This window comes from Episyrphus balteatus, chromosome 2, assembly GCF_945859705.1.
Source record: "Episyrphus balteatus chromosome 2, idEpiBalt1.1, whole genome shotgun sequence".
In the NCBI taxonomy this organism is placed as follows: domain Eukaryota; kingdom Metazoa; phylum Arthropoda; class Insecta; order Diptera; family Syrphidae; genus Episyrphus; species Episyrphus balteatus.
This window is the reverse complement of record NC_079135.1, coordinates 47,789,047-47,852,632: the sequence shown is the minus strand read 5'-3', so window position 1 is coordinate 47,852,632 and position 63,586 is coordinate 47,789,047. Positions and strand designations below refer to the sequence as shown.

General features: G+C 32.1%; 4 protein-coding genes and 2 non-coding genes across 11 annotated transcripts; 5 read left to right on the top strand and 1 right to left on the bottom strand.

Annotated features, from left to right (window-relative positions):
• Positions 1–22,993: 22,993 nt before the first annotated feature.
• On the bottom strand, positions 22,994–25,686 carry LOC129910437 (dynein axonemal intermediate chain 4). Its single transcript, XM_055987818.1, has 5 exons — positions 25,285–25,686; positions 25,024–25,221; positions 23,556–24,958; positions 23,295–23,507; positions 22,994–23,231 (listed from the first exon to the last, which is right to left on the bottom strand). The coding sequence occupies exons 1-5, from the start codon at positions 25,489–25,491 to the stop codon at positions 23,021–23,023; spliced, it is 2,232 nt and encodes a 743-aa protein (XP_055843793.1). The 5' UTR covers positions 25,492–25,686; the 3' UTR covers positions 22,994–23,020.
• Positions 25,687–36,174: 10,488 nt separating this feature from the next.
• Positions 36,175–39,824, top strand: LOC129909985 (ras-related protein Rab-34). The gene is made up of 6 exons (XM_055987186.1): positions 36,175–36,761; positions 36,857–36,958; positions 37,282–37,346; positions 37,407–37,540; positions 39,421–39,628; positions 39,693–39,824. The coding sequence occupies exons 1-6, from the start codon at positions 36,535–36,537 to the stop codon at positions 39,767–39,769; spliced, it is 813 nt and encodes a 270-aa protein (XP_055843161.1). The 5' UTR covers positions 36,175–36,534; the 3' UTR covers positions 39,770–39,824.
• A 1,979-nt stretch (positions 39,825–41,803) lies between these two features.
• LOC129910960 (60S ribosomal protein L23a) lies at positions 41,804–43,591 on the top strand. Its single transcript, XM_055988569.1, has 4 exons — positions 41,804–41,913; positions 42,349–42,830; positions 43,014–43,141; positions 43,207–43,591. The coding sequence occupies exons 1-4, from the start codon at positions 41,883–41,885 to the stop codon at positions 43,466–43,468; spliced, it is 903 nt and encodes a 300-aa protein (XP_055844544.1). The 5' UTR covers positions 41,804–41,882; the 3' UTR covers positions 43,469–43,591.
• Positions 43,592–43,714: 123 nt separating this feature from the next.
• Positions 43,715–43,802, top strand: LOC129912842 (small nucleolar RNA Me28S-Am2634). Its single transcript, XR_008771938.1, has one exon. It is a non-coding gene; the product is annotated as a small nucleolar RNA Me28S-Am2634 (small nucleolar RNA).
• A 160-nt stretch (positions 43,803–43,962) lies between these two features.
• On the top strand, positions 43,963–44,050 carry LOC129912845 (small nucleolar RNA Me28S-Am2634). Its single transcript, XR_008771940.1, has one exon. It is a non-coding gene; the product is annotated as a small nucleolar RNA Me28S-Am2634 (small nucleolar RNA).
• Positions 44,051–47,039: 2,989 nt separating this feature from the next.
• On the top strand, positions 47,040–62,583 carry LOC129908675 (serine/arginine repetitive matrix protein 2). Of its 6 annotated transcripts, none has more exons than XM_055985343.1 (10): positions 47,040–47,553; positions 48,303–48,404; positions 52,895–53,209; positions 53,278–53,340; positions 55,816–55,957; positions 56,771–56,823; positions 56,886–60,665; positions 60,930–61,037; positions 61,490–61,597; positions 62,385–62,583. In XM_055985343.1, exons 1-10 carry the CDS (start codon positions 47,312–47,314, stop codon positions 62,527–62,529), a joined length of 5,058 nt encoding a protein of 1,685 aa, XP_055841318.1. In that variant the 5' UTR covers positions 47,040–47,311; the 3' UTR covers positions 62,530–62,583. The 6 variants fall into 6 exon arrangements, with proteins under 6 accessions (XP_055841318.1, XP_055841316.1, XP_055841315.1 ...); XM_055985344.1 differs by lacking the exons at positions 47,040–47,553; positions 48,303–48,404 and adding an exon at positions 51,368–52,747 and having other exon boundaries at positions 56,886–59,892; positions 60,481–60,665; XM_055985345.1 differs by lacking the exons at positions 47,040–47,553; positions 48,303–48,404; positions 62,385–62,583 and adding exons at positions 51,369–52,747; positions 61,776–61,902 and having other exon boundaries at positions 56,886–59,892; positions 60,481–60,665.
• The last annotated feature ends 1,003 nt before the right edge of the window (positions 62,584–63,586 follow it).

Below are 63,586 nucleotides of genomic sequence, written 5' to 3'. Positions count from 1 at the left end.
GCGCATCACTGGTAACCGGCACCGGCATCATCTTCATCATGGTCGTTGTTGTCGACGCTGGCGACGCGACGCGACGCGACGGACGACCGACACAGACTCATTTTGCTCGTAATTTTGGATTTTATAGAAATTTCCCATTGGAATGTTGAAATTTTTGTGAAATATTGTTCAACTCAAACAAGAAAAAAAACACAAAAAATTAAAGACGACGATGGGTCACGACGACGACGATGATGCCTCACCTATCCCTCGTCACTCTGTCTCTGTGTAAACGCATCTGGTTGTTGGGGCTGTGGTATACTTAAACCAATTTTTATCATGGAAATTATTGGTCAATTTGTTGATCTGCAAAGTCATAAATAATTTATCTTTGCGGGTCGAGTTCCCATACGGTTCGGTGCGGTGTGACGAGGAGATTGTGGTGGAAGAGATGCAATAGTTACGAGCTATCCTGAATGCGAGTCCACTTCACGTGAAGGACCCTAGGGTCATAGGTATTTCAGGTTGATGTGATTTTCCCTTTTTTTTTTTACATGCATCGTATCTTCATGGCCGTCGTCGTCATCATCATCATCATCGAAATCGGTGGAGTATATGCATTTGGTGGATATGTTTATGTGCCGAGAAAAGCATAAATCCCTGGTGTTAATTTGGACCAGCCCTTGATAGTGATGTTTATTGCTGAGTCTTTATGGTACTCGTATAAGTGCATTTATGTATTGTAGACATCAGAGAGTCAGAAATACCTTAATAGTGAAAAAAAGGCTTAAACTTGTTGGCGAGATAGTATTATCCTGATAGTTTTTTTTTTATATTTAACATATCGAATGTCGATACTCTCTATAGGGATTATCATTTTATGTAATGCCCATATATAAAAGCCATATAAAAAAAGTAAATGGACACTCCCTTAATTTAATTTCATAACAAATCGTTTTGGCAAGGATGGATTTTGATGGATTTACAACTAATAAACGTAGTACATTTTGGGACCTGTGGGATGAACTTCCAAATTTTAATGAGCATACATATATGTATAACGCTACGAGAGCCATAGTAGCATGAGTTAATGCCACATGGAAAAAAAATAATGCCTTAGGATAACTTTATTTCTGGTATATTTAATTATGATATAGTAAAATATACCAGAAATTAGTTGAACAAACCAGAAATAAAGTTGAATATACCAGAATTGAAGTTATCTTTTGCGTTATTTTCTTTGTGCACTCACTCCAACAGACAATTTTCGGGTTTTACATTGAACCCGCTTTGACAAAGTTAAGATAATGTTTAAGGTAATGTCAGGAAATCACCACGTTGACCGATTTCGTTGCCCGTTGGATTTATGCTTTAGATATTAATGGATATCTTCTAATTTATTGTAAAAATCACTGAAACAAAAAAAATGCGTGTACAACAAACAATCCGATGTTTTTTTTTAACCGTACATGTCCAGTTTTGAGTAAAGTGAACAAAAACACTTAAAATACACATTACTTGTTTTTTTTGCACTTTTCGCAATAACTGGACCTTTTGAGAAAAGTACCTACAAAAAAAAACAATTAATGTGTATTTTTATTTTTTTTGCTCCATTTACTCAAAACTGGACCTGTACGGTTCAAAAAACATCTGATTCAATAAATCAAAGTATATGAGTCTAGATGATCCTGGTTTATTGTACCTACACGCAATTTTTTTTTTTCTTCAGTGATTTTCACAATTTCACGGGTCAAACTGCCCTTTAATTTGGTAAGTTTTTAGTAAAGTGCCAAAAACCACCAAATTTCATAAAGATACATATCTATTTAACAAATTTAAATTTTTATTGATTTTTATTGAATTTTTATTGATTTTAAAGCAGAAACCATGTAAAAATGTTCTAGTTTTAAAGCCCTAATACCAATTTTTTTTTTTAAAGACAAAACCAAAGAAAAATTAATTACTTTCAAAACACTTTAATAAAAAAAAAACATTTTATACCATTTTTTGATATTTTTCCTTATTTTGAAAATATTCAATTTTCCTTTAGTTTATTGAAAATTACAACGATATTTTTAAATAAAATTCAAATAAACCCAAAAGAATTTGAATACATACTTCATTTACAACTGCAAAAAGTGGTGTTATTTCATCTCAAAAGTTTGATCCCTCAGAACAAAAAAACTGATCTATGAAAAAATTTGTGGAAGTTTTATTTCAACTATATACATATACTTAAAAAATTAACCATCAAATGTCTGTTTTGATTTATAACTTTTCTAAAACGATCTCAAATGTACGAACAAAATTTCTAACAAAGTACATTTCATTTCTTTATCTCAATCAAGTCCAAAGAATGGTTTTTTGTTTCATGGCTTCTATTGCAGTCTAAAAATCGTCAAAGAGTCAAACAAAAAAACATTTTAAGCTTAATAAATAGCATTTTTAGAATAATTATCATTCAAAAATAAATTTCCGCTTTCCTATAAAGGAAAGTATAAACACAAAATTTTGGAAAATATAAGTTTTGAGATGTTATCTATTCCGACATTTGAAAAAAAAAATATTTGATACTAATAGTAGTAAAAAAAAGGCATTTTGTGGAACGAAATATAGGACGGCTGAATTTTTTAAATCTGGAATATTAGAATTAGTAACTTATTCGGTCAAGACAATAGTTTAGTAGATATACACCAATTCGCGTTTTTCAAAATGGCGGATTTCGCCAGAGGGTTGGCGTCCCGAAAACAAGGACTTAAGCTTTTCTAATACCCCTCTTCCAGATTTGAAAAATTCAGCCGTCCTATATTTCGTTCCACGAAAAAGTCTATCTTTCCTGTACTTTAAGATTATTGAAGGATGTAGCTTTAAATTTTTTTTATAAAAATAAATTTTAAAAATAACGATTTTATTTAAATATTTGATTTCAGAAAAAAAAAAACGAAAAACTATCAAAAATTGCAAACAAAATAAACGCATTTAAAAAAAACACTAAAACAATGCAGCCTTGTAATGAGAGCTTAAATCTAGATATAATCCACCATCCACAATATTCACTCAAAGACTTTTCACTTATCGATTGAATTTTTCGGAGTAGAAGGCAATAAGGAAATTCAATTGAACCAAATGTTCAAATGTAGTAAAATATTTTATTTTGTATTGTCTTGAAGCATAATAACAAAACTACGTGCGAACTAGCCAAGTACGTACTAAACAAAATATTGCAATCCAAATATAATGTGTAAATGTGTTAGTTTTTATTGGATAACCATTCTAACCTCACCTTCTGGCTAAAATCCAGAAGTTCTCTTCTTAATGGCTAATAATAACATAACCTTCCTCCTTTCTCATGCTCATGGAAATAATCTTAGTTTTCATGAATTCAAGCTACAATAAAAACTAATGTCTTGACGTTCATGTTGCTTATTTCATCGTCGACGTCTCGACATTCACTTGGATAAATTATGTAATGAAATTTTCCTTGAATACTTCTGCTGGTGGATTTATCAAAAAAAAGCAACATAGCCTTGTAGCCTCAAGTTAAAGGCTTTAAGAGCAAGAAGTATGCTTTTTTATTTTTTTCAGTTTTTCTTTTGTTTTCTCAAACTCAATCATAGAAAACTTTTGCAAGAATGGTTTCCTGAGAAGAAATAAGAAATGCACCCACTGAAAGCTCCACAAGTTACACTAAATTCTTTATTATCGGGTACAAATTGCTACTTCTCCGAAATTTCACGTGAAAATAAAATGGTTTCAATTTCCCTGAGTTGCACTGTCCGTCCCTGTGTATTGTATTCATTGCTATTATTTTCATAAATAATCGTAGATAATTCCTCTCACCGAAATTGAAAATTAAATTTAAAGACGGTCATTACTTTTAATAGTAAAAAGCAATTTCCTTAATTAATCGTCCTCGAAATACACCTGATTTTTATTTTTGTTTTTTTTTTTATTTTTCATCTCAATATTGTTCTCAATTAATATGAAACAATGAAATGAAATTCTGTAGAAATATAAACAATTATTCTTCAATTTCCATTCATTCATTTCCACAGAATTGATATTGATTGTTAGCTAGAGGTAAGGTACGCGTGTATCTGAAAGAATAGGTATATCCTTTTTTTTGTTGTCTGCATACAGTAGACACGGTAGTATTGTGGAGGAGTATCCCCAAATGAACTGATGGAGAACACTCAATCTGGTATAATTAATCTCGTTTTATCAATATGGAAAATCGCTTGTGTTATGATTTTTTTTTGTTGGGCAGGCAGACCTTATTTAAAGGGAAACAATCAGATTTATTGTTTCAATATCAAACACACTTTTGTGTATAACTTTTGTTGCCTTCAGGGAATGCAACGGATTTATTTGAGTATTTTTAAATGCATCCCTCTAGCTTCCAGAAAAAAAGGATGAAGGATTCTGGTATAAAAAAATTAAATCCATATCCACCCGTTCCCAAATGTAAATACAAGCAAAATGAAAGTATAAAATTTTTACAGTTATATATATTTTTTGTTATACTGGTTTGAAGTGCAAAACAAGGACTGCATTTATGAAATTTGATGTGAACGTGTTTTTTAGGGAATATTTCTGGTTCCGACTTCCACCCTCACATGAAATAACATTGATTCTGATTTTTTTGTTTCCTTGTGTAAATACCATAAAGGAAGAAACAGCTTTAATTACTGCTATTAAAAACGTGGTAGCTATAAGGTTTAGCATTCTTACTAATATATTTTCGAAGGTGAATTTATGTACTAACTTGTTATATATTCGCACATTTTGGAAGGATCTTACAATTCTTTTTTTCCATTAATTATTTATGCTGGGTAATCGTAAAGTGTCTGTTTGAAGAGTTTTACGTTACAGTAACACTTTTGTTATAGGACACGTGTCGCTTTCGTTGATGTAACATGATATTTATTTATTCAGGTTGAAACGCTGAAAGTATTTATGTAAGTGTTATTGTACATATACTTAGTGGTATTATCCTTTTTTATGTCATTTAAATCATTGAACTGATTCATGAAAATGGTTTTCCTTTAAGTTACCTCTTTGAATAATAAATAAAAAGTGATTTTGAGAATGAAACTCGCGTAAATTCATGTTTGCTATAAAACCAAAAAGAAACCTATTTACAAATATTTTAAAATTACTTTATAGGACAAGTAGTGTTAATAAAAACTTCGGGGTTTTAACCAAAACCAACACTACGACGCTGTAGAAGTTTAAAAAAATTGGTTTTCGCTATACTTTCCGTGGCGTCATTCCGAGCGTTGCGTTGGTCGGTGTCGGTTGTACCTATTATGTAACAATTTGTTGTTAAGAAAATAATGTCACTCATACACCATAGTGACCCGTAAATCTATTTTCCTTTGAATGGTTTACAGTTAATAATGTTTAGCAACATTTTCCAAGAATAAGTCGAATCCAATATAAAGACAAAGACTAAAATATAATCCAAAATAACTTATTCCATCAATTGGTTGATACCCCTCTTAGTATACATGGTAATTCAGGGGGAAAAGTGCCAACAAGCTAGATGGTGTAGGTTGGGTCGAGCCAGGAGAAGCAATTTTCTAAAAAATTGAATCAAATACCAACTAAGAAATTTTTTTTGTATTTTGTTTTTCAAAATTTTGATTTTGAAAATTATTTTTTCAAAAAAAAAATTAATAAAACAGTTTTATTTACAAACAAGATAAAAGACGAGGTAGTCCAAACTAAAGAAGCGAGTATATAGTAAGTCTGTTTTAAAGCAGAAACACAATCACGCTTTGCCGTCGATTTTGACTACTGCCAAAAGTTCAACCATAGGAAATCTGTGTAACCTCAAACTATGACGCTTTTTCTACGTACGTTTTTTTTTTACAAACGTAAGAAAGCGAGCAAAAGTTCAACCAGACTGAAATTTTGCTAGCTTTCTGACATTTATCACACATAGCTACAGTCACCCACATAATTATTGGGCCAAATCTGAATAAAAACAAAATAAATTATTACAAAACTAGGTGTGTTTTTTTGTTTCTCTATATAGATTTTGCACAAAAAAACGACATATTTTAAATAAAAACAATTAACGTATTTAAAACAACAATAATTAAATGATGTTGTAAACTGAGTTTAAAAAATAATTTATTTTGATTGGTTTTGTTTTTATAACTATAGGATTAAAGAATAAACAAATTTCTATGTATTTTTTACACACATTAATATCCTTCTTCATTTTTTCACATTTAAAACAAGATAAAGAATTGGCTCAATAATTTTGTAAGTGACTGTATTTTTTACTTGCTCTATAGGGCAAGTATTGGTTTCATGTCGAAAAAAAAAGGTTTTAATCAAAACCAACATTACGATGATGGAGAATTCCGAAAAAGTGGGTCCCGCAATTCCGTCCGTGCGTCTGTGCGTCCATCTGTACACATTTCCACAGCCTAAACGGGTGGATGGATTTTCTTCAAATTTGGTACAGATGATTTTTATGATTTTTTTTTTGTTTTTTTTATATCTCGTTTAGAACGTATACCTCCCATACAAAAAAATACGATATTACGAATTTCTCGAAAACGGCTCTAACGATTTTAATTAAACTTTGTATACGTAATATTTAAAGCAGTTGCAATAAACCTGCATTTTTATTTTTTCTCAAGTCAAATAACAAAAAAAAAATGTTTTCATTTAACAAAATATTGCCCTAAATGTCGGCTCTTCCCCAATATTAATTTTTTTTTTTAATTTAGATCCAGCTTTTAAAATCTACAAGTAGACTAACATAAAAGTGCTTTGAACTGCAAGAGCAAGGATACGTGCCCCAGTCGTGCATTTTATTTTATTTGACAGCAGATTTTATGTTTCAATCAGCTGTTCGAAGTCAAAGTGACAGAAGCGCGCTTTGAGGATTTCTCAACGTAACGCGATGACGCATCTGGCAAAGCGTGATTGTGTTTCTGCTTTTAAGATCTGTATTCCAATTTCGCTCCATCAGTTGTCCCTCAAGGAAAAAATTCAAGGGCGAGGGCCCAAGAATATATAAGTTTAGCGGAGATCATATATCTGTCCCAATTTTTGACCTTGTGATATTACAACCCATATCAAGGGGCACGGTAGTGCCCAGCCAAGTTCTCTAGCAACTTTGGCACTACACCCTTATTTACAGGAAACAACTCAGGCCATTTTCGACCCCCCCTCTAACTTCCACACCAAAGATGCTAGAAATTTCAAACTCGCTGCATTTGTTGAACTGGTCAAAACCAAACTCCTCACAAAATTTCAGCTTCTTACGATGAGTAGTTTCTGAGATATAGGGCTTCAAAAATCGCAAAAACCGTAACTGACTGACTGACTGACTCACTCACTCACTCACTCACTCACTCACTCACTCACTCACTCACTCACTCACTCACTCACTCACTCACTCACTCACTCACTCACTCACTCACTCACTCACTCACTCACTCACTCACTCACTCACTCACTCACTCACTCACTCACTCACTCACTCATTCACTCACTCACTGACAGATCATCAAAATTATGGAGAACTTCCCGGTATCGTAGAAACTTGAAATTTTACACGGTGATAGGACTTGTGGTGTATACAAAGGAAAAAATCGAAAATTTGAGATTTTCAATTCAGGGGGCGTTGCATCCGCCCATTTCCGTTGAATTTTCATAAAATATTTTAGAGCACTTCTGATTATCGTAGAATCTTGAAATTTTGTAGAATGTTAGAGCTGGTAGTTTATACAAAGGAAAAAATTTAAAATCGGAGAATTTAAATCAGGGGGCGTGGCAACCGCCCATTTTCACTGAATTCTCATCAAATGCAGAGATTTTCAATTCTACAGCCATACCTGTCTTAAAAACCAGTGTACCACGCTCATAAATGTTCGTGTTTATTTTTATGTCTTTTTTGTTGCTCAAGTAATTATTTTGTTTGTATCTCTTTAATGTTTGTTTTATCTAATATTGAATTCAATGTTTTTTTCTTAGTGTACGTTTTTTGTAGTTATTATTTGCTTACTAACTACTAACACTGCACTAAGTGATGAGCCGGATAACACACTTTTGTGTTGGCAAATGGTCGCAAGACGGTGCTTGCTATAAGCGCTCTTCGGCTATGAACTGATAGTGTAAAAAAAAAAAAAAAAAAAAAAAAAAGTAGTGAAATCACAACAAAAACATTACTGTTAAAAAAAGAGCCAAGTTCTCCTATGTTGTAATTATGCAGGCACAAAAAGTACTGAGATGTAAAAGTGTACCAAGTTCTAAAGTTTGGGTTCGAATTCTTATCAATAAGATGTTGATTGTTGACTTGGCAATTTTTGAAATAACTTTAAAAATCGGTAATTAAAAGAAAAATTGTCAAGTAAACAATCAACATCTTATTGATAAAAATTCGAACCCAAACTTTAGAACTTGGTACACTTTTACATCTCAGTACTTTTTGTGCCTGCATAATTACAACATAGGAGAACTTGGCTCTTTTTTTAACATTAATGTTTTTGTTGTGATTCCTCTTTCGATTTCGGTCTAAATAAATGATAATCGAGTCTAAAAGCTGATAGATTATAAGTCAACGCGACGAAATTCTTATCCAATTCTATTTTTCCATCCACCCGAATTTTCCATCCACTTTTAAAACATCGTTAGAAGATCCTTATGAATGCTATCTATTTCCTAAAAACTCTCAGTGTAAATAGTAAAAATAAGTTTAGTGCGCGTTAATTATTTAAAAAAAAAACGATTTTGTAGAAATTTCTAGACTTCCATGTACCAGAAGTTCTGCCTTTCCGTTGGGCGCCAATTAAATCTGTGGTATTTTTCAAAATAAAAATCCATTAATGCATTAAAAGGAACTGAAAAAAAAAAAACAATCAACACATTCTCAAATGCTTAAACAAAAATTGGCCTACCTACTTCAACAACCAAAACTTCTATTCATTTGTTTTTCTTTGAGGAAAAAAAAAGCTCCTGCAATTAAAAACTTTCTAGTCTAAAATTCCAGTCTTCCACTTAAAGTAAGACAAACCACTAAAGACCCCATTTTCACAATCTAGTCAAAATAAAAATAAAAAAATCATATCTAACTAGGTCTACTAAGCATTCTTTTCTTAGAGTGCTTCCGCAAGACTGGCTAGCAAAATCTCTTCACACAAAAAAAAACAACAAAAAAACTCTCCTCAAAACTAATTGTTCCTCGAGGTAGTTTTTTTTTTTTTTAATTATTTTGGTGCGTCCATTGCACCGTTTCACAAATCTTTTTTTTCCCGTTCAACGAATGAACAAAAACTTATCCATCTGACTTTCAATGCAAAGTCCTTTGAAGCGACCGACCGCTTGCAATTCCAAGCCAAGCCAGCAGCATCATAGTCACAGTCATACAGCCCTAAAAAACATCACACCAAAATAGAAAATAATTCACATGCATAAAAAATTTAATTCACAGTACGATATTATGACGAGTGAAATATAAAGCTAAAGCCCTTCCATGGTCCCAGTTCCACCCTCGCGCTCCATTCAGAATCCTGCGATGCCAGAAACACAATTGCTTTCGCGAACTAAAACAAAAGTCCCAAAACTGCGTTTGTTTTAGAGCGAAAAACATAAAATAAACTCTAACTTCAAATTGGAATGGTGTGAAGGGGTTGTTGGTTGGGTGAAATCCTTGTTGCTTTTTTTTATGATTCTATGCATATCCTGGTCCTGGTTCGTCTCATGTGCCCTGGCACAAGTTGATTCCCATTGTGGATATTCTTTTAGTCTCAAACACACGCTGCTGGACGACTTTGTTCAAATAAAAAAAAAAAGAAAATTGAAAAAAAAGGAAGAAAACATATAAACAAAATGGGAACAAAGCCATTAGACTAATATTGTACGAGTAATATTAAATTTAAAGGCACGCTTGCATCCTTGAGTGAAAGTGTGCGATTTTTTTTTTTGTTTTTTATTTTGTTTTCTTTGACAATGAAGTTGAAACTCTGCTAAATGCGGAAGGATTATGAACCTGTCTCTATCTCGATTCGTGTCCAATTACATCGTTCCTGCTGCGCAGGGTGACTTTTGTGCAGGTATGTACATATAATATTAATGTAGTTTACATACATAATATAGAAAATGAAATTTATAATTCAGGAAATAAAAACCAAAAAAGTAGTTCACAGTTATCCATATGCTTTGGGGAAGGAAAAGATGAAAATATTACAAGAATAGATGAACTAAAAACAACAAAGAATTCAGAATGTTTTTTTTTTCGAAAAAATTTCATTACATTCTAGTTTAATTGTTTTAAACTCACGACATGGGTACAAAATATAGCACGAAGATATGCGAAAACTAATGTCTTGCGATTCTGTAGCTTGTCGGAAAACCTCAAACCACATCGTAAACGTAGCCTTGAACGGACTGTCACCTTGTCGACTTGTCGCCATGTCGTCATGTCGCACACTCGGGAAATTTGTATGGGAGTGCGGAAAAAACTCAATAAAAACTGAACCACTGAATCGATTTGGATGAAATTTTCAGGAAAGTCGTAAGAAATCATTATTATTCATTTGCACCCACTGCCACGACCTTTTAAAAATATTGTAAGAGTAATAAAGGATCCAGATATTGTTCTTAGAAAATCTAAAAACTGCTATTTACAATTAACTTGTACCTAAAGCATTTTTTTTATTTGTTTGTATTATTGGAACATTACATTAAATGGAAACGAATAACTCATTATACTGTTGTCTAGGTCCACGTCCACGCAAAATGAAAAACCCAAATTATAGTTAAAAAAAGAGTGTGTGTACACATGTACACGCGACTGAAGTTATACTTCTCATTCAGTATATGTAAATGAATTTCATTTGATATTTTTAACTTCTATTATTAAATTAATTAATCCACAATTCGTTTTTTTACATTTTTATCAAGTGAACAATAAATTAATTCTTTCATCCTCCTTGCGTCCATGTAGTTTTCAATTTATTCTGTGAAATTTACTCATGTTGTGCGGTTCAGAACGTACGGTATATGGTTAACGAAAGTAAATGAATTGCTCATAAAATGTGCGATACGGTAATTTTATGAGAATTGTGTGTGCTTCAGCACTAGTAGTAGCAATATGGAACTTGCAGGGTTGCTACAAAGCTCAAAAGTTAGCTGAGCTCAGCTCACAGTTCTGCTCAAATTTTGAGCTAGCTCACTTTTGAGCTATGTACCATAGCTCAGCTCATTTGAGCTGAGCTGAAAGTCAGCTGAGCTGATGGTTGAGCTGAGCTGTTGGGTGAGCTAAAGTAAAGTGAGCTGAGCTGAGCTGTGATGGGTGAAAGGATACATTGATTTTTATTTGGAAAGTATAATGAAATATGAAGATATTTTAAACTTTTATAAAACACCATAGCTTAAGATGTTTGGTTCTAGTTATTAATGGAATTATTTTAACACATGGATATTTTTATAAATAAAACAGATAATTTTTCGTGATCTTTCTCTTGGTTTTTTTAACCCTAGAAAGATAGTCATAATATACGTCTCAGAGACGTATGATTCTAAAAAAGATTTTTGGTCTTATGTTAACACTTTTTGTCATATTTATTTAACTCATTACTTAGATTATTTTAAAGAAGTGATATAATAAATCAAATCAATTTAACAAAAACCCAGAAATTTGAATTGAATTAGATAAAACAGTTCTTTACACGCCATACGTCTTACAGACGTAGATTATCTTTCTAGGGTTAATAGTAAATATATTTCTATTTTTTTAGTAAAATATTTCTTTTTTAATCATAAAAAAAATCAGGTACAATCCGGTTTTACGACTTTTTTCAAAATTCCGAGAAAATCGCGTTTGAAAGTTGGGGTAAATTTTTTTTCGAAAAATCCCCGAATCTTTGAACGCTCCTGGAAGCTAAACCGCTTGGGAGCAATTTTTGGGAGTGGTGCCAAATGATAGCTTGTGTCATGGGCCTACGCTTTGCACATTGTCAGATTTTTAAAAAATCGCCTTCCATGTTAAACCGCCACATCATGCCTATTTTTTCAGAATCGGGCTTAACTTTTTTTTTACATTTAAGTTCTCCTGGTTTGAGAACGCGTGTATCTACAGGGATGGAAGTTGTACCCAAATGTAGGTTAGAGTCACCGCTACCTTTTGGCATCAAAAAAATTTTTTTCATTTTTTTCAAAATTCCGAGATATAGGCGTTGGAAGGCTTTGATCTAGAGACAGGGGAGTGGTGCCATATGAAAGCTTATATTCTCAGCTACCCGAAAGTGGTATAATCCGGTTTTTCGATTTTTTTCAAAATTCCGAGAAAATCGTGTTTGAAAGTTGGGGTAAATTTTTTTTTCGAAAAATCCCCGAATCTTTGAACGCTCCTGGAAGCTAAGCCGCTTGAGAGCAATTTTTGGGAGTGATGCCAAATGATAGCTTGTGTCATGGGCCTACGCTTTGCACATTGTCAGATTTTTAAAAAATCGCTTTGCATGTTAAACCGCCACATCATGCCTATTTTTTCAGAATCGGGCTTAACTTTTTTTTTACATTTAAGTTCTCCTGGTTTGAGAACGCGTGTATCTACAGGGATGGAAGTTGTACCCAAATGTAGGTTAGAGTCACCGCTACCTTTTGGCATCAAAAAAATTTTTTCATTTTTTTCAAAATTCCGAGATATAGGCGTTGGAAGTTGGGGCGCTCACTTTCAGCTCAGCTCACTTTCAGCTCAGCTCAAATGAGCTAAGCTATGGTACCTAGCTCAAATTTGAGCTGAGCTGTGAGCTGAGCTGAAATGTTAGCTTTTTGCAACCCTGGCAACTTGCCACATGTAACTTGCCACATGCAACTTGCCACACGCAATTTGCCACATGCAACTTGCCACACGCAACTTGCCACATACAACTTGCCACATGCAACTTGCCACATGCAACTTGCCACACGCAACTTGCCACATGCAACTTGCCACATGAAACATGTTACTTGCAACGTGTTGTGTGTTTTATGTTTGCCGTACTGCGGCGTACTGCATTTTTAAATACTAAAGTACTGCGTACTCTAAAGGTGAAACGACAGCCCTGCTACCCAGGGTGATCGCGTCATAATCCCTTTGACATTCTTGTCAAAAAGTAAATTTTCATACCCACCCTCCCATAAGAAGTATAACTTCAAAAATACTCAAAAAACCACTTCTATCACATTTTATACAATTTAAAATATATTGGCATCACACATTTTTCAAGAGTTTATTCTGTTAAGAGAGCCATTACTCACTTAAATGACTCTGATTCTTCTTAGTAATGGCATCTATTCTGTGACATTCCATGAGCTTTCTGCTTAGATCTTCATATGAAATGCTAAAAACTGCCATTATTATAAAACATTTAAGCTACATACCTATGTATAACGAAAATTCATTTTTCTGAAGCAAGGTCAGCAAATCAAATGTAATTTTTGTGAAGTAGATTCATACAAAAAAAAATCATGTCTGGAATTCACACGTGGTAGAAATAAACCTTAAAAAATCATTTTTCTTGGAAAAACAAAATGGAAAACATCTAACTTTTTTTCCCATCACCTTTAAATCCATTTTTTTAAATGACAACTTATAATAAATTTTATATCATCTGAAATCTTATTATTGTATCTTTTATATGACGCTTCAATCATATTTTTACGAAACCTACAAAAAAAAAGTAAGAATTTTTAAAGCCAAAGCCAACCATGTCAAAATTCCAAACTGAGATTACGGTACTTCCTACACTGGTGGCTGGTCATCGGCAACAGATCTCCACAGGTGTTTTGAGGTATTTTTCAAGTTTTTCAATTTTAGATTGTGTAACTTGTAGAACACATACCGTTATGTGTGATATATATTAAACGAAAGTTAAAATTATTAGCATGCGTATTAAAGTTAAATCAAATTTTCTATATTTATAAAAACAAAAAAGTTATAATCAATTGATTTTTCCTGTCGCTTTTTCGTTTCATCGTGTTTCAAATCACTACGATACTAAAGAAGTTTTCACTTCAAAAAGTGTTGCGAATTAATTTTACTTTCTCCATTTGTCTTTTCGGATAAGGATCTCTAGCTTGCAGCCAAAAAATAAAAATCTGACAAAAAGGAGATTTTCTACTTTTCAATTTTCTCGAAAACTAGAAGACATAGAAGCATATGGTTTTCAGTGTTTGGTAAGGAATCAATTAAGGCAGTTGTCTTTATGATTCAATTTTGTACTCAAATCCCCAGTCTTGACAAAAATAGTATTGGACGTGTTTTTTTAATTTTTTTTTTTTCAAAATTTTGACATTGAAATCGATTATTTCAAAAACAATTAACTAAAAGAACTTAATTTAAAAGCTAGAATTAAGAGTAATGTACTGGCTTTTAAAAAAGGTATCATTTATAACTGTAAGTGTTACCATTGATTTTTAATATTTTTTTTGTTATTTTAAGTAATTTTTAAGAAAATCATTTTTGCGACCAAATGAAGTTTTCAATTGCCAGTAAAAAACGCAGTGGCACCTGGTGGCACCTAAATTTGACCTCTATCGAAAGGTAATTTCATAAGGAAAATGTTTTTAATAGTCTCTAACTGTAGGCAAGTGTAGCTAAAATTATATATACAAAAATATGAAAAAATTAAGCCATTTTTTTCTCTTTTCTTTAAATAATTATATAAAATAATTACATAAATAATTATATAAAATAATTACCATCTTTAAAATTAATAATTTATTAGATTTACAATAGACAAATTATGGCATCTTTACGGAAAAATAAAAGTGTATGAGTCGGCTCAAGCTAAAAAAATTACACAACTTTAATTTCAGGGTATTTTCACTTCGTTTTTTATACTTTCAACAACTTGTCCCTTTACAAAGCTCTAAAAAGTAAACTAAAAGTCCGATTTTAGTAATTCTTTCTGATTTTGATTCAGATTTTATTCTAGAATTTAGAAATAGTAGTGAAAATGTTCTTCAAGGTACTTAAAATTTTTGACTTTTTTCCGCAAAATCCCCAGTGTGTGACGCCTTGTCGCTTTGTCGTCATATCGCCATGTCGCCATGTCACCTTGTCGACTTGTCGATATGTCGCCTTGTCGCCATGTCACCTTGCCGACTTGTCGCCATGTCCTCATGTCACCTTGTCCCTATGTCGCCTTGTCGCCATGTCAAAAAAAAATTTTTTTTTTGAACGACTACTTTCATTCTAGAGTAAAAATTTTAAAACACAATGACATCTTAATGCTTTTTCTAATGAAGACACCTACACATTATAACATTTATTTTGTATCACCTGCCTGTTCCACATACAAACACAATTTTGAAGTTTGAGTCTTATCTTTGGTACTTTAGCAACAAATCTCAAATTAATTAAATAAAATTTAAAATAGAGTTGAACCTTTTCTTTTTTTTTTTTTTTTAATTTTAGAAACTTTTTTTGAACTCAAAACCACAGGTCTATAACTAGAAATTGTAACGAATGTTATATGATTTCGACGGCCCCAATTATCTTAAATCCCAATATAATCATACAATCATTTAAATCTAATTTTCGCCTTAAATTCAAAAAATAAATAAAAAGTATCTACACAAAATACCATAACCTCATCATACTAAGCCGAAGATTGATGTCAATAGGTCCATTTGTCCAACAACAACAACAAACCTTTATGGCATTAATAAGTGTGAAATGAAATTCAATCTGAAGATGTTTACGTTTTATAATCTTCCTTTTTTTTTTGTTATCTATAAATATTCTACCGCCCGCACCGTTGACATGTCAATTTAAAGTGATATTTATGAGCAAAACCAACACTTCTTGAAGCTTACCTGAAGCTGCTGATGGACGCACTGTTGTTGTTAACTGCTGTTGCTGATGCTGCATACCATTGTTGCGACACAATTTCCTAAAGAACATCATCGAACCGCCTTCACACTTTGCACGACAATTAAATTGTGACTGGATGGGAGAAATTATTAGTACTCGCACTGTTGCACTTAAAAGAAGATACAAGATCTCAAAAGAACTTAGATTTGTATCTTTTCGAACACAATAAACTTTCCTTATTTTATCAACTTTATGAAACAATTTTATTCAGTGTGGTTTTCTAGTAGAATTTTAACTGCTGTCACCGGATATTAAACAAAAATCGATGTCACAAACCGGACACAATCGTTTTTTTTTTTTTGCTAAACGATATGTTTATATACAAAAATTCGAAGGAAAGAAAAAAAAACCATAAATTCATTTAGACTGACGATGGACTTGGACTGTGATTGACGAAAGACGATACTTTATGATACTGTGGGTGCTACCACAACCACAGTGTGCTTCTCCGGTCTTAGCTCGTGCCGTACTTGACTTGACGAATAATTATCGAGTAATAAGACATCAGGTGAATGCCAACACCGCCACCGTGATTCCACTATACCGACTGACTTCGTCATAGGGTTCATACAAATTCACACGTGTGATGTGAACCTCAGTCGGAAACTTGGTAGTTGGGTTTTCTTTTTTTTTTAATTTAATTTATTTTGTTTTGTTGTCTTTTGTTGTTCGTCTTCTGCTTCAGTGGTGTGTTTTAAACCCAAGTTAGATATTCCAAGATAGACAACACACAACATTCCCTTTATGGAGGAGGAAATTCTCTCTCATTATAGTGTCCATGATGGCACAACAAAATACCACCATCAACAAGCCGCTCTACCACTACGGTTGGCTTGGACAAGTTGTTATCAATGCCGCCATAGGCATCAGCAACAACAGTAGAACAACAACAGCAGCAGCAGAGGGCAAGTACAACAATTTCTTTTGCATATTAAACAATAAAATCGACACGAAATCAGCAAAGCGTGCTATACCGAACTAAACGCGCTTTGAAGAAGATACAAACCAAAAAAAAAACGTTAAAACCGAAGAAGCTTCAACTCTATCACTCGAATTGTCTATGTGCGGTGTGCGGATGGTCTTCTAGGCACATTCAATCGACTCTTTTCTCCACCCATTCATGAGGGAAACAAACTAACAACTCTTTGGCCATTTTGAAGGAATTAATAAACAAAAATAAAGATAGAAAAAAACTACACATCTTGGCCAGCGAAGCGCAAAGTTTCTTCACTGGTTGCATAGTTGATGGAATTACAGTGTAGGTTACAAGTCTTTGGAGTTGCATAGAAATATGTCACAAAAATGTCCAGAATCATTTTTTATTTAATCTGATAGAACTCAATTTATTTGGTTTATCATAGATCCTATTTTTAGTAGTATAGGAAAATATTATATTATACATAATTGAAAAATAAAAAAAAGCAAGTATACGCCACAGTGCACGTGGACAACATGTAAATTCTGTGAATTACAACTTCGGAATTGATTAAAATACACCCTAATCAAAATTAAACAAACACTTGCACTCAAAAACTGAACAAAATCTTCCTCTTCTTGTCGTCAGCGACAAAAAAAAAACAAAATCTTTTCAAATAAGAATCAAAAATATAAAAATATTTCTTCAGCCTCTAGTACAGAAAAGTAAATCTGAAAGAAGGGTATTATAAAATTTTAAGTCCTCGTTTTCGGGACTCCACCACCTGGCGAAATTCACCATTTTGGAAAACGCAAATAAGTCTTTATCTCCCAAACTATTACTTGATATATAATAAATATATTGGAGCAAGGTTCAAGGTAACATAAATATCTTTTTCTGTATACATATAAACTGTTTTTGTGCGAGGACAATACCTACTTTTGAGGTTATGTCATTTTATTTTTCAGTTTTTTTTTTCGATTTTTAATTTTTTTTAATACCTATGATATAGATACATAATTTTTCCTTATCATTGTAGAGCATTAAATTTCCATTAGTTTGGTATACTTTTGAAGATTATACGTTTTTTCACGGAGCTTTAAAGAGCACTCCCTCTCTATATATTAAAACAATAAACTAATATGATTTTAGAATAAGTTAGTTGGGGTAAAAGTTGCTAAAATGTTTAAGAGTTTTTAAATAGAAATTTAGAAAATTTATATGAAAACAAAAATCGTTTTTCAAAGTTAAAAAACAACATCTGAAAACAAATTGAGCACTAAAACAATGATGCAATTTGATTTCGTTTTGCCGTTTTTTAAATAATTTTTTGAAAAATAAAATTCCAAAATAATTACTAATCAACATCTAAAGCTAAAATTTAAAAAAAATCAATGCCCCGTTTTCGAAAATTTGATTTTTCTAAAAAAAAATTTCAAATTTTTTTTTAATCCAAAAATATTTATTTTTTTTTTAATCCAAAAATATTTATTTTTTACAAAATTTTATTTCTGATTAAGATTAAAATTATATAAATTCTTTTGTAAAAAATTCGTAAAATTGAATAAGTAGTTTGGCAGAAAATCAGATTTGAAAAAACGGTTCATCAGTTCAAAGTTTTCAAAATCTCTTTTTCGATGCAAAATATAAAAAAAAATATTTGTTTCAAAAATTTTAATCATTTCTAGTGAGCCAATTTTTTTTAATAATATGCGTGACTAAAAAGAATTTAAGAATTCAGAAAATAGCTTTTATCGTATCTAAATTATTTAGGAAGTAATTGCATTTTTTCTTTATTATTAACAATTTTTAATAATTTTTCTGATACATATTATTGAAAATTTTTATAGCTGTTGAAAATTGTCTTTTCACTGTTTTTAACGTGATTTACTAAAAAAACTAAAAATTCAATGAACGAAAAAACGCTTTTATTTTATGAACTGGTTGTGCTAGAATTTTCGTTTTAATTTTTTTCACAAGACATAAGTATACAGGTATCACCTTTATCAGGCTTATGCATTCATTCTTTACCGGATACTTTTGCGGAATTGGAATATGAAAATTTATTTTTTAATAAGAATTATTGTCAAAGGAATTAACAATTAGCACCATCTAGTGCTCATAATGGTAGGTTTATACCATAACAAAATTGTTTTACAATTCTGTATTGTAAAACAATTTTGTTTTGGTATGAACCTACTAGGTGAATTTCTGTGAGTACGAATCGCGTGCATATGTGTACATGTACACACTCTTTTTTTTATAATAGAAAGTTGTAAAGCAATTAAAAGTTCTTTTCTTTTCATTCAGACTGTGAAGAATGCACTGCCCGTTCTTATTTTATAATTTAAAAAGGTGCACAACTTATGGCGATACTTTATCTGTGGCATCTTATTTTATTTATAATAATTATCCTAATAACTGTTCGAAATTAGTTATTTATACATCGGTGATTTAAATCGACGCAGCGGAGTTATAAAGTAGAACAATTTAGATCTCAGTATCAACTTAAACCATAAACGAGTGCATGTATGTATGTATTTATATACATATTATGGTTCAAATTTACACCATGAGAGAATTTTTATAGCAACTTATCGCAGTACCTTCCTACTTACATGTGAATTGTAACTGAAGAACAAATTTTACATTTTCGCGGGAAAGCAATAACAACTTGTAGATACTCTGCTTGAAGAAGACAATAGCTAGCTACGCGCTGTGAGATAACATATAATTCGCTTTATGTCAGTTCAGTCGGGTAAGCGAAGCGCAACCGGAATAAATTAGTCGAAGTCTTGCATGTCCGATACGGTGCACTATCGTCTTAAGTGTTTTAATATATTCCATTTGGGATCTACACAATGCTACGAGTACAATATGTTTGCAAGTTTTTTTTCCCAAATGATCTACATTAAAATTTATAAGTTTGTTGCGATAATTTGTAATACATTTTTTTACTACCAACCGGAACGTTTAAATGGATAAGAAGTAAACATGTATAGGTATTAGGGTGGGTCAAAAAAATCGAAATTTTTTTTTTTGATTTGGTACTTCGAAAAATCGATTGCTAGACCCCTCTAGAATATACACACCAAATATGAGCTCTTTATATTAATGGGAAGGTCCTCCGCTTTGCAATTTTCCATTCTTACATCAAGCTTCTACTAAAAAAAAATAATTTTTTTATTAATTGACTTTTTAGCAAATTTCTTTTCATATTCTTGTAGGAAATTGAACGCTCTACAAAAAATGCCTTATACACTTTTTTCGTTTATCTAACCGTTGAATAGATATTTGAGGTCCAAAAATCGAGAAAATCTTTAAAAATTCGTTTTTTGTTCTTAATTTTGTAACAAATTGAAAAATTATAATGATCAAACGCGCAAGACATATTCTTGTTGAAGATTGATTGCTCCACAAAAAAGGTCTTCTTAACTTTTTTCATTAATCTAACCATTCTAAAGATATTCGAGGTCAAAGTTAAAAAAAAATATAAAAACATTTTATATTTTTAAAAAATTTCTAATTCACTGAAACTTCATTATTTTCAAATTAACAAGATATATTCTTGTAGGGGCTTAAACGTTCTACAAAAAATTCCTTGGAATGAAGTTGATTGCTTTAACCGTTTAGAAGATATTCGTATCCAAACCAATGCTCAATGATTTCAATAGTTTTCTTATGACCCGTATCCATTGCGATTTGGATAAGAATATTTTCTAAACGGTTAAAGCAATCAATTTGATTCCAAGGAATTTTTTGTAGAACGTTTAAGCCCCTACAAGAATATATCTTGCTAATTTGAAAATAATGAAGTTTCAGTGAATTAGAAATTTTTTAAAAATATAAAATGTTTTTATATTTTTTTTTAACTTTGACCTCGAATATCTTTAGAATGGTTAGATTAATGAAAAAAGTTAAGAAGACCTTTTTTGTGGAGCAATCAATCTTCAACAAGAATATGTCTTGCGCGTTTGATCATTATAATTTTTCAATTTGTTACAAAATTAAGAACAAAAAACGAATTTTTAAAGATTTTCTCGATTTTTGGACCTCAAATATCTATTCAACGGTTAGATAAACGAAAAAAGTGTATAAGGCATTTTTTGTAGAGCGTTCAATTTCCTACAAGAATATGAAAAGAAATTTGCTAAAAAGTCAATTAATAAAAAAATTATTTTTTTTTAGTAGAAGCTTGATGTAAAAATGGAAAATTGCAAAGCGGAGGACCTTCCCATTAATATAAAGAGCTCATATTTGGTGTGTATATTCTAGAGGGGTCTAGCAATCGATTTTTCGAAGTACCAAATCAAAAAAAAAATTTTCGATTTATTTGACCCACCCTAATAGGTATATATAGAGACATAGGAGTAGTCGGAAAGATTCTTTGGGAACTCTCCAGAGTCTTCTTCTCCAAAACGACCAAAACTTATTAGGAAGACCTTTTGCATTGTTTTTTTATTTTTAATTTATAGACAGTTAAGAATTCAATGCAGTTAACTTTACTTTATAACTTTAACTGACGTGAAAAACTTCTACTTATTAAATTCTGAAATGAAGAAGTAAATTTTTAATGTTAAAAATAAGTTTTTCAAAGCTAATTTGACGGCACGTGACCACATGACAAATGAATCGAATAGCAAAAGAAGACTTAGGCCCATTTGCTCATACGGGTCATAAATTTGAATCCTAACTAGGTCAAACATAGTTCATAAGTTCTTCTTATTTTATTCTACGTTGCTAAAAAATATTTATATGGAACTCAGCAATGATTTACTTTCATGATATAAATCGCTGAGAACTTCAAATCAAAATGTCAAATCGATAGAAAAGTCAAAAAATTCGAATTGTTTTTGAGCAAATTAAGCAGTTAGAATGCAACAAATTTGTTGTAAAGAAAAGTGTGTGTCTTTTTATTACAGAAAAAAAAGATTCAATAGTGAAAGTGACCAAAAATATATGTTAAATTTAATTTTAAAAAATATTCATTTGAAAGAATTTAATTTTTAAATGTGTGCGTTTGACAAAACTAAGAATGAAAAGTATGATAACAAAAAAAACAGTGTTTCAAAAATTTGTCTAGAAAGTTTTTCCATCTGTAGATGGTAAATGCTAATGAAAGTGAGTAAATTTCTATTAAATTGATAATTGATGTAATTTTTGACTACCATTTCTTAAGCCGCATTCTTTCTTATTTGTTTAGTAAAAATGCTTAAGTTGATCGTAAACTGCTTATGTTCTACTATTTCTTCCCCCTAAGTTATGTTCAACTTAGGATCGTTTATGACATAATTTGAAATTTGAGCAAACCGTTATGAGAAACTTAGCTCTTTAGGTTTTACTTAACTATTTAAGTTTCGTTTCAGCAAATGGGCCTTAATGATTTCCAAGTAGCGCAGGCTCCCGGAAATTACGCCAGATTTTTTTTTGGAAAAAACGCCAGAAAATTTCTTTTGTTCAAAATTGGAAAAAACACCAGAAAATAGTTTGGAAAAAAAGGCAGAAATATCGGAAATTGTGCCAGACAGCTATGGAAAAAGAGTCGGAAAATGAAATGGAAATTAGGCCAGAAAATAATACATTCTAGCTTAATTTCCACATTTCGTTTTGGAAAAAGAGCCTAAAAATTAATAAATTCTGGTTTATTTTCCATGCAGTAAAAACAAATGTTTTTTATAATTTTGTCTTTTTTTTTTAAACCAACCATACAAAAATTAACATTTTGTAACAAAAACTGTAACTTAAAATTATGATACTTAAAATAATTAAGCATACGAAAATTATAATATTATAATAAATTTAATTATTTTAGTATTTTTTTCTGGCTCTTTTTCCAAAACAAAAAAGGAAAAAACGCCAGATGGTTTCTGACTTTTTTTCCAATTTTTTTTTTGTCTGGCGTAATTTCCTATGGCGTAATTTCCGGGAGCCAAGGATCATACATTTCAGATAGTACCTAACTCATCATTTTGTCAAATGTGGTTATTCTTAAGAAGCAATTTCAATATGATTTTCGATATTTTTACTTTTATGATACCTATATCACTTATTTTGAATAATGGGTTTAAAAAAAATGTTTACTTCCCAAGAGCACACCATGTGGTGTTTTCAAGAAAAATGATGCGTATACGCCATAGTGTCCCTTATAAAACTATAAACCACAAAATAAATGTTTTTTTAATTTTTTTTAGTTAAGTTAATGCTGACTATGATTAGTAATACAAAATTCAGAAAATACTTATTTAATCAGTTCTCTTCTTTTTCGGATAACCAAAATATCCCAAACTCTTGAGCTCAGTAACAATTTCCGGATATGGCATTAATGCCTTAAAAATAGCAGTTTCAAGTTCTTCGTATTGAAAATGTGGTGGGAATGGCATATCTTCTAAGGCACACACGTAAACAGCACCTCGTTCATTTCCCACTGCAATTGAACGACCGCAATTGGAAAACCTTCAAATATGCAAAAAAAATTAACAAGTTCTTTCTAATAATGAAAAAATTCATATTATTTACTTGGTCATTGTTAGATAAGATCTTTCTAATCTTTTTGATGACATTGGCTTCAAAGTACTACGCCTGATATCCCAAACATCCACTGTCTTTCTATTTATCGATACAATCACCGTGGAATGTGTCTTACTCCAGCAGGCGCAGTTTATAGGACTTAATTTGCTAGTCAATGTTATGAGGGGTTTGAATATTCCATCAATCCATATTCGAATGCACCTGTCAAAAGATGATTAAAACACATAAGAATGTAAGATTTCTACATACCAATCATCTCCACAAGTCAGAAATAACTTTGGAGACCATGGAGAGAATTCCATAGAATACACAGCTCCTTCGTGTGTTTGCCATAGGCTCAAATGTTGTTGTGGATAGTTTGTTGAGCATTTGTATATAACCCCCTCATTTGAGATTACATAAAATATATCCTCTGCTATTGGATCTAAAGTAATGCCCAAGCATTGTGTATGTCGAACAGCTTCTAAAGTGTTCCAAGGGCGCTGCACTGGAAGTCCTTCTGGAGAGCCTTCGACTCGATTTAGAACTGCATGACAGTAGCCAAGCAAATACGGACTATTTATAACTCGGTATTTCATCACACTGGCATCTTGAGAAACTGTGAGAAAAGGCTCTATATTGGCAGTTTCCCCGGCATCCAATGGAATCCATTTAATGTCAGTCACTGGTTCATATCCTGGAGAGGTTTCTCTTTGTGAAATGGCTACAGTGCAATCACGTTCGGTAGTTATATCCCGAACTTCAACACTTCCATCATAAAGCCCAATTGCCAGTAATTGGGGTCTATATGGTGAAAACTCAACCGAGACTACAGAAGAATTGTATTCGAATAACTTCTCCGGGTTGACAGGATTTTTTATACTCCAAATGCAAACGTAGCCTCGTTTCGGTGAATAATTTGGGGCACATGTGTAGACACCATAACCAACAGCTAATATGTCTCCATTTGACGGACACCAACTCATGCAGCTTACTGCATGACGTTCCTTGTCCTCAGATTTTGCCCATAACACCCAGAGAACATCGGTCCTGTACAAATATTCAACTTCCATTGACAACGGATCGGGCATAAACATATTCCGGAAACGGCGCTGTTGCTCCTTGAAGACATTGCCTGCAAGGATGCGCTGAGTCACCATCTGGGCTATATCAAATTGTGCCAAGCGACCTATCTGATCACACGGATCAATGCCACCCACTTTATAAGTCATTACGTCAAGTGTCTTCGAATCATCCATCTTGAGGCTAGATTTGACCGGTTGGAGCTGCTCGTATGTGTCGAACATGTCAAAGTTCGACACATACGATGCAGCATTAATTTTTCGTATAGTATCGGTATTGGCATCTCTTGACTTATAAAGAACGTTGGTTGTTTGTGCTTCCGAATCAGCTTTGCGTCTAAGTCGACCTTTGCCTTTGGTAACATAGTCGTAGGCTTTGTTTTCTTTATCAACTCGTTCAGCGTCTTCAGTTCCAAATGGAACTGTTGTGCTACGTTGTTCGAAGAGTAAAATATCTTTCGTCTGTCTCAAATAGATTTTGATGAAGGGTGAAAATTTCTGTTCCTTCTGACCAAGTCCTTCAACTTCTTTTGACTGCGTTGAGGTTGACTGTGTTGACTGCTCATAGAGTATAAAAAGGCCTTGGGATATCTTTAAAAGAATAGAAGAAATAAATCATGAAATATAATTCCTCCATTTTTCTAGAGTTTTCTTACTCCATGAACAATATCGTTCATGGAAACCCTTAAGGCTCCACCTAAACTGGTTCGCTTCAGAGTGATATCAACAAATTCAGGCTTTTTGTCAATTGTTTTAAAGAATTCGTCAGCTTGTTGTTGAAGTTCTTGAAAATCTTTTTTGCTTTTCTCAGATTCAATAGGCTTTGGGGTAACATTTTTATTGTTATCGATTACCTGCGCAGAGTTTTTGAATAAACAAAATAACAGTTACTAAGCATTTTATTTGCAAATAGATACCTGAATGTCTTTTCTTCGCTGCAAAGCTAAAGCGAGCTCTTTAGAGTATCTAGTAGTTGATTTAGGAATTGTTGCAGATGAAGATGAACTTGTTGTTGCAAGGCTTGAAATGTCATCTTTGTCGTCTTTGTTTATATTGATGATTTTAGAAGTAGATTTTGTTATTCCTTTGTGAAAAGAAATTCTTGAAATTGTTGACTTTTTCATTTCTGATTGTTTTCAAAATATATTAGCTTAATATGAGAAAAAAAAGTGAGAAAGATTAAACGGTTTTTTGGGGTAGATATTGTTTGACCCAAAAACAACCGTGAAGCATAAATTGACGCTTAATGTAATCGAGTGTAATTTTTAATTCTCTTTCACAAAAATGGAACCAGACTTTATGTAATAAATTATTTTAAAGCAAGTGCTAAGAAAAATAAATTTATTTTTTGATCGTACAGTATTCGGAAAATAGAGTTCCTTATAAATTTTGTGTGAATAGAATCAAAAATACAGTCCTCTAAATCGGACTCCCTTTAAGTCGAGTTCCCTCTAACTCGAACTTTTTTTACCGTTTTCAAAGAAAATTTTTGAAGAAAAAACTCGAACTTGAACCGATTTTGGTGTCCTGTGAAAGTTCGACTTAGAGGGAGTCGACTGTACATATGTACAATCATAAATGCACAGTTGATTTCCAACCTTTGTTTTGTCCCAATAAGTTTTTTTTTTTTAAGTGTAGCTTATTTAGCTTAATTAACTGTTGACTCATATCTGTAGGTAAATCAAAACTTGTTTCGAAACTTTGGTCCTCAGTTATCTGAATTCGAATGTAAGAAAATAATAAAGTTTTAAAGACCTTTCTTTTGATGACTCACTCGATGAATTTGGGGGAAATTTTTTAAAATGCATTTTTTTCGGCAAGGGGTTTGATTTTTTCTCGAAAATCCCAAACCCTAAATTCATAGGCCTGTTCGCTGTGAATCCATATCTGTGGCCCAAAACTTTTTTCGAGACTTTGTTCCAAAGTTATCTGCCTCCGAATGCAAGAAAAATAAATTGCAGGACTGGGGTCGCACGTACTTGCTCCTCTCCTATGGTAAAGGTAACTCTCATGAAGCTTTTCACCAAAAAAAAAATTAGAACAAATCTAAATTTAAGGAATTTCATAAGTATAGTGCAAAAAAATTAAATCTGTTTTTATAATTAATTAAACACCGATTTAAAGGAACTTTTACACAAAACCAAGTATGCAGTTTGATTTATTGCATGAAAAGGAATTTTTAGAATAAAAATTTCGAAAATCATTAGAGCCGTTTTTTAAAAAAATTATTTTTGAAGTGAAAACTTCTTTAGTATCGTAGTGATTTGTAACAAGATGAAACGAAAAAGCGACAGGAAAAATCAATTGATTATAACTTTTTTGCTTTAATAGATACATGCATGAAATTTATACTGTAGATAGGTAAAAATCAAAATTCTGAGACAACGGCGAAAAGATGTTCTTTTTCTAGACACGTTATATCTTTTGATCTAGAGCACATAATGGGTGCGGAGAAAAACTTGATTTAACTTTAAAACGCATGCTGATTACATAACCTTTCATTTGATATATCACACATAACGGTACATGCTCTACAAGTTACTCAATCTTAAATTGAAAAAACTTTAAAAATTCATTAAAATACATGTGTTGCCGATGCATCTGTTGCCGATGACCAGCCACCAGTGTAGGAAGTACCGTAATCTCAGTTTGAAATTTCTACATGGTTGGCTTTAAAAAATTGTAACTTTTTTCTAGATGTCATTTAAATATGATTGAAACATCATGTATATATTTAAGCTTAAATAATAAGCAGATGGTATAAAACTTATTATAAGTTGTCATATATATAAAATAATCGACTTTAAGGTGATGGAAGCAAAAAAAGATTGACTTTTTCGACTTTTTTTTCAAGAAAAATGATTTTTTAAGGTTTCACTTCTACCAAGTGTGAATTGCACACATAATTTTTTTTTTATATATAAAAAATTTATAACATTTTCCAAAAAAAAACTTGGTAGGTATGCCATTTTTAAGGAAATATTATTCAACACATAAAAACGAAAATTCGATGAAATTCATCAACCCGTTTTCAAAAAAAACGATTTTTCAAAAAAAAAATTGAAATATTTTTTAAAAATCCAAAAATGTGTTTTTTTAAGTTTTTAAATTACGTTTGTTTTAACGTTTTTGTATAAAAATTTTGGTAGAAATCTGTTTTGTTTTGTACGAGATATTCATAAGTTAAAAACCGTTCTATGACAGGTACCGTTAATAACGGTACAAAAAATATTTTTTTTCTTTCAGAAGTTGGCTCTAATACTACACACAAAAATTGTTAAGAGCCGTTTTTGAAAAAAATTACATTTTCTATTACTGTTATATGACAGGTACCGTTAGGTTTGGTCCTAAAAAAAAAATTTGAATTTGTCCTCTAGGGTCTAGGGAATCACTCAAAACTGTTAACTACACTGAACCAAATCCTTACGTAAATACAACGAAAAAATTCGTTGAGCCAACGAAAATTTAATTAATTTTCAGCCGATGAAAAATTTAATTGGCTCAACGAAATGGCTTTCATACGTTAATGAAAAACTTCATCAATTAACGAAAACTTTCGTATTTTAATGAAATTTTTCATAAAAATTTTTGATCGAGAATTAATGAATTTTTACATCACTTTACGAAATTTTTTCATCGATTAATGTAAAATTTAATTAACCACGGTGATATTTTTCGTTAGTCAATGTATTTTTTGATTAATTTATGAAAGAACTTTCGTTAGCTAACGAATTTTTTCGTAAATTTTATGAATAGTTTAATTAAATTACGAAAAAATATTCGTTAGGTAACGAAACTTTTCGTTGTATTAATTTTTTTTTTTAATAGATTATAATATATATTTATTGGACTTGTTAAATTACACGGTGCGACACTGAAAATACACCCGAGAAATAACATAGAGTAGGCTGTTCGTATGGTCGAATAATGCATACAAATATTTTTGTTATATTTTTGGAACCCTCCATTTTTTTTTCATTTACAAAAAACCATTTTTACAGATCTTACGATGTAATCTATCAATATTTCAGTCATTTTTCTAACAAATCTCAATATGTTATATGTTTTTGGAAAGAGGATTTCCAGACCTTTTGAATGATGTATAGAAGTCTATTGTTTAAACAAATTAAGTGTAGGTTTTTATCCCACAAATCTTGAAAAAGTGATTTTTTTCCCAATTTTTTCAACTTTACCAAATTTTTTTTGCAAAATAAAACAAACAAACAAATAAAGTAAGGTTATATTCTGAAAGAATATACATTTAGGCACAAATTGGCGTATTTTTTTATTGAATTTGACCAAAACTGCGTAATCTATGCTATTTTTTCGTAAATAGAAAATGTGGCTTTTCATGATGTGAATTGCAAGGTGCACAAAAGGGTGCTCGTTATTTTAAAATAATTAGAATTTCTATTCTCCTAGGATCTTATATAATTGGAAATAAACTAAAAAAAATATTCCCCAAGTTTCAAGTCTCTAACTTAATTCTAACCCGTGCCGCCAAGCGGTTGAAGTTTCTTATGGGAATAACATGGAGTTTCCTGGACCTTGTTCCATCAATTTTAAATTCCAGCCAAACCATTCGTTCAAAAAATTTAAAACTTTACAGACTCAAATTTAATAAGTGTAGCTATCATGTGAAAATTTTTCAGATTTTTAATTGTTATAATTTTAGAGATTTAGCTTGGTAAAAAAGTCATTTTTTCAGACTTTTTCAAAAATCGCTTTTTAAACGTTTAATGCCAAAATTTTAAGAAACTTACATTTTTAATTACAAATAAGCATAGCATGTATATTTAAAATGCAAATTCAATTCATAGTTATATAAAATATTTGTTGTGTATTCATTCTTCAAGTCACATCGATATTCAAAAAACGTGTTCCCGATTTAAGAAAAAGTACTGTAGTAAATAAATAAAAAACTAGTTAATTATATAACTTTGAATTAAATATAAGTTTTAAATATACATACTAAGCTTATTTGTGAATAAAAACGTATGTTTTTTAATTTTTTGACATTAAACGGGTAAAAAGCGATTTTTGAAAAAGTCTGAAAAAATGACTTTTTTTACCAAGCTAAATCTCTAAAATTATAACAATTAAAAATCTGAAAAATTTTCACATTATAGCTTCACTTATTAAATTTGAGTCTGTAAAGTTTTAAATTTTTTAAACGAATGGTTTGGCTGGAATTTAAAATTGATGGAACAAGGTCCAGGAAACTCCATGTTATTCCCATAAGAAACTTCAACCGCTTGGCGGCACGGGTTAGAATTAAGTTAGAGACTTGAAATTTGGGGAATATTTTTTTTAGTTAATTTTCAACCATATAAGATCCTAGGAGCATAGAAATTCTAATTATTTTAAAATAACGAACACCCTATTGTGCACCTTGCAATTCACATCATGAAAAGCCACATTTTCTATTTACGAAAAAGTAGCATAGATTCCCCAGTTTTGGTCAAATTTAAAAAACAAATACGCCAATTTGTGCCTAAATGTATATTCTCTCAGAATATAACCTTACTTTATTTTTTTGTTTGTTTTATTTTGCAAAAAAAATTGGGTAAAGTTGAAAAAATTGGGAAAAAAATCACTTTTTCAAGATTTGTGGGATAAAAACCTACACTTAATTTGTTTAACCAATAGACTTCTATACATCATTCAAAAGGTCTGGAAATCCTCTTTCCAAAAACATATAACATATTGAGATTTGTTAGAAAAATGACTGAAATATTGATAGATTACATCGTAAGGTCTGTAAAAATGGTTTTTTGTAAATAAAAAAAAAATGGAGGGTTCCAAAAATATAACAAAAATATTTTTATGCATTATTCGACCATACGAACAGCCTACACTATGTTATTTCTCGGGTGTATTTTTTTTTTATTTTGTAGCACAGTGTTATTATTAATAATACAGTCCAAAACAAAAAAATTGGCGTTTCGACCCGGTGGAGCTCACTTGGACTCATCAGTTGACTTATCCGTGAGACACCTTGTCAATACGCAAATATTTTTTATATTCAGCTCAACTTACATAGATTTTTAAACAAAAACCTAATGTGAACTATATCCAGCAAGATTCAATTTTTAATCCATAAAACAGAAATGCACCCAAGTCTACGGTTTTTTTTTTTTTTTTTTTGTAAGGCAACGATTTTTTTTCGTTAACTGATGTATTTTTTCATAAGCCAATGTAATATTTCATTAGTATATGAAGAATTTTCATAAGCTTATAAAGATTTTCGTTAGTTAATGTTGAATTTCATAAGTTAATGAATTGTTTCGTTACTTAATTATAACTTTGATAAAGTAAGGAAAAAATTTTTATTTTTGTTTTTTAAAATGAGTATGAAATTTTTCGTTAATTGATGAATCTTTTCATTGAATTGGATTTTTTGGCACTAAAAAGGGAGAAAAAGTGTATGAAACGTTTTCATTAATTGATGAAGGTTTTCATATTACGAAAAATTACATATTTTCGTTGAGCCAACGAAAGTTTCGTTGGGCCAACGAAAATGTAGTGTATGAAACGATTTTCGTAATTTTACGAAATTTATTATTTTCAGTGTACCAAGTTTGAAGAAAATAGCTCCAGTAATTTAACCTGTACCTTGAGGTTCTTACAGACAGACAGACAGAATTGCCGGACCCACTTTTTTGGCATTCTCCATCATCGTAATGTCATGTAAAATTGTTATCTCGATCTCGATTTTTTTACGAATCCTAAACTTGCCCTATAGTACCTATATCGCCATGTAAAAATGGTTTGATGCAAATAAATTGTTGAATATTATACTTTAATTTGATATAATTACTTGTTCTGTTTTGTTTTGTTAAAAACTCATTTGATTTTGTTTGAAACTTATCGTAGTAACGATTTTAATAATTGTTAGTTCAAAATATTTTCTCATGTTGAATAAACATTTTTTCTTATAAGTCTCGATTATTTATTTCGGTAGAAGTACTTTCAGACCGTTTAAGAATAAACGAAGAATTTCAACAGGTTATGGGCCCAGTTGTACGCCGAAAGTAAGAAGAAATAAATTTGCAACATTTTTTGGTGAAAGTTTTTTTTCGAGCGATTACGTAATTGGTCGTTTAAGAACGAACGAATTTCAAGAAGAATTACGTAATCAGTATTTGCAATTGAAAATTTTTTTTCGGATAATTGCTGGAAATACTTCGAGAAGCATCAACTAAATTTGAGAGAGCAAACTGTTGCAGAATATTCGAGAAGTTATGGAAAAGGATATTTCAACTATTGAAAAATTTACTAATCCATCCCAATGGATGATGTGGAAATTTCAAGTCCGGGTTAATCTTATGGCCTTGGAATTGTATGACGTTGTAAATGGAACGTCACAAAAGCCAACTGATGCTATCCTTTTGGCAGCATGGCTAAGAACGGATGCTAAGGCTCAGAAAGTTATTGTGAATTCTTGTGGGTCCAAGGTTCTCATTCATTTGTGTAACTATTCCACATCGAAAGAAATGTGGGACAAGCTTCATTCAATTTATGAGCAAACCAATGATTCAGCTAAGCATCTTTTAGAAGAACAATATTACTTGTATCAGAAAAACCCAACTCATGATATTGCCACTCACATTTCAACTTTAGAAAATTTGGTGCAAAAATTGAAGGTAGCAGGTGTCACTATTGACAATAGTATGTTGATAACAAAAATACTAATGACATTGCCATCGGACTACCGACATTTTTCTACGGCATGGGATTCAACAGCCAAGGAACATCAAACGATTATTAACTTGACAAATCGGCTCTTAGTAGAGGAAAGTCGCCTTGGTGTTGAAAATATTAATTTGGAAGAAGTTGGAACGAGTGAAGCTCTACTGGCAAAGCGAAATACTGGTACAATCAAGAAGAAAAATTTCACAAATTTCAAAAAGAAAGACAAGCCAAAGCGACCTGGTAAATGTTTCAAGTGTGGTCTAACTGGACACTGGAAACGTGATTGCAAGGTACATACACAACCATGTGATGATAAAGCTTTTTTCAGCAACATTGTGCAATCCTTGAGAGAATGTGATGCCTGGTTCGTAGATTCAGGTGCTACTAACCACATGTGTAAACGTCGTGATTGGTTTATGACGTTTACAGAATTCGATGTTCCAATCAGTGTTGTCCTTGGTGATGGAAAAACGATGTTAGCTGTTGGGCGAGGCGATTTGAAGGTTTTGTCTTACAATGGAGTTGATTGGATAGAGAAAAGAATCCAAAATGTTTTGTATGCACCAACTTTATTTGCGAATTTGTTCTCATCGACTAAAGCCATGGATAACGGTCACACAAGCTGCTCTGACAAAAATTCTTTTAAGCTATTGGATGGCGAAAATGTTGTAGCAGTGGGAGCAAGAAAAGGTGGTATGTTTCAGATGATTTTCAGAGTAATAGAACCATCACCCGACAAATCAATGGTGGCTATGAAAAGAGACAATTTGCGCATTTGGCACGAACGTCTAGGTCATCAAAACTTGCCCCATGTACGAAGTATTTTGAAAAATAACAACATTGGATTCATTGATGAAAATTTTGACTGTGATGGCTGTGCATATGGTAAACAACATCGGCTAAGCTTCAAATTGCGACCAGACAGATCTCTAAGCTGTGGTGAAATCATTCATGCCGATATATGCGGGCCAATGGAAGAAGCTTCGTTTGGAGGCTCAAGATATTTTATACTTTTTAAGGACGATTTTTCAAAACTTCGTTTTGTATATTTCCTTAAAAACAAATCAGAAGCTCTTGAAAAGTTTAAAATAGTCTTGAAGATAGCTGAAAAACAGTGTGGTCATCCTATCAAGATTCTTCAAACAGATAATGGGCTAGAATTTGTAAATATTGCCTTCAAGCAGTTACTGGAAGAAAATGGGATTCATCACCGTCGATCCATTGCTTACACTCCAGAACAAAATGGGTGTATCGAGCGTGAAAACCGAACCATCATGGAATCTGCACGGTCGATGATATATGCAAAAGGACTTAATCCAAAACTTTGGGCGGAAGCAGTACAAACGGCAGTTTTTATCTTAAACCGAACAGGAACTAGTACTGTTAAAGATAAGACGCCATACGAACTCTGGTATAACAAGCGGGCAGAATTAGATCATTTTCGTGTCTTTGGTTCAGAGGTCTATGTTCACATTCCAAAGCAACAGCGAAGAAAGTTAGATCCAAAGTCAAGAAAATGTATCTTTGTTGGATACGATGAAAGTCAGAAAGGTATTCGTGTCATTGATGCTTCCAATTGTGTCTCAGTGGTTCGTGATGTAAGGTTTTTGGTAGAAGAATCATCCATAGCTACCATTATCGAAGAAGATTATATTCTCGAAGACACAAATGTCGATAATGTGTCCAGTTATGAAGATGCTGAAGATGTTCAAATTGATTTTATACCTGAAAGCCAGCAGACAACAAGAAAAGTTCCAAGTCAACCCATTCCAGAAGCAAGAATAGATACAGCCAACATTTTAGAAAAACGCTTGCGAAATCGTCCAGAAGGTGCTTCCATGGCGATGGCTTTATTGGCGATCAGTGAAGAGCCGAAGTCGTATGAAGAAGCTGTACAATCGAAAGAAAGTGAGAAATGGCTGAAAGCGATGAAGAAAGAATTTGATTCACTTATGCAAAATCAAACCTGGAGTTTAGTTGAAAAGCCAAGCAACCAAAAGGTAATTGACAACAAATGGGTTTTCAAGGTGAAGAGAAATCCGGACGATTCAATCGAACGTTTCAAGGCACGATTGGTATGTCGTGGATTTAATCAAGAATATGGTATCGATTATTTAGAAACGTTTAGTCCAGTGGTTCGTTTCACATCCTTGCGTGCAATTCTGGCCATTGCTGCTGAGAAGAAGATGTTCATGAAGCAGTTCGATGTTAAAACGGCTTTTCTGAATGGCGATCTGGAAGAAACTGTTTTCATGGAACAACCAGTTGGTTTCAATGATAACAGTGGGCGAGTTTGCAGACTGCAGAAAAGTTTGTACGGGCTGAAGCAAGCATCAAGATGTTGGAACAGAAAATTTAAATCATTCATCAATCAATTTGGTTTTCGAACTTGTGATTCCGATTCCTGTGTGTTTGTAAGTAGTCAAAATGGAAAAACATTAATGATGGCAATCTATGTGGATGATGGAATTGTGGCTGGGGACGATCAAGTGAAAGTAGAAGCAGTTATAAAACATTTGCAAGAACACTTCGAAATTAAACAAATGCAAGTGGGTTATTTTCTTGGTTTTGAGATCGACCAACAAGCAGATGGTTCCATATTTATGCATCAAACAGCTTATGCCATGAAGATTTTAGAACGATTCCATTTTGAGAGTTGCAATCCAGTTTCTGTGCCAAGTGATCCAAACCAACTACTAACAAATTTTGAGGAATCAGAACCAAGTAAGTTTCCATATCGACAACTAATTGGAAGTCTTATGTATTTGGCAGTTGCTACAAGACCAGATATCAGTTATGCAATTGGGAATGCAAGTCGATACATGGAGAAGCCATTGGTGGTTCACGAGAATGCTTTAAAGCGCATTCTGAAATATATAAAGGGTACAGTCAATTATGGCATTCTGTACAAAGCAAATGGCGTTCATCAGTTATGTGGATTCAGCGATGCTGATTATGCTGGGGATATTGACACAAGAAAATCTACATCAGGGTTTGTTTTCAAATATAATGATGGCATTATCAGTTGGAGCAGTACAAGACAGAAATGTGTGTCATTATCTACAACAGAGTCTGAGTATGTAGCAGCCTCTGAAGCAATCAAGGAGCTAGTCTGGTTACAACAATTGTTCCAAGAGTTGGTGCCAAGCAAAATTAAGAAAGCTACAACATTTTATATGGATAATATGAGTGCGATTCGATTAATTAAGAATCCAGAATTTCATCGAAGAAGTAAGCATATTGATGTCAGATATCACTTCATTCGGGAAAAATTCGAAGAAGGTTGTTTCAATTTGCTATATGTATCAACAACTGAAATGATTGCTGACATTTTGACGAAGGCGTTACCAAAACAACGTTTTCAGTTCTTACGAACATTAATGGGAGTTTTTGACAAAAAGTGGGAGTGTTGAATATTATACTTTAATTTGATATAATTACTTGTTCTGTTTTGTTTTGTTAAAAACTCATTTGATTTTGTTTGAAACTTATCGTAGTAACGATTTTAATAATTGTTAGTTCAAAATATTTTCTCATGTTGAATAAACATTTTTTCTTATAAGTCTCGATTATTTATTTCGGTAGAAGTACTTTCAGACCGTTTAAGAATAAACGAAGAATTTCAACATAAATCAGCAACCAAACCTTCAAAAAATGTTTGGTTTTCAGTTGTGGATAGATACTAACAAGACTTTTATATTGATGTCTCACTTGATTGGAGAAAAAAAAATTGTTTTGGCCCAAACCTCGGCCTCTGCCAGACCTTCAGTAGCGGACTCCTCAATTCGCAGCTGAAAACCAGCAAAGTATTATTAAATTTTTGTTATCGTCCCAAATACATCAAATCTTCATTATTTTCTTCTGTAACTTTACCCTATACAAACATTTTGCGAAATAATCTCAATGATATGCTTAAATATACAACTTCATTGATAAAGTTAACTACAAGAAGTCAATGTTTTTTCTGCCTCGTAAGTTTCTTATCAGTTAATATAATTAAATATACGAAATGTATTCAACATGTGAAATAAGCAATTCAAATGTAGGGTAAATTTGGTTACAGTTACTTATACCAAAGTATTGATATAAATTTTCTTCGATTAAATTAAATTAACTTATTTCAATTCAAGTTTTCATTTAATTTTCATTCCAAATGTGTGTGACACTACATTCTCAATCTTAACTATAACTATTTTTTGCGTGGAGATTTTCAAACACTCCGTTTTGTGGTTAAATAATATCACTAAAGCAAGTGATCTCCGTAATCTGATACCTCAAGTTCAAGAAATCATTGTTTTTTTTTTTTTTCTGCGGTGAATAATTATCTCGAAGGGGAAAAATAAAAACAATATCGAAAGAAAATCAGTGTTGCAATAGATTTTGTGAAGACCGGTGTAGCTGATTTCATTATCAAGTGCCTTAATTTAACTTTGTTTATTTTTATTGGATTAATTTTCCTTATAACTGTCACAATGACAATGAATCTTACGGGCTTTACAATGCCAAAGGTCAACCAAGATCGCCGAATTATTGATACATTTTCGCTTGCCTATGACGAATACTGTTCACCATATCAGCAATTTGAATTTTCAGAAGAAGTTAGAAATGCTATGGCCTTGAATAGACCATTAAAGTTGTCACCGTGCAAGGCAATTTTTATCGGTGACGTTTCTGTTGGTAAGACGACTATTGTCAATCGGTGAGTGGAAAACATGAATTTCACATCAGTGTGTTGAATTTTACGGTTTCTGAATTCGAAATGATTGATGTATGGAATTATGTCGTATATTTCAGATTTTGTTATGACAAATTTCCCCACACGTACAAAGCCACCATCGGAGTGGATTTCGAAGTTGAAAATTTTCGAATTCTCGGACATGAATATTGTTTGCAAATGTAAGTTAAGGCTGATGGTGTCAAACCGTGTGACAGTTTCAAACGGTTTAGTCTTATTTAAGCATTGCCAACAAAAACACTGGCATTTTCAAACGTTTTAGTTTTAAGCTATGCAAAAGTACCTAAACATTTTTTTCTTGAAGGCTTGAAGCAATATGGCTACCAAATTAACATTTTGCTTCTATAAAGCTCTACAGATACTATTGCTTCTTTAAATCTTCATAGAAGCAAAAACGTTATTTTGGCAGGTATTAACTCTGTTAGACTTAAGTTGAAATTTTAAGATGTTAACATGTACATAATATTGTTCAAACTTTTTTCAGATGGGATACTGCCGGTCAGGAACGTTTTAAATGCATTGCCCAAGCATATTACAGAAACGCTAATAGTAAGACATTTATTCAGTTCTTAAGAAAACCATAAATTTAATATATATACAAATTTATAGTTATTGTGATTGTTTATGATATGACTAATGAGGAAAGTCTTCAAGAAACCCCAACTTGGCTAGAAAGTGCATTAGCCGTTAATCGTATTCACAGACCGCTTGTTTTTCTGGTTGGAACAAAATCGGATCTATTGGTAAGTTTATTGAATTTATGTACCTATTCTTCCTAATATTTAAAACATATAAAAACAAACTCTGCTTAACGTTTTGACTATTGCCGTCTCGATTTAATTAGTAGAAAAAGATAGCGGCCATACGTAAACGAACGTATGCCGTGATTCGACCCCAGATTTTCAAAATTCTGCTTACCTTAATTTTTTTGAAAAATAAAAATACAACTTCAATTTTTTCTTATGTCAAAATATCGTATGTTTCCATTTTGCAAACTAATATTTTCAATTTTTGTAACCGTTAATAGAAGTTTGCTGCTAATTTAATAGAAAATAAAATTTCAGTGGTTCTTCCCAATGTTATTTGGTAGGTGTACCAAAGTTCCATGACTGCGGTGACGTACTTGCTCTTGTAGTTCAACTTTTATTTAGTTTCTCAGACCTATAATTGTCTGTAGGTGATTCATAGCGGGCGACTTCTTATTTATTTTATTTTATTTTACTTAATTTTATTTTACTTAATTTTATTTTATTTTATTTTATATTATTTTATTTTATTTTATTTTATTTTATTTTATTTTATTTTATTTTATTTCATTTTGTTTTATATTATTTTATTTTATTTTATTTTATTTTATTTTATTTTATTTTATTTTATTTTATTTTATTTTATTTTATTTTATTTTAAGTAAGTAAGTAAGTAAGTAATTCATTTATTGGTTTGTTTCTTTAAATACTATTTACAAATTTTTACAATGAATTCTAAAGCTTTGGCTTTGCCGTCAGCTCGGTTGGCAAATTTAAACGATAATTAAAAAAAACATACATTTACATTATCAAAAAAGAAAAAAAGGCAAAAAGTAAATAAAAATGACTATAAATATTCAGTTACAAGTAGCATCCTATATTTTAAAACGTCTTTCAGAAAAAGATAGAGTTTCTTCCATGTACACATAGAATTGTTTAGCAGAGAGATTGTTTCTTGAAGTGTAAAAGTTCTCTTTCCAAAGAACGAAATTCGTTGTTGTGCAAATATTGGACAAACACTTATAAGGTGGAAGCAGTCTTCTTTCGATTTAAGATTACACAGTGAACAAAATTGGTTGAAGCTGTTATTATATGGCGTTCCATTAAGTCCAAGAACTTCGCACCTCGTCTTAAATATTAAAGATATTTCTTTGTAAGTGAGCGCATCATTGAAATAATTTGCTTCCAAAAGGTTCAGCTTTAATTGAGAGTAAATGACTCTACTCTCCGACATCTGAGCTTCTTCAATAAATGCATCTTGCACAGAACTTTCGTGGGCTTGAATTATTTTGTAAAGTTTTTCCTTTGATTGCATCAAATTACTATGATCAAGAGTTATTGCTTCTCCACAAGCATTTCCCAGCTCATTCCACTTCGCCAACCACCAATCCGCATTTCTTAATTCGTACAGTGCCATTTGTTTTGTCAGTCGATTGTCCGGTTGAGATAGAACTTTTAATATGTAATCTGCATGCAGCTTGAGTGTGTAGGTGTATATTTTAGGAAGACCTGTTTCAAGATATAGGGCATAGTTCGGGGATTTCATCGGAAGACTGAACAGTTTCTTCAAAAAGCTTCTATGAAACTTTTCTACTTCATCAAACTCATTTATACCCCAAACTTGAGCAGCGTAGCAGAGAGAAGATTTCACAACAGCGTCAAAGATCTTATACTTTACTGACAGAACAATACGTTGATTCGAAAATACATTTTTCCACGACATATTCAGCAAGATTTGCGATGAGGCAGCTTTTAGGGTTGTGTGTTCATTGTAGTTCATTGTTTGATTAAGATGCACTCCAAGGTATTTATACTGGTTTATTTTATTTTATTTTATTTTATTTTATTTTATTTTATTTTATTTTATTTTATTTTAGACAAAAGAACAATTTATTGGAATGGAAAGACTTGGCTATGAATTTGCCAGAGTAATAAAGGCTGAGTATTGGTCAGTTTCGGCAAGAACTGGATTTAACATTATTGAGCTATTTCAGAGAATTGCTTCGCTATCATTTGACTCAACAATGAAACAATGCCTACTTGAAACAAACTTTTTTTCCAAAAAAACTGACCGTCGTAAAATTGGTAAGTCATATAAAATTCATTGTTTTTGAAAAATGAAAATATGGTCGTTTTTATTCTATTGAAGGTTTATTTAAAGGTCTACTCAATGGTATTGGATGCAGTGAGAGCAGCAATATATCCAACAGAGCATGTTTATGCTGATAAATTGTTGATACTATACATGTTTAGTTTAGTTAAGTTTTTTTTATTATATTAATATTACTTATTGCGAACATGAAAATAAATATATTTATGTAGTTAAAATGCATTTCTTTGCCTCAAGTCTTTCTGGAATGCAAACTGATAAAGCAAAAGTTTGGCGACTTTAATGTATGTAGAAAGTAGTTGCTTAAAACATTAGAGATTTTTATCTAAAGCTTCCTAAAAGAAAGTTTTTGATACAATTTTATAAGAAATACAATAAAAACTTAAAAAATAAGTTTAACAATCTATAAGATTTAGAATAAATCTCGAGATTTATTTTAAATCTCGGATTTACGCCAGGTGAAAAGCTTGGATTTAGGGTAGGTGAACCCAAATCCATGATTTACCGAAGTAGATTTATTCTAAATCTCGAGATTTATACTATGTTTCCACCTACCATAAATCCGAGATTTAGCTGAGTAGATTTAGAATAAATCTCGAGATTTATTTTAAATCTACTTAGCTAAATCTCAGATTTAGGTTCAGCTACCCTAAATCTAAAATTTTCACCTACTTTCAATCCGAGATTTAGAATAAAACTCGAGATTTATGCTAAATCTACTTAGCTAAATCTCGGATTTAGGGTAGGTGGAAACGTAGTAGGGTAGAGTTGCCTATTTTCGGCCGTCTCCAGTTTCCGACCACCTTTCGGAAATTCGTTATAACTAGAGATTTCATATGGTTCATTCCAAATTTTTGCTCTTATGCTGTTTTCTTGTCCGTAAGAACAGCGTACAAGCTAAAATTTGGAATAAACCCCTTCGAAATCACTAGTTATAACGATTTTTCGAAAGGTGGCCGGAAACTGGAGACGGCCGAAAGTAGGCAACTCTACCCTATTATTCTAAATCTACTTATCTAAATCTCTGATTTAGCGTAGGTGGAAACATAGTATAAGCCTTGTACGCTGGCGCTGTTCGAGCTAAATTTTAGCTGAGATACAAATCCCATACAAGTTATCGATAATTTGTATGGGACTCAATTTAGCTCGGATAAAATTTTTCGATGGGAGCTAAAATTTAACGCGAGCTACGTACCAGGCTTTAAGTATTAATATCTAAATTAAATTTGCCATTTGATTTCTTAAATATTTTTTCACATCGAACAAAAACCGGGTTTTCGCGAAAAAACACAAGTTTTCCCATTTTTTTTGTTAAGCTACAGGTTTTCGTAAAGCACAAGTTTGAAACAATTCACCTCCTTATATTGGTGTTCTAAAAATCTTTTTGGGTGTACTAAAACTATCCTTGTCCTTCTCTTTCTTAAAGAAGAGAAAAAAACAAGAATATATTTTCAGACGCAGAGGACGAACTTTGACGTATGTAAGAAAAGGCCGTGAAGTTAAAAGAAAAAAATAATTTGTTTAACAAGGTTTTCTTTATTATTTATGAGTTGCTGATTGTTATATTTGTACTTTTTAAATAAGAAACAATTTAACATCATTAAAATAGGTAGGTTTGTATTTTTTTTGCTAATAATATTGGAGATGTGTGTGCGGTAGCAGAAGAAAAAAAAAATAATATAAATAATGTAAATAGAAATATGTCAAGCAAAAACTTGAAAATATCCGGTGTGAACACGTTTCGACTTTTCAAAAACTTTTTACGGAAAACCGCGTTTTAGCTTTGGTGGGAAAACCCTACCTGACAAACAATTTTGGTTCTATAAAGCTTTTCAGATGCAATTGTTGCTTCTGTAAAGCATTATAGAAGCAAAATTGTTAGTGGGTAGTAATCACTTTTGAATTTATTGCGAAGTAATAAAATGATATTTTATTTATCACTTCACAGATTGGGAATTGACCTTCAGAAAACAGTAGAATTAATTTTACTAATTTAGTACTCAAAAAAGTTTTTGCAGTGTAATAACGCTATCTATCACCTCACAACATCAACAACATTACATTTTCTCTGAACACATCCCATGATTCTCGAAAAGTACCTCGTTTTCTGAACACTTTCTTCGAATATACCATCCGCCATATTTTCGAAATTCAATTTTTCGAACATCTCTCTTTCCGGCATTTGACAAAGACAAAAAACCTTCCTTTCTATTTCTTTTTTCGTTAAAAATGGCACCCAAAAAGCCAGCAGAGAAGTCCGGTGAGGAAATTTTTATGAAATATACCTTAAAAATGCATAAATAATTAATAAAATACAAAACAAATATTATTTCTATAATGTGGTGCAAATTATTTAAACAATTTATTTACAAATATCGATTAAATTTTATGAAAAAATTGTGAAGTAAATTTTTGCCATGTGGTTTTTTTTTGTCATGACAGAGTGCTCTCGGATGTTGTAAATGTCATTTTTCTTTAATTTTATTTTGGAATTAATCTTTTAGAATTTGTCATGGAAATATGAAATCTATTTTAATAATGAAAATACAAAAAGGGATAAATTGAATATAATGTGAATTTTAAACATAACCTCTCTGTTGTTGACAAAAAAATTCAAAGCAAACACCACGCAGTGCCTTCAAACAGTTTTCCAAGCTAATACTTCCTGAAACTAATGAATTCATTTTGTTTACAGCAAAGTCGGGAGACAAAAAACCTGAGAAGAAGCCTGCCGCCGCTGCCCCAGCCAGTGGAGCTTCTGGATCTGGTGCTGCCAAGCCAGCTGCCGCTAAACCAGCAGCAGCTAAGCCAGCCGCAGCTGCTCCCAAGAAGCCAGCAGCAGCTGAAAAGAAACCAGCTGCCGCAGCTGGTGCTGCCAAGAAGGCCCCAGCCAAGAAGCCAGCAGCCGCCGCAAAGAAACCAGCAGGAGCTGCCAAGAAGGCTGCCCCAACCAAGAAGGTCGGAGTCAAGGCTGCCGCCAAGCCCAAGTCCAAGGATGCCAAGGGCAAGAAGGTTGCTGGCAAACCACAATCGGTGGCTGCCAAGCTCGCTGCCAAGGCCAAGGCTAAGGCTCTCTTGAAGGCCAGAAAACCAACCAAACCAGGCCAAAAATTGCAAAAGGGTACCGCCAAGGCTAAGGCTGTTGCTTTGTTGAAGGCCAAGAAGGCACAAACCAAGGTAAGTTGTTGGTTTCCAAGAAGAAATCGATCTGTTTTGGTTGAATGATGATATTGTATGTAGGAATCTCATTGAGCGAACGCTATGAAAATAATTTCCACACTGATTTTGTGAAGCCTTTTCTAGCTTTCTTTAGCGAATTGAATTGTCTTTCTAATGAATTTGATTTTATTGTATTTGTAGGTCATCAAGGGTGCTTTTGGTACACGTACCAGGAAGGTCCGCACCAATGTCCACTTCCGTAGACCAAAGACCTTGAAATTGCCCCGCAATCCTAAATACCCAAGGAAGTCTGTCCCAACCAGGAATCGGTAAGACTTGATCATTCTTTTTTCATCATAAAAGTCTTATAAATCTTGTTTTTCTCATTTCTTAGCATGGATGCCTACAATATCATCAAATATCCATTGACCACTGAAGCAGCAATGAAGAAGATCGAAGACAACAACACTTTGGTCTTTTTGACCCATTTGAGGGCCAACAAGAACCACATTCGTGCTGCTGTTCGCAAACTTTACGACATTAAGGTCGCTAAAGTGAACATTCTCATTAGGCCCGATGGACAAAAGAAGGCTTACGTGCGATTGGCTAGGGATTACGACGCGTTGGATATTGCCAACAAGATTGGAATCATATAAACAGTTGAATTTACTGTTATTTTTTATATGTAGATATAGCGTGTGTTTGGGCTAGCAGCGATGTGGTCCAAGTGTTCGTTTTAAAAACAAACTAAAAATAAAATCTTACAAAAAAAATTAAAATATTTTTTGTTTTTTTGTTTAAGCTTTTTCTTTAAGGTTCTTTAGCAGATGAGATGGTGGAAACGCTGGGATCATTTCAGATACTTAGGTGAGAATTCATAAATGTTGTTATGTTAGGAATGTAGTTTTTTTTGTTGATGATTTTTTTAGTAGGAATCTCATTGAGCTGTTGTCAGCTTTGAAAATAATTTTAGTAACTGAATAGAAAAATGTTTAAATTATTTTTGTTTTTGTTATGAAATATTTGACTAAAATAGTATTTTTGTTTTATTTCATCTTCTCAAGGTTTTGCTGATTGTCTATTCCAAATTTGCGTCTAGCTTTCTTGAACTTAAGGTGAGAATTTATTTATATTTTAATTTAATATTCAAAATTTAGTTAAAATGATGATTTTTTAGTAGGAATCTCATTGAGCTGTTTACAGCTTTGAAAATAACTTTACTAACTGAATAGAAAAATGTTAAAACGTTTTTCTTGTTTTTGTTATGAAATTTTCATCTAAAAACATGTTTTGGTTTTTTTTTATCTTTTTCAAGGTTTTATTGACTGTCTGTTCCGAAAATGCGTGTATCTTTCTTAGAATTAAGGTGAGAATGAATTTAAATTTTTATTAAAATTAAATTAAGATGATGATTTTACTAGTAGGAATCTCATTGAGTCTGTTAATTGGACAGTGAAAATAATTTTAGTTCTGAAAAATATATTAATCTTCTATTTATTTAAAAAAAAATGACAATATTTATTAATTTTTGTTTTTCTTTATTTTCAGGAGGTCGAGATATTATTCTTATTCACACCTTAATTTATAGAAAAGGTTACAAAAATATTATTTACAATTAAAATTAATTAAAAAAATTATTCATGTCTTTGTTTTTTATTTTAAGAATTCAAACAAAAAAATAGTTTAAAAATAGCGGCTAAGCATAAAAATTGTTGTTGTATATCAAACAAATACCTCGAGTTAATAAAAGTAAATTAGCAATAGCTACCGCAAAAAACAACTAACTCTTGGAAGCGAAATTCAAAATTTCTAAAAAGTCGGATACATTTTCATACAGACAAAATAGACGGCCCTATCAAGGTATCCGTCGGAACATAAAATTTGTCCATACGAAGAGCGCTCTCCGAAGAATGATTAGTATAAAATCGGAGAATTTTCCGCAACGACAGATACCTCGTTAAGCCTAAACTAATGGTCTTTGAAAAACGTTTGGATTTTAAAAAATGATTGGCTAAATAAATAATAAAATATATAGCTTATCCCCTTAATACACCATGAAATAAGAAAGAAGGGACTACTGGTTTTTGGTAATTATTTTAATTTTGTTTCATGTATTTATCTCCAGGAAAATAATGTGTCAACAAATAATATTAGAGTGGAGCGTTTTTAAACTTTTTTTCAAATCACTGCGTGCAACTCATGGAAAAATAAAAATCGCCTCTGAAGAATGCTCGTTTTTCACGTTAATCGACATTTTTGGCCAATTTCCGGCCACCTTTCGGAAAATCGTTATAACTAGGGATTTCATAGGGTTTATTCCAAAATTATTTGCTCAAATGCTGTTCTCTTCTTTGTTAGGACAGCATATGAGCCAAAATTTGGAATAAACCCCTTCAAAATCACTAGTTATAACGATTTTTCATTAGGTGGCCGGAAACTGGAGACGGTCAAAAATAGGCAACTCTACCCTCTATTCTTTTTCAATTCACTACGTTCTGCTCATAACTTAATCTTAGTTGTCTCTGGGACCAAATCTGATCCCCTATTTTGAGTCGTCAATGGAAGTAACGAAATCGAGAAGGCTTCGAAAAATGCACATTTTCGCAAAAATGCAAAAATTCAGATTACCTATTTTAATTGTATAAAATCGCGCGTAGAACAACTTTCTTTTACAATTTGTTAGTACTTGCTATATTTATTAGAACCTGTTACAACCTGAAAAGCTATGAAGGACCCAAACTGAGAACTTTTCTGTAATAATGACAAAAAAAAAAATAGCGCAATTTGTTTGTGGGTAAAATAGTGCAAAACTGAACATTTTCAAACGATTTTTAAAAAAACAATTTGTATACTCTTTTTCACACAAAAGTGATTTTTTGCATTTGGCCGTTGTAGTTAGGTATACCTTTAAAACAATTTTAACTTTAACTTTTGTTTTTTGAGATGGGGAAATTTGGTATGAACTTAAAAATGGCACAACTTTGATAAATATTTCTTTTTTTTAAATTAAATTTCGCTATCGAAATACTTACGAAAAAATGAAGAAAAATTCGTTTTGCTTCCGGGTACTTAGGGCCAGTTGTACAAATATTTAATCCGTGGTTCAGCAACTTTTATCTTCTGAATTCGGTAGGAATATTGAGCTTTAGCACTAGTTCCAGGTCCATATATGTAAAAATAGCCACATCCATGCTTGAACCAAGGTTGACCCGCAGCTAATCCGCCGAAATCTGCGGGTTAAATTCTTGACCCGATGCTGAACCACGTTTGTACAACTGGCCCGAAGTTGACCAGCAGCTAATCCGCCGAAATCGATGGGTTAAATTCCTGATCCGAGGCTGAAGCACGTTTGTACAACTGGCCCTTAGACTTCAGCAATCCAGCTGAAGAAAATGCAAATGCTATTTAGGTAAAACTTCCAATAGCTGTTAAAAATCCCGGACGAACTTTCGGGTGAATGCATAAAAGCGGATTATGTCGGTCATATGATATGCGAAATTCATTTGTGAAACAGGAACCTCATTGTAAATATTTCAATCAAATCAGTCCTATAGTGAGTTTCACGTGAACAAAATTTAACTTTTCCCCTATTGTGAACTCCATGCTCAAAGTTGTTCATTCCCCGAAAAAAAAACTTTTTTTTTCAAGTGTTATGTGAGGCAATCAACAGGCTCATTTGAGACCTTAATTTTGGTGAAGAAAAAGAAACTTGTTTAGCGAAAAATTATAAAATTTTGTAATCATGTTAAGGATTGGCCACATCGGAGGGTATGCGGTAGCGGTACGGGTAGCGGTAACGATATTTATATTAAAAAAATTCCACATCTGAGCGTTAATGTGTCAGTTTGAAATATGTTTCATATAAATACCCGTACCGCTACCGCATGTACCCTTCGGTGTGGCCAAGCCTTTATGTTATCCGACTTAAACAAAAAATATAAACGTACTGCGTACTCCTCCTTAAAATAAATATATAAAATACCACTTTAAAATATTTTGGCATCACTTCCAAGAAAAAAATATCCCTCGAAAAAATTTCCCATTTGCAAAATAAAACATGGCGTCAAATGTCAAACAGACGAAAAAAGAAAGAGAAAAACTTTTCAAGAAACAAGACTTTTCATCAGGAATCGCGGGTGTTGTTTGATTTGCCTCCATCAAAAAACTTCATTTAAATTAAAATTATACAAAAATAAATTAAAACTAATTAAAAAGTATAAATAAATAAATTAAAATATATATATTTATATTTTTACTCATAATATATCTGAATTTAAAAGGATACATTATGTAATAACAGAATCAAATTTTAATCCTTGAACTAAAAGAAAAATTGTAAATTAAATTTTTTTTATTGATTTTGTTCAAAAAAACCGGCAGGCATTATTTGTGAAGATTGCAATTTGAGGTTTTCTTCTTGAATTTAATCAAATTGCAAATAATTATGAATAACTTGAAATAATTAAAAAAATATAAATTAACAAGACAAAAAAAAAACAATGTATAATGGCATTGGATTGACGACCCCTCGTGGTTCTGGCACTAATGGTCATGTACAGCGCAATTGGGCATTTGTTCGACCTGGAAAGAAGGACAATCCCACATACAAATCAGAGGATGATATAAAAAAATTGGATGCGTCCATCAATCGTCCACCAAATCAGGAAATACTTGATCACGATCGCAAGCGCAAAATCGAAGTCAAGTGTGTTGAATTTGAAGAGATTCTAGAAAAACAAGGGTAAGTTCTTATTTGACAAAAAAAAAAATCCATGACCTGGTAATTACCTTTAAATTTATAAATACAAACTTGGTTAGAAAAAAAGGATACATCAATAAAGTCAGAAAATACTCCATAATTCTTATCTACCTTGCTCCAGCAGGGTGAGTGATGAGCTCAGGACTTGCCTTGCGTGTGGTAGTATAGTTCTGGGTTGTAAATACTTCCCTGCATTTTTTTTGTGTGCCCATCCACCCCTAAATTTTCACCCTATTTCCTGTGTTCATTTCATACGTCACAGAGTAGAGTAGTTGTCGTCGTCGTTATGGTTCTTGTCGTCGTCATCGCTCTCGCAAAGTGCGGTTTGGGTGTTTTGTATATTTCAGTCCCTTAAAGCTTTATTCACAATTGCAAGGAGACGACAGACGTGCACTCGCACATTTCGTTGTTAAGTCCGTCGTCGCAGAGGCAATCATAGAAATGCAGACAAAATTCCAATAACATTGCACTTTCGAGAAAAAGATTACGACCATTTGTGTCCCAGGAAAAAAGCGAAAACAAAATCAATTTATTTTCATTTTCCTACAAAAGTTGTCTGGTTTTCTTCGGTTGATTTACTTTTTTTTGTATAACTATAAAAAAGAAAAAGTTCCTCTTTTGTTTTATGAGGGGGAATGTGAGTTTATTGATTTATCCTCCCGCGAGTTTGGTCAAAGAGTGCTTTGTGGCTAATTTTATTTCCATCTTTTTTTTTTGTCAACTTTTTTTAGATACTCAACAGAAGAAATTGCGGTCAAGATTAATTCGTATCGACTCAAATTAACTGGACAAGGAAAAAGTGACCAAACTAAAGACGAATTTGGAAGAATAGTGTAAGTGTGCTTTTTTATTATTCAAAATAAATTTATATTAAATTGTTTTATGTCTCGTATCTTGCGTAATAGTTTATTATATCTACGTAGTGGATACATATGGAGTTTATAATAAAAAGACATTTTTTTGGCGCATTCTAGCGTATTAAAAGTGAAAAACCCTTTTTGAGCGTTTATTGATTTTTTTTATTATTTCCCCTACATAGACTAACCGCCTTTTAAATTCTAGTTAAAAATGTTTGAGTTAATAAAATAGGATAGGTGTTTATTTGGAAGCAATAAATATTAAAATTTTGAATAAGGTACATATATGTATTTAAAACGGTAAATTAAACGATTTGCGTTTGGTCAGCATTTCTTTCTAATAAGATGACACAACTTAACACGCAAGAAAATTTCCGCAGTAACATAAGTTAATATAAATAAATGTATTAATTGGCTTCTCTTCCGCGGTTGTAGATTTTAAAAATTAAAAAAAAAAAACAGGTAAACGAAATAATTTACCACCAAGTACATAATAAATTAAATAAAATTGGTTTAGTAAAATACGAAGCCAAACTTATTCTTCTGTATTTGTCTACTGATGAAATAGAGACTACAGTCATCAAAACGTTTCCATTTGTATTAGAATTCCGTAATGAGACTCAAATATATTTTGGATACTAAATATTTTTTAATTAATCCAAGGTACTCAAAATGTACACAAGCTATTTTAATTACTTAATTAACATCCCCTACATGATCCATGAAGGGTCCCTTCTTAACAAACGGCGGCTTTCCATCTTTTATAATTTCTAACGTGGTACCTCCAATCGTCTACGACTATTGAAATGGTATCCGCTACCTATTCCCCTGCTCTGTAACTTTATCGGTGGCGATAACCTACATAAGTATAATCTACATGGGACTACAAGCTTATAATAATCTTCCACTTAGGGCAAATTTTTCAATAGTCAGATAAACCTCAGATAGAGTTTATTCCTGGGAATACAAGTTTTTTTTTTTATATTGACATTTATTCTTCTGATAGTCCAACTGACGATTGAAAAATCAGGGCTTAATATAAGAAGTATAAACAATTTAGATCAATTTAAAAATCAATTAATCATTTTTTATGCAAAATCAAATATTTAATGTTAAATGCTTTTTATTTTACTTAAATTACTGATACAAATTTGAATATAACCTTAAAAATTGTAAATTTCTTTTAGACCTTAATGGCCATTAGCCTAATAAATTCCAAATAAATAAATAAACCATTTTTGAACGTCTGTAAAATCAATTTTCTTCCGTAAATGAATCAATTTTTTTTTTTCAAATTCAAAAAATATGAGTTCGTATGATTTTTAACAAAATTTCTTTTATTTTAATGAGATAAAATGGATTTTAAAGTCATTAAAAAATTTTATCGCCAGTGATAAAAGTTGCAGAACAGGGGCATTGAATGAGCATTTTCTTTACTCACGTCATTTTTATCTAAGCTAAAATGGCAAATTCCTGGAGATTTGTGTTAATAAATTTCAACAGGCTATTGTTGAAATGTTAGAGGCTTCCTCTGTCGATACATGATCACCTAGTTTAGAAAAGAAAGACACACCTAAGTTATATATAGATTTTTCCCTTGATGTTTTCTCTGTACATATGTGCATAGAAAGTCTGGCAAGTGAGTTTGATAGTTTAGGGATTGGTTTACGAAAATTTTATTTTTGCTTAAGAGCCTATTCCTTTCTACAAATAAAATTAACAAAATCGAAAGACAATAATTGTCTCATTAACTCACAGACTTTGAAAAGAAAGTGACAGTTTTTGTTCTTTTGTATTTATTTTTTGGTCAATTTTAGAAGTGACAAAATCTGCGCAAAACTTTTAAACGTTTTAATAATGATTTTTTTTTAGGAAAATTCTAAGTTAAACAAGAGATTGTTAGAGCACCTTTGCAGCTTTCCTGCAGGATTTGTGAAAATTAAATCAGTAGTTTTTTGGGGTTCATTTCATCGGTAGTAGAGCTTAATACACTCTGGGATCTCTTTCACATATAGGATGTTTTCATAATTGCATGGTTGCCTCGTTTACGTGTGGTTATTTGCAATCAGACTAATTTTAGAGAAATTATTTTTCATGTATTTTACCTTAGATACTATTTCTGATTTGCGTCATTTGTGAAAATTTTAAAAGTTTGAATTTCGATTCATGTTCGTTAAAATTAATACCACAATCTTTTTGAAAACTCTTGACAAATATCAGCAATTAAAGAAAACTGTATTGACATTTACGTGGCACTTGTCTTTCAATTAAATCAGGATTTATCTCATTAAACGCTTAAACTAAAAATGTATTACTAATCGAAACCAACCCTGTTTCCATCTGTTCCTGTTCAATGATGAAATAGTAAAAACAGGACGGTGGACCATAGTTTAGTAAGAAATGGTAGGCCAAGTTAGAACAGAAAACAAAAAAAAAAGAACAAAGATATTTTCACAGATTTGTCCTTAAAGTTGCATTCTGCTCAATAAACTTATTTGGCATGAGTGATCTATATTTAAATCAATACATTTACATTAGCATAATGTTGATAAAAGTTGTTGTTCCTTTTAATATACATTATTTTAATTATATCCCTTGACAATTTCGGTTAACAATTAAAGGATGATTTTATAATTATGGTTTTATTAACTGTTAAATGCTAAAACAAAATGGAAAGTAGCAATATAGTGTGTATTTTAGCAAATGAATTAAAAATTCAGATTTCAAGAAGTTAATTTCCCAGTTAATAAAAATCAATAACATCATCTCTCCATGTATACATCTGTACGAGATAAATCTCCCTTCTCTATGCTGTCAAACAATAGCATCCAGCTTTTTCTGCGCATCGCCATTTCTTAATACGTTAACTTTAAGGGTTACGTATAACATTATCATCCCCGTTAATAAAAGTTTAGTTTTCGAAAGTCTTCCATCCACAATGGTTGTGTTTTGCCATTGTAGACACAGGTTTTTATTTATTTCGCAACAAAAATATATTTACTAAAAATTAATAATAAAATGATTTTGAATAAAGTTTAACAAGTGATTTGTTTGATAAAAATAGAAAGAATACGAAATAAACAAATTTTAAAAAGAAATATACAAAACTTATGAAAACAGAAATTTTGAAAAATCAATAATCCTTCGCCACTGTGTAACCTTCTTCCTGGCAATCCACGTAAACAATGAACCAACAAGAAGGGGGATGATTGCAGATTTTGAAAAAATATAAATGCAAATAATAAAACTGGCGTGTGAATTGCATTAATGGGGAGCAGGTGGTATTATGAAGCTGACAAAAAGTAATATGATACCATCACCTATTTGGATTTGTTATTCCAACTGTCATCGAAACAACGATGTCCCAACAAATCACCCCCATCATAATCCGAACGGATTAAGAAGAAACCTATTCTTCATGCAAACCAACCAAATAAAAATTAAAAGAAAACCAAGAAAATTTAATTGATACAACAATGTAGAGCATTAAACAAATCCTTGACAAAGTGAAAATCACTTAAAAAGTCTTCCAAACCCACAGTTGGTTTCCATCTTGCTATAAGTTAAGTTCGCGCGTTTTAAGCTTTATATGTATTTTTTTAATCGCGCGTTAGTTAAGTATTAAATGTTTTTTAAATCGAAAGTCTTCCTAGTTAATAAGTTAGAATAAAGTAAACACTCTACAAGTCTTCCGGTTGAATTAATTTCGAAATGCTTTCATCTCAAATTTATTCAACACAAAATGGTGGTGTTTTGCTGCAACAAATAAAATCTCCTCCAACAAAAGCAGCAACAAAACCCAAAAGGCGTCGTCGAAAGAAAGTAGGCCGGCAATATTTCGAGCATGACAATCGCGACCTAAATATCTCGCCAACTCCTGAGTCGCCACGAAGATCTGTGACGGCTTATCAAACAGTGAGAAAAAAGTTTAAGCCATTAAAACCGGCATCGGCCGCCTTAAAACGAGTACGGAAAAAACCCATTCCAACCCAAGCTATGTACATAGTTCAATGTGCATGCGCAGGAAATGGTCAAACAACAATTCCACTCAGTAACCACAACAATAACCATGTGCATGGAATTCTCCTGAATTCTGCACTCTCAGCGAGTGGTGGTGGTAGTGTGATGAGAGAAAATAAAGTTTCGCATGTTGATATCAATGACGTGCGGTATTTTGCCGGGCTCTCCGCCATTCCTATAGGTGTTGGCGGTAGAAATACCTTACAACAGCAATTTCCAATTGAATTTCTGAACACTACCCCATTTTATGGCAACCATCAACATCGCGTGTGCCAAAAAGAGCTGAGGAGTGTTGTGAGGTAAAAGTTTGTTTTATATGTCACTGACGTTTGCAAATGTTTTTATTATTGAGTAAAAGCATCTTATAGTAATAGGTCATAGTCGTCGGTTCGACTCAAGGTTGATATATTATACAAAATTTAAGTATTTATATATTTTGATTTCAGTGTTCGTGAAACTCATCAAATTGCTGAAGCTCAACAGGAAAAGAACGCCAAGCTACGCGAAGCATTTGGAATTTCTGAATATTTCGTAGAAGGAACAAGTTTTGACTCAGATCGCAAAGCAAGAGAAGATCTGGCGAAGAGTTCGGCATTGCAAAAAGAGCTAGATGCTCAAAAGGACACGGAAAAAGATAAAACCCGGCGTTATGCATTAGTCCGCACTCCATCAAAGGAAAAAGAAACAAAAGCCGATAATGGAGAGGATGTTGAAATTAAGGGCAAAGTTAAGAAGAAGAAAAAGAAGAAAAATCGCGATGGGTAAGTTTTCTGTCATTTTGGTGTATTTAAAACGAATTTGGTCTTAAATTTTTATTTTTTTTTTTCAGCTCGGCAAGTCCAGAACGTAAAAAGGATAAAAAGAAGAAATCCAAAAAACACAAGAAAGAAAGGTAAGAATTTTCTAAATTTAATATAACTATTCAAAATACTGTCAGTAAATTAAGTTGAAATATGTTTTTTACTAATTTAAATTGAAAATTAAGAGTTAAATTTTTTTCTTCTTCGTGCTTAACAAAAATAACTTTAAACAAACATATACAAGGGATAAGATATAAAAAACAAATAATTTTCAAAATAGAAAATGTTCAATTGTAATATAATTTCAATTTTTTGAATTTATACAAAAAAAATTGAAAACAATATTTACGATGCTTAAAATGGTAAGTAACTACGTTGTGATGATAGAAAACATTTTTTTTTAAATTTCTTTAATTTATTTTTAACAAACTAGAAATTATAGTTTAAATTAAGTTTAAATTAAGTTTAAATTAAGATTTGCCTTTGCAATAAAATGGACAGTTTAAGTTTGATTGGCATAAGATATGGCTGTCCAATAGCACAATTTGATTACTTCGACATATTTTGTACACCAAGAGATATATCTTTATTCTTTTACTGAATGCTAGTTCATATTTAACGATTTAGAGGTGCTTTTATATAAATATAAACTTTCGGTTCTGCTATAGCAAAACACGCTTTATTCTTTTTTAATCGAGCAAATAGGATTAAGGTTCGACTCTCCGCCTATTTGGAGACCTTTATCCAACTAAAGTCAGTAACAATCTTCATAGCTCTCTTTAACATCGCTAAACTTCAGGCCTTGATCAGTTCATTTTATTTTTTTCAATTAGAAAATTCGCCAAGAATAACGAACAAGCAGTTATACAATTTCCTCCTCGCTACCCTTGTTATAACTGCAACTTTTTTTTACTGTTCGTCGTCGGTTATTTAAAAGCAAGTACTGTTCAAAAATCTATGGACATCGAAGTTACTCAAAACCCACTTTTTAATTTTACCTTATGAGGGGTAGTCTCACGAACTAATCTTAAAATTTTACAGAATGTAAATTGTACAACTTCAAGGACGTAATTAAGCGTTCATTCATTAAATTTCATTAAATCTCCCTAAAAAAGTCTGCACTAGTTTTTTTCATGGAGCAGTATGTAGGGTAGAAATATAAAAAAAATAAGAAATTGTCCTGTTCTTTTAACAACATTTTTCCATCCTTAGTCTTATCTTAAAAGTCCCAACAATCTCGTTTGAAAAAATGCAACTTTATTGCATTTTTATACGTTTGACTGTTATAATAATTTTAATTTTTGACTTTCTTAGAAGTGTCAGAAAAAAACTTATATGTGAAAAACGTAACCTTTTTCTAACCAATTGCCCTAGACAAGACTCGTAAGCATCTAATGTGAAGATTTTGGAGTCGTTTTGTACATTGTAAATGTTGCAATAAATAACTGAAACCTGAAGAAAAAACATTTCAGAGAAGCTCAAAAAACGAACAATACTTTTTATAAAGATATTTTTTTAAAGAAAAAAAAGGATCTGATACGAACTCAAATCAATACTTATAATATGTTTTTAGTACATAAATTATTTTGTTGGATTTTTTGCTACCTGAGCAGTTTTTGTTTTTTTTTTTTTTAATTAAAAAAAAAATAATTTTTTTTGAATTTTAAGTTTTTTCTTTTTTTTTTATTTAATTAATTTTATAAATTTTTGATTCTTTACTTTTTTGTTCCTTTATTTTGCAAGTATTTTTTAATCATCGTAAATATGCGAACATTTTCAAATAATGCAAAACAAAAAATAAATATTTTCTCATCTCTCTTTTCCCTAAAACAGACCATTTTGATGAGTTTTGAATAAGGTAAAAATTTAAATAAAAAATTATGTGCAAAATTATGTCTGTGTTTAAATGGTTAAACGTTCATAATATTAATACATTACTCAATGAAAAGTTAAAAAAAATATTGTATTCCCTTAGAAATAGGATAAGGTACAAAATATAACCTGAGAGTTGAAGTGGATTTTAAAATTGCAAAACAATAGAACTTAACTTCTTTAGGAATTTAAAGTTCAAAATGTATACATATAAAGTGCCGCTTATATGTAATTGCGACGTGAATCTGCGCAAAGAGATGCGAACTGCAAATCAAAAAGTGAAGTTAAATTAAAAGTGAGGTTAAACTCGAGCGATTTATTTGTTCAAAGCATTGTGGAAAGTGTTTCGTATTTGTGAACTGCGAATTAATATTTGACAGGTCGCAGATGATCACTTATTCACTTTATTTAACAATTAAAAAAAGTTGATACTCGCTTTAAAAAAAATCTTTAGAAGCATTATTCGCAGACTCAGGTCGCAGCTCATATGAATGGCACTTTACTTTGATTTAACTCATTTGATCTCAATAACAGTTTCTGTTTCATACAATTTACAAGAAATGAAGAAAAAAACAAAACTGTCCCAATTTTTGAACTGCTTATGAATTTCTACCGCGTTAATCCATTTCAATTTTCTGGATAAAGAAAACATAAAATTCCTTCATTACACGTTTTTATTTTTACTTTCATTTCAGCAAATCTAAGAAAAAGAAATCAAGAAAACGCAAGCTCAGCGAATCTGGCGATTCATCTGACTCCGAGAAGCACCATTCCGATGATGATTCATCTGACAGCGAAAAAGAAGTAAAAAAACGCAAGAAATCTAAAAAGGACAAGGTAAACAGACAACATCCACACCTCACAATACAATAATTCGCAAAATTTATCCTCCTTAATCGCATGATAAACTTTATTAAAAAAAATAAAAAAAAATTAATATTATCATGATGGACAAAAAATCCTAATCTATTTTTGCTTAAACATTTTTCGTATAATAAAACCCCAAACACTATACACACGAACGACGAAGGTAATAAGTAATTATGTAAATTTTATCAATCATGGTTAAGTGTTCCTTAAGTTTTGTTGTTTTTATTTTTTGTTTCTTTATCTATTTTTAATTTTTTCATTAAAAAGTTTTTGTTGTTTAAATTTTATATTGAGGTGGATTTACGTCTCCCAAGAGATTTTAATATCTCCTTGTATTTTCTTTTCTATATAACCTAACCGATTACTAAAAAAAAATCAATATTAATTTAAAAACTTAAGAGAACAAAGAAAAAAATTATATTTTTTGTTTAAAACCCTTGGCGCTTCATTAAATAGGATAGCTATCAAAAGGCTCTCTTGTAGTTTTGTAAGTACTTTCATTTTGTCAAATTATTATTTTCATCGGTTTTGCGTTTACTTTTTCTCGATTACTTAGCACTCTATATTTATATATGCTATAAAATGTAATATCTTTTGAGTTTGTTTTGAAAAGAAAAAAAAAATTAATGAAAAAAAAAAATATTGTGCGGTGCAAAACAAAAGAAATTTTAAGAAAAATAAGTTTTCTTTCTCAGTATACTAATAATAATGATTTTATTGCGTTTGCGCCTTCAAACTTAAGCGAATAATTTTGTTTCTTTCGATTGCTTTTTTGTTTAGAAAAAAAAGAAGAAGAAGAAGCATCGAGCATCGTCTCTGGACTCTAGATCGAGGTAAGTTTATTTTTTTATTGGATCGAAGTAAGAACTTATAATTAACTGGACATTCTTTTCAGCTCCCCCGGACGTGATAAAGAATTAAAATCATCCTCTAAGAAAAAGTCTGATATACAGGAACCCCCAAAACATCGAAATCCATTTAGGAGTCGATCCCGAGAGCGTAGAGATCCAGTTTCATCATCATCTAAACCAATACGTCGTCTTGATCGATTATCACCGTCATCAAAGAGTAGAGATCGTCGTGAGTCTCAAAATCGTAGCAGTCGGGACAAACGTAAAGCAAGTCCAGTATCTAACAGAGATGTGGAAAAACTACGAAAACGTGATGCTTCTTCCTCGGTGAAAGATAGATCGGCTGATCGTAGCGATCGTAAAAGAAGACTATCTCAAGAGAAAGCTAGTCAAAAAATTGATGAGGGTCGAAAAAGAGATGAAAGTAGCAAAAAACGAGATGATAGTCAAACAGATAAACGTCGAAAGCGTTCCCGATCTCGATCACCGCTTCGTAGATCGAAAGATCGACTTGACAAATCCTTGTCAAAAGTAACAAGGCGCAATGAACGATCCAAATCCAAGTCCCCTCGGCGAGCTGAAAAAAATGGTGATCATTCGAGAATCAAACAAAAGAGTCGTGAGCCTCCCCAGGCTCAAAGGAAAAGATCACCTACACCACCCAAAAAATTTTTTATTAATCCATTCAAAATGTCAGTAAAGGCAGAACCAAAAATTGCAGCTGCCCCGAGTGAGACAATTCCTAGAAGACGAATTTCTCGCTCTTATTCACGATCATCTTCTTCATCAAGATCATCTAGCAGTTCATCATCGCCTTCTCCACCAACAAAGAAAGCTTTGAAATTGCCTGAAAAGTCAACCAGAAAAGATTCCCCTTTACCTGAACAAAAAAAGTTGACAAGTACGAAAAGAAACGAGAGAAATATCTCAACTTCTCAAGATTTGATCAAACAAGAAAAACATAAAGAATCGCCGCGTAAAAAGCGATCGGTTTCAAAAAGTTTAGAAAGGAACAAAAGTACTGGCCGTCATCGTTCCTCGTCTAGAGATATCAAATCAAATAAAGATAAAAAATCAACTGGCGGAGAAAGACGTCGTTCATTATCAAAAGAAGTTACTTCAAGAATTTCAGCGCTTAAACAAAGTTCAGAAATAAGAAGATCGGTTTCGACAGGTAATCAGGATAAAAAAGCCATTAAAAATGATTCGGATAAACAATCTGTGAAATGTTCAGAAAGAAAACGTTCTATCTCTAAAAGTAAACATATTTCACGAGATGAAAGAAGGTCTTCTAGATCTAGATCCAGAACTACCGAAAGAAGTTCGTTAACAAGATCAGACCGACCCCGAAAGCGTTCGATATCTAGGGGAAGAAAACGCTCGTTATCAAAAAGTTCACCAGAAAGAAAGAGATCTCTTTCTCGAAAACGAGCGACATCTCGCAAACGTTCAATATCACGAGAACCAATTAAGAGAAAACGATCACTATCCAGAGGAAAAGCTGAGAGCAAACGATCGATATCTCGAAAGCGTTCATTATCTCGAAGACCAGTCGAACGAAAAAGATCGCATTCGCGAGATCAACCTAGAAGACGCTCCCCATTGAGACGATCAGTTTCAAGAGGTGATGATCGAAGGAGACAAAGATCAATGTCAAAAAACTCACGGTCAAATGAGGGTCCAAGAAGAGGTGCAGCTGACAGAAAACGTTCTCCTCCTTCTAAACGTTCTTTTTCAAGGTCTCGTGAACGACGCAGATCCGTATCATCCTACGAAGCCGAGAGAAGACGGCAACCTTCGCCGCAAGAAAGATCACGTAATAAAAGATCGTCATCATTACAAAGGTCACGAGATCGCCGCAGATCAATTTCACGTTCTCCGACACGTTATCATCGTAGATCACGTTCTTTTCGATCAAAGGACCGTAAGCGCTCTCTTTCGCACCGGGGCGATCGTCGTTCGTCATCTCGTCGCCGAAATAGATCAAATGATAGAAGACGGCAACAATCTCGATCACCTCGATCAAGATCTGGTCAAAGAAATCTAAGGCGAAGCTCTCGTTCACCTAGAAAACAATTAAAAAGCTCTCGTTCTCCGGTGCGTGAGAAGATGCGACGTCCACGATCTTATACTAAGAGTCGCTCAAAAAGCAATCGACGAAATTCGCGTCCACCTCATCCCCAAACATTAGCAGCCCCAAGTCAAAGTTCTCCGAGACCTCGTACTAGTCGTCGAAGCTCATCCCGAAACCGAAGTGGAAGTAACCCGGATCGTGAAACGAAATCTATATCCCGGAGAAAAGAATTTTTAAAATCCCCTCCCAAAGCAGAGTTGATTTCAACAGAACCTCCTGCACCCGGCACTGATGACCTTCCCATTATCCCACTACCCAAAACAGAACAAAAAACCATAGAATCAAGAGACTCGCCCAACCCTCAATCGATTCCGGAACGAAAACAAACTCGTAAGTCGGAATCCGTAAGAAGAAGATCTTCCTCATCCAGTTCCAGTGAATCAGGTTCTGATTTAAGTTATTCTCCAGCAAGACGTAATCCAGAAAGATATCGAGATATTCTGGATCAGATTGAAAAAGAAAAACGTGAAAAACGGAGGGCAAATAAAAAAGAAGTGAAGCCTAAAGAAAAAGAAAATGATAAGGATAAAGATAAAGAAAGGGGAAAAGAAAAGGACAAAGAAAAAGAAAAGGAGAAAGAAAAAGAAAAAGGGAGGGAAAAAGATAAGGAGAAAGAAAAAGAAAAACATAAAGATGTTAAGCAAGAAATGTCTTCATCGCAGCGGTCAAGATCACGATCACATGGTATTGGAACAAAGAATACTCGTGGTTCAGCAAAACCACAACCAGTTGTACGTTTGCATAGCCAAAGTGAAGGTGAAGACGAGGAAGAAAATGGAGGACCTTCAATTGAGTCCCTCACACAAGATGACCGCAATGACGAACTCAAAGAGATTGAAATGCTGGAACAACTTAAATCCGGCATAGCGGCGAAAGCAAAAGAAAAAATAAAAACCATCGAAAAGATGGCCAACGAAGTAAGTCCCAAACGCGATTCGTTGCGTACAAATTCACTCAATCAGTTTTTAGCTAATAACGCTGCAACGGTGGCGGCAATAGGCAGTGGTTGTATATATCCTGCTGCTCCGCTGCCCGTAAATAATCCACTCCTAACTGTGGACAGTCTTCCCTTGACCGCGCCTGTTCTCAGTACAGCAAATGGTCAAGTGGATGTTAGTCCTACAATATCATCCATTCCTGTAATAAGTGTAACACCACCGCCGCATTCAGCGGGGAAACTCCTATTTAATCAGTCTCCCACTGTAATTGTGACGCCTTTGTCTTTGGTAAACAATCATAACTCACTTAATAATAACACTAATCGAAGACGAGACTTTCGTCGAAATCTATCTAGTCTCATTTCTTCGTCTGCTGTGACTTCGTTAGCTTCCATGTCTATGTCTTCTACTAGGCCTTTGCAACTAACCACAGTCACCGCTTCTAACAGTAACAATCAAATAATTCTAGCTACTAACAACAATCATTATAACAGTAAAAATAACCATCACCACCATCACCATAGTGGAACGTATTTTAAACCAAAAATTGTAATTAAACCTTTTAAGCTTCAAGATCCCCAGCCAATTGTATCGGCATTGAATGATAGTACGCTTGTGGATACCATTGTTGCGAAGGTCTCAAATGCAACGGTTGCTGCTGCAGAAAGCCTAGCCAGACGAAGTAGAAGTCGTTCGCGTAGAAGTGAACGTGACGAAAGTGGCAGACGATCAACAAGCCAATCGAGATCTTCGTAAGTATTATTTTTTTAAATATATTTTGTTATTAAGTTTTAAACAAGTCTCAAAATCACTGTCCCCATAAAGAAGAGTTCAATTCTTTTCTTTCGTCAATTTGTATCTAAATCAATATTAGACTTTACCTGCGTTAAGCCTATCAGCAACTGAGGTTAAAAAATATTAGGTTGAGCATTAAATTTTAGAATTAATTTTGGGAGATGATTTTGGGACACTTAAAAATTTGAAAGATGATTTTATTTTGAAAATTCAATTTACAGTCATGATTCTTCATCGAGCAGTGGAAGTGGAAGCTCAAGGTCACGTTCACGAAGCCATTCTTCTAGATCTAGCCGATCATCGCGGAGCAGCTCCAGAAGTTCATCAAGGTAAGAAGAATTAGAAATGTAAATATAAAAAAAAAGAAAAGCTTTAATGAAAAGTTCTTTTTTTTGAGACTGACTCGTATTACAAAAATGAGAGACAGTTCATATAAGAGGCTTAATAGAATTTTTAGCTTGTCAATCGTTAGTAATCTGAAGCAAATAACTTTGCAAAATAGGGTTGTCTATAATTTTCCCGGCAACGACTAGAATTATGGCGTTTTAAATTCCAAGCATTCTCAAATAGTGCGCGTTAATTATAAAAAAAAAAAATCTAGAAGTTCGATACTGTTTAGATTTTCCATTAACATATTCACGTGATAAAATTCGTTAATTAATAATTACGATAACTTATCCCGAACTTGAATCCTTTAACTATTTTGTATCAACAAATTATTTATTTATGTTCTAAAACTAATATGACAAAATTTTATATATTTTTATTTCGATAATTTTAGTGGTAGCTCTAAACATTCGCATAGCAGATCCCGCTCTGGCACTCGTTCTCCTTCCATTCCGCGACGTCGTGGCTCTCCCAGCTTTTTAGATCGTCGTAGGATTACCAGGTAAATACTTCAAAACATTTCAGACGCCAACTGCAAAAACATTTATCACGAAACTGCACTACCTTATTATTTTTATCAAAATACACATATTATTATTTGTTTTTAAGTTTGATTTTTATTTGAAAACTTTTTTTAACCATTTTCTAAAAAGAACTATAATTTTCTTTTCTTTTTGTAGCAAACCCAGATATCGAAGATAGGCACCACATATATAATTATGTTTATATATTTTTTTTTTGTATTCAAACTCGTAAATCATTTTTATTTAAAGAAAACAAAAATAATGAATCATTTCTGTAAAATTAGTTAAGATGAAGTAATTTGAGCTTGAATTTATTATCACAGTAATTATCGCTTTTAGATCCACAGCGATTGATTATTTGCATTTTATTTTTAACATTATTCTAATACCTTTATCAGATACTGCAACCATGTAGTAATGTATTGTCAAAAAAATATCATTTTCATTTCAATTAATCGTCGTGTAAACCTTAAAATTGAATTGGAAAACATTTTTATGTTTCGCAATAAACAGAAGAAAAAAAAATCCATGAACAATTGCTTTTTTAATATTTTTATTTCATATATTTTGATAATTTTTATTCTTAATTTTATAATTTAGAGAGTTTGTTCTTACGTTTATATTGTTTGGTAAGTTTTTTATTTCAATTATTTGTTTTTTTTTTTTTCATTATTTTTCTCTTGAATTTTTTTATTTCAATCTTTTTATATGAAAAAAAAAATTACAATTTTGTTGATCCAAGTATACTAATCAAACTAATCTTAGTGCACGAAAACGACCTATTCCATATCATCGGGTAACACCTTCAGATGCATCGACCTGCTCTAGCTTTGATAGTCGAGGAAGTTCACCACCATCGTTTCGTTCTCCAACAAGAAGTCGAACACCCAGTCCAATGAACCAAGTTTAATATTTAACCAAAATCCTAACTAATTGTAAGCCATAACAAAAAAAAAACTAAAAACTATGTGCGATTCTAGTCTAATAAAATAATGATCTTGTATTCTAGTCCTAAGATAAAATTAACATTAATTTATCTTTATCATAAAAAAAAAATAAAACTGTTGATATTATATATTTGAAGTTATAATTTGATACAAATATTTGAATTTGTAGACTAATCACAAAAAAATCATAAGATGTAAAATAATTTTCACAATTCTCATTTTTTAAGTACTTTTACTTGATTAATTTAATATTTATTGAAAAAAAAAAACAAATGTTTTATTGAAAATAGAAAAATTTTAACTTGCATGCACGCTTAATCCATTTATAACACTTAATTTAATAAGTAAATGTTGAAGTAATAAATATTAATTATTTAATAACCAAAGATATATTATATTATTTACTAACTTGAAATAATGTCTAATCAATATTAAATATAGCCGTTATTGAGAAGCAAAGAGGTTTCATCGAAGAGGTTTTTAGGTGAATGCATTTCATATAAAACAATGGAATTTGAATACATTAGGTACATATAAACAATGGAGTTTTATTGACTTTTGCTAACTTAAAAACACTTTTCAAAGATCAGGTGGGGTGAGAAATATTGAATTGTTTTTAGATGTGAATAGAGTTTTCAAGAGATATTGTGTAATTTTGTCGAAGATCGATAGCATTAAAGATATACAGTCTTGTCGCGAAAAAAAGTTCGTGGGAGATTCACGATATGAAAATTTTCTTCCGGGGTAATTTTTTTTTCTCCGAGAAAAAAGGTCCCATAAAATTGGCGATAGGGCTGATTGAGTTTTTTACCTGATAAGATGTTACGTCTTTTGGACCTACGAATTTTTAAATCTAAAAATTAATGAAATCATGCATTCTATTGTAAGCAGCAGGAAATGTCTAGAAATTCTAAACAGTTCTCGCTGTTGTAATGTAATTGATGTAATTTTTTTGTTTTTCAGGTAAACATTATTTAGTTTTTGAATCAGAGAATTAATGCTTGGATTTTTTTCAATTTT

Bases quoted from the DNA above. Each gene is read 5' to 3' on its own strand.
- LOC129909985 (XM_055987186.1), top strand. From the start codon at position 36,535: ATGACAATGAATCTTACGGGCTTTACAATGCCAAAGGTCAACCAAGAT. The intron at 36,959-37,281 runs GTAAGTTAAGGC...AACTTTTTTCAG, and splicing joins CATGAATATTGTTTGCAAAT to ATGGGATACTGCCGGTCAGG. The intron at 39,629-39,692 runs GTAAGTCATATA...ATTCTATTGAAG, and splicing joins AACTGACCGTCGTAAAATTG to GTTTATTTAAAGGTCTACTC.
- LOC129908675 (XM_055985340.1), top strand. From the start codon at position 52,140: ATGCTTTCATCTCAAATTTATTCAACACAAAATGGTGGTGTTTTGCTG. The intron at 52,748-52,894 runs GTAAAAGTTTGT...TTTTGATTTCAG, and splicing joins GAGCTGAGGAGTGTTGTGAG to TGTTCGTGAAACTCATCAAA. The intron at 61,038-61,489 runs GTAAGAAGAATT...CGATAATTTTAG, and splicing joins AGCTCCAGAAGTTCATCAAG to TGGTAGCTCTAAACATTCGC.
- LOC129910960 (XM_055988569.1), top strand. From the start codon at position 41,883: ATGGCACCCAAAAAGCCAGCAGAGAAGTCCG. The intron at 41,914-42,348 runs GTGAGGAAATTT...TTTTGTTTACAG, and splicing joins AAAGCCAGCAGAGAAGTCCG to CAAAGTCGGGAGACAAAAAA. The intron at 43,142-43,206 runs GTAAGACTTGAT...CTCATTTCTTAG, and splicing joins TCTGTCCCAACCAGGAATCG to CATGGATGCCTACAATATCA.
- LOC129910437 (XM_055987818.1), bottom strand. From the start codon at position 25,491: ATGAAAAAGTCAACAATTTCAAGAATTTCTTTTCACAAAGGAATAACA. The intron at 25,222-25,284 runs GTATCTATTTGC...AACTCTGCGCAG, and splicing joins AGCGAAGAAAAGACATTCAG to GTAATCGATAACAATAAAAA. The intron at 23,508-23,555 runs GTATGTAGAAAT...ATCTTTTGACAG, and splicing joins CTGACTTGTGGAGATGATTG to GTGCATTCGAATATGGATTG.